The sequence below is a fragment of the Schistocerca serialis genome, chromosome 9, assembly GCF_023864345.2.
Source record: "Schistocerca serialis cubense isolate TAMUIC-IGC-003099 chromosome 9, iqSchSeri2.2, whole genome shotgun sequence".
Classification (NCBI taxonomy): Eukaryota; Metazoa; Arthropoda; class Insecta; order Orthoptera; family Acrididae; genus Schistocerca; species Schistocerca serialis.
Window position 1 is genome coordinate 123000712 of NC_064646.1, and position 72089 is coordinate 123072800.

At 41.5% G+C, this 72089-nt stretch overlaps 1 protein-coding gene across 1 annotated transcript; it reads right to left on the reverse strand.

The window, feature by feature from the left end:
* Positions 1 to 6996: 6996 nt before the first annotated feature.
* On the reverse strand, positions 6997 to 60572 carry LOC126419411 (odorant receptor Or2-like). Its single transcript, XM_050086599.1, has 5 exons — positions 59782 to 60572; positions 45180 to 45279; positions 32881 to 32982; positions 21835 to 21990; positions 6997 to 7053 (listed from the first exon to the last, which is right to left on the reverse strand). The coding sequence occupies exons 1-5, from the start codon at positions 60570 to 60572 to the stop codon at positions 6997 to 6999; spliced, it is 1206 nt and encodes a 401-aa protein (XP_049942556.1).
* Between the last annotated feature and the right edge of the window lie 11517 nt (positions 60573 to 72089).

The following is a 72089-nucleotide window of genomic DNA, read 5'->3' on the forward strand; positions in this document are numbered from 1 at the left end:
GCAAATGTATGCATATTTGTGTGAATTAAGCACATAATATATTGATTTGATATTATTGTGGACTTTTAATTTGTAAGAGGTGATCCCGATTTCATGTCCGCCTTCCCTTGAATTAACCTGCATTCGAGTAATTTACAGTTCAACAATCGCAGCGGCCGATGCAGCCAACGACGCCATTACGTGGCCATATTAACTTATAAAAAATTAGCGGAAGCGGAAACTCGCCCGCTATTAACATAATATTCATTTTTCTCCACAGCCGCACGAGGTTGCAGAAATACGTAGGTTTAAGATTCTTATTTTCAGTACCATAGCCGAGAGCTATCTGGCCTTGTAACAATAACCAAAACGGCCTTGCTGTGCTGGTACTGCGAACGGCTGAAAGCAAGGGGAAACTACAGCCGTAATTTTCCCAAGGGCATGCAGCTTTACTGTATGATTAAATGATGATGGCATCCTCTTGTGTAAAATATTCCGGAGGTAAAATAGTCCCCCATTCGGATCTCCGGGCGGGGACAACTCAAGTGGATGTCGTTATCAGGAGAAAGAAAACTGGCGTTCTACGGATCGGAGCGTGGAATGTCAGATCCCTTAATCGGGCAGGTACGTTAGAAAATTTAAAAAGGGAAATGGATAGGTTAAAGTTAGATATAGTGGGAATTAGTGAAGTTCGGTGGCAGGAGGAACAAGACTTCTGGTCAGGTCACTACAGGATTATAAACACAAAATCAAATAGGGGTAATGCAGGAGTAGGTTTAATAATGAATAGGATAATAGGAATGGGGGTAAGCTACTACAAACAGCATAGTGAACGCATTATTGTAGCCAATATAGATACGAAGGCCACACCTACTACAGTAGTACAAGTTTATACGCCAACTAGCTCTGCAGATGACGAAGAAATTGAAGAAATGTATGATGAAAAAAAAAATTATTCGGTTGTGAAGGGAGACGAAAATTTAATAGTCATGGGTGACTGGAATTCGTGAGTAGGAAAAGCGAGAGAAGGAAACATAGTAGGTGAATATGGATTGCGGCTAAGAAATGAAACAGGAAGCCGCCTGGTAGAATTTTGCACAGAGCACAACATAATCATAACTAACACTTGGATTAAGAATCATGAAAGAAGGTTGTATACATGGAAGAACCCTGGAGATACTAAAAGGTATCAGATAGATTATATAATGGTAAGACAGAGATTTAGGAACCAGGTTTTATATTGTAAGACATTTCCAGGGGCAGATGTGGACGCGGACCACAATTTATTGGTTATGACCTGTAGATTAAAACTGAAGAAACTGCAAAAAGGTGGGGATTGAAGGAGATGGGACCTGGATAAACTGAAAGAACCAGAGGTTGTACAGAGTTTCAGGGAGAGTATAAGGGAACAATTGACAGGAATGGGGGAAAGAAATACAGTAGAAGAAGAATGGGTAGCTTTTAGGGATGAAGTAGTGAAGGCAGCAGAGGATCAAGTAGGTAAAAAGACGAGGGCTAGTAGAAATCCTTGGGTAACAGAAGAGATATTGAATTCAATTGATGAAAGGAGAAAATATAAAAATGCAGTAAATGAAGGAATACAATTATCTCAAAAATGAGATCGACAGGAAGTGCAACATGGCTAAGCAGGGATGGCTAGAGGACAAATGTAAGGATGTAGAGGCCTATCTCACTAGGGGTAAGATAGATACTACCTACAGGAAAATTAAAGAGACCTTTGGAGATAAGAGAACGACTTGTATAAATATCAAGAGCTCAGATGGCAACCCAGTTCTAAGCAAAGAAGAGAAAGCAGAAAGGTGGAAGGAGTATATAGAGGGTCTATAGAAGGGCGATGTACTTGAGGACAATATTATGGAAATGGAAGAGGATGTAGATGAAGATGAAATGGGAGATGTGATACTGCGTGAAAAGTTTGACAGAGCACTGAAAGACCTGAGTCGAAACAAGCCCCCCGGAATAGACAACATTCCATTGGAACTACTGACGGCCTTGGGAGAGCCAGCCCTGACAAAACTCTACCATCTGGTGAGCAAGATGTATGAAACAGGCGAAATACCCTCAGACTTCAAGAAGAATATAATAATTCCAATCCCAAAGAAAGCAGGTGTTGACAGATGTGAAAATTACCGAACTATCAGTTTAATAAGTCACAGCTGCAAAATACTAACACGTATTTTTTACAGACGAATGGAAAAACTGGTAGAAGCGGACCTCGGGGAAGATCAGTTTGGATTCCGTAGAAATGTTGGAACACGTGAGGCAATACTAACCTTACGACTTATCTTAGAAGAAAGATTAAGAAAAGGCAAACCTACGTTTCTAGCATTTGTAGACTTAGAGAAAGTTTTTGACAACGGTAACTGGAATACTCTCTATCAAATTCTGAAGGTGGCAGGGGTGAAATACAGGGAGCGAAAGGCTATTTACAATTTGTACAGAAACCAGATGGCAGTTGTAAGAGTCGAGAGACATGAAAGGGAAACAGTGGTTGGGAAGGGAGTGAGACAGGGTTGTAGCCTGTCCCCGATGCTATTCAATCTGTATATTGAGCAAGCAGTAAAGGAAACAAAAGAAAAATTCGGAGTAGGTATTAAAATCCATGGAGAAGAAAAAAAAACTTTGAGCTTCGCCGATGACATTGTACTTCTGTCAGAGACAGCAAAGGACTTGGAAGAGCAGTTGAATGGAATGGACAGTGTCTTGAAAGGAGGAATAAGATGAACATCAACAAAAGCAAAACAAGGATAATGGAATGTAGTCTAATTAAGTCGGGTGATGCTGAGGGAATTAGATTAGGAAATGAGGCACTTAAAGTAGTAAAGGAGTTTTGCTATTTGGGGAGCAAAATAACTGATGATGGTCGAAGTAGAGAGGATATAAAATGTAGGCTGGCAATAGCAAGGAAATCGTTTCTGAAAAAGAGAAATTTGTTAACATCCAGTATTGATTTAAGTGTCAGGAAGTCATTTCTGAAAGTATTCGTATGGAGTGTAGCCATGTATGGAAGTGAGACATGGACGATAATTAGTTTGGACAAGAAGAGAATAGAAGCTTTCGAAATGTGGTGCTACAGAAGAAAGCTGAAGATTAGATGGGTAGATCACATAACTAATGAGGAAGTATTGAATAGGATTGGGAAGAAGAGAAGTTTGTGGCACAACTTGACCAGAAGAAGGGATCGGTTGGTAGGACATGTTCTGAGGCATCAAGGGATAACCAATTTAGTATTGGAGGGCAGCGTGGAGGGTAAAAACCGTAGAGGGAGACCAAGAGATGAATACACTAAGCAGATTCAGAAGGATGTAGGTTGCAGTAGGTACTGGGAGATGAAAAAGCTTGCACAGGATAGAGCAGCATGGAGAGCTGCATCAAACCAGTCTCAGGACTGAAGACCACAAGAACAACAACAACAACAACAACAGCCGAGAGCCAGAGCCACGACTCCGACTATAATGCAATGGTTAACGGAGGTAAGAAAAAATACTCTCGCGCGTGTGTGGGCCGCAATTGTAATTAATAACGAAATATCTTTTGCTTTAAAGTGAACTGACTAGCCGAGGAAATTAATATGAAAAGTTTACTCCAATGTTCAACTTATATGCTGATGTTTTAAGATTCAGCGAGTCTAACATTCATTAACGTAACTAATTATTTAAGATCAATATTGTTAAAAAGGAGAACTTCAGGAAAGCATTTATCGTAAATCAAAATTGAATAAAATATCATTTTATTAAGGTACAGCACGTAAGTCGGTAACAATCAAATAATAATTATAATATACTAAATTACGGCGGTCGACGGACGCGAGAACGTACACAAACAGTCAAATGATTAGATATCTAATGAGCACACAAAACATACCATAGTAGTAACTTTTCAGCAAATGAACAGAATAGTTATGATTTTTATGCCAATCGTAGATATACTTATGAGCTCGTTCAGCAACAACATGTGTATGAAAATGTACTGTTGTCATTTTGCTGCCTTACAAGTAACATACCGTCTCCAATGTATCTACATCTACATTTATACTCCGCAAGCCACCCAACGGTATGTGGCGGAGGGCACTTAAGGTGCCACTGTCATTACCTCCCTTTTCTGTTTCAGTCGCGTATGGTTCGTGGGAAGAACGACTGCCGGAAAGCCTCCGTTCGCGCTCGAATCTCTCTAATTTTACATTCGTGATCTCCTCGGGAGGTATAAGTAGGGAAAAGCAATATATTTGATACCTCATCCAGAAACGCACCCTCTAGAAACCTGGACAGCAAGCTACACCGCGATGCAGAGCGTCTCTCTTGCAGAGTCTGCCACTTTGGTTTGCTAAACATCTCCGTAACGCTATCATGGTTACCAAATAACCCTGCGACGAAACGCGCCGCTCTTCTATAGACCTTCTCTATCTCCTCTGTCAACCCGATCTGGTACGGATTCCACACTGATGAGCAATACTCAAGTATAGGTCGTACGAGTGTTTTGTAAGCCACCTCCTTTGTTGGAATACATTTTCTAAGGACCCTCCCAATGAATCTCAACCTGGCACCTGCCTTACCAACAATTGATTTTATATGATCATTCCACTTCAAATCTTTCCGCACGCATACTCCCAGATATTTTACAGAAATAACTGCTACCAGTGTTTGTTCCGCTATCATATAATCATACAATAAAGGATCCTTCTTTCTACGTATTCGCAATATATTACATTTGTCTATGTTAAGGGTCAGTATCCTCTCCCTGAACCAAGTGCCTATCGCTGCAGATCTTCCTGCATTTCGCTGCAATTTTCTAATACTGCAACTTCACTGTATACTACAGCACCATCCGCGCAAAGCCGCATGGAACTTCCGACACTATCTACTTGGTCATTTATATATAATGTGAAAAGCAATGGTCCCATAACACTCCCCTGTGGCACGCCAGAGGTTACCTTAACGTCTGTAGAAGTCTCTCCATTGATAACAACATGCTGTGTTCTGTTTGCTAAAAACTCTTCAATCCAGCCACACAGCTGGTCTGATATTCCGTAGGCTCTTACTTTGTTTATCAGGTGACAGTGCGGAACTGTATCGAATGCCTTCCGGAAGTCAAGGGAAATAGCATCTACCTGGGAGCCTGTATCTAATATGTTCTGGGTCTCATGAACAAATAAAGCGAGTTGGGTCTCACACGATCGCTGTTTCCGGAATCCATGTTGATTCCTACAGAGTAGATTCGGGGTTTCCAGAAATGACATAATACACGAGCAAAAAACATGTTCTAAAATTCTAAAACAGATCGATGTCAGAGATATAGGTCTATAGTTTTGCGCATCTGCTCGACGACCCTGGGGGAACGAGCATATTTTAAATCAAGGTGCAGGAAATGCGTTATCAGAAATGTTACAGGATTAAAGTTCATTAAAATACAGGCAATGACAAGTCTTCATCCATGAAAAGAGAACAGTGAATCCAGCTGTTTTTCTCAAAGCTTTTAGACAAGGTTTTCCTGGTACATGGACAGATAGGCAAAAGATATGTTATGTCATCGGATCGATACAAGCTGAAGCAGCCATATGGGCATGTAACATTGCCTGTCATTGCACATATTATGAACAATTCAAGCGAACTTTTCTGACCAAATTCTGATCAGTTTCGTTCAGGAGAGGCTTCGAAATATGGTGCTCGAACCAGAACCGTTCAGTTCATGACACTGTAATCTTCGTCGTTACTGTGAAAAGAATCTGGACATGACATATTACTGGGATGATCCCGTGTCTTCACGAGACGCAATTCATGTACTAAAAACACAGTTTTCATTCAGCATAAGGGAAAAGTACCAGATCACGATGAAGGTCAGTTTATTTCGGTCTTACTTTCACTTTATATCATTAATGACGACATACGGAGTGCGCGGAGTAACGTTTACGGCACGGGACGCCTCAGTCAGAAATCCAAACAGCGCAGGTTAGTCAGACTAATCCACAAGCGCAGAATAATGTCAACTGCATGGCACAGCAAAACATGCAACCATATCTTAATGCTTACAATAACAAATGCAGACATTCAAATGGAGCCTGCCCAAACAAATAATTAAAATCTGGGAACAATAACAACAACTATATTCATGGAAATAACCACAATTAGTCAACACATTATAGATACCTTACGGAAGCCTAAAGTTTCCACGATAAAGAAAACTAGCTCAGAGGCACACACGGAGAGAGGTACGAAGCTGGACAAAGAATTTTGGTTTCTACGCACCAGATAAACCGTCTAATAATATTACATTAATGAATAACTGTACTATATGTCAGACGTCAGTTATTGCGGACTTTAAATAATGTTCAGTTTTTTTTTGTCGTTTCATGTCAGCATGGTGTGGTGCTAGCATACAATGAAAAATTTGATTTCTACTTCCTCCATCGACATAATATGAAAATCAATTACAACTTATGTTCGTGTGACTCTGGTATTTAACAAAATTTCGTTTATTAGTCGGTCATCGATTATCAGGGCCATGTTTATTTTAAGATTATATAAATGTTTGTTCAGCTCTCAGAGATTCTTAAAATGTCTTACCAGATATATAACCTGGTATGTCAATGGCAAAAGTTTCATTTTACATTCGAGACTCTTATAAACATAATGCTCTGTGGTGAAATCTTTAATTTTCAGCCATATGTGTGCGTTATCATTGTGAATCCTCTATTACGTTTATTATACGTTATTGGACTACTTTATGAATCACGTAAGAAAAATTGTTCAAAGCCTTAACTGAAAACATACGCTTTCTTTTTAATGACATCTTTATTACGTGCTTACAGGGAAATAGTGCGGTAAACAACTTTAACAATTGATTAATATGAGTATTGAGTGTGACAGAGCTGTTAATAGAGGTCAGAGATATTTCAGTTCTACCTATTTTTTATTTATCCGCTATTGTCAATATAGACTGGATTCATCAATTCTGTGTGTTTTCGCTATTGCCTGTGGGTTTATAACTAATGTGTTCCCTTCAACGGCTCGGCAGGCGGCCCAATAGTGCGTAGTAAGAGTATGAAGCATTCACCAGCTGCAACAGAAATACGATAATTAACATTTCTTGATAACACACATTTTAGAGGTTCTGCATAGTTAGTTTTAGTAAACTTAAATTGTTTCATTATAAATTTGTGAATCGAAGCCTGAAGTAAGCGAATGTCAATTAAAAACTGCCGGCAAATGCGATTTGATAAGCATCTCCAAATAATACTAAAATTGTGATGTGTACAGTAGAATCAAGCTTCAAGGGATATTACAACCGGCGAAGTGTTTTGGGGTACAGTTACCGCAGAAGAATTACAAGAGAAACGTCTGTCTATAAATGTGTCTGGTTCTTGGGGACAACACAGTTCTGCATGACCTCAATGAACGGCAGCAAGGAAATCGAAAGACCACTAGTGAAATTCTGCTCGCCAGATACAAAAGAAAGTCATTTCTCCATCGAATAGTGACAGATGGTGAAAAAACGATGTATGTTAAGAATCCTAAGCGTCGTAAATCATGGGTGTGTCAACAAGGATCCATCTTGGTGTCCCACAAGGATCCATCTTAGGGCCATTGCTTTTTCTTGTGTACATTAATGATCTCTCATCAGTTACACTGCCAGAAGCAGAGTTCGTTTTGTTTGCAACTTACGCAAGTATTGCAATAAATAGTATGTCGAGTGTAGTTCTAGAAAGATCTGCTAATGATATTTTCATGGATATTAATAAATGATTTAAAGCCAACTCACTGACATTAAACTTCGAAAAGACTCACTATATGCAATCCAGAACCTGTAAGAGTTTTCCACCCAGCATATGAATAAAGTATGAAGAAGAGCAGATAGAAGGGTTGACAGTCTCAAATTCCTGGGATTACAACTTGATAACAAATTCAGTTGGGAGGGCAGAAACGCCTTAACGAATCTGTATTTGCAATTCGAGTGTTAGCAGACATAGGCGACATAAAAATGAAAAACCTTGCATATTTTCATGCATATGTCATTTGGTATAAATTTTGGGGTAACTCTTCAAGTCAAAAGATTTCAGAGTCCAAAAGCGTTTAACACGTATTATTTGTGGACTAAATTCACGGACGTCCTGTAGAAACCTCTTCAAAGAACTGGGTATACTAACTACAGCCTCTCAGTATATTTACTCCTTAATGAAATTTGTCCTAAATAATGTATCTCTTTTTCCAACAAACAGCTCAGTTCATACATACAATACCAGGAACAAAAATGATCTGCACAAGGACTTAAAAGCACTTACTTTAGTTCAAAAAGGGGTCCACTACTCAGGAACACTCATCTTCAATAATTTGCCAGCAAACATAAAAAATTTTGCTACAAATAAAGATCACTTTAAAAGGAGCCTGAAAGACTTAGTAGTGGCCAACTCCTTCTACTCCATTGACGAATTTTTTAATAGAAACAAATGATGTATATATTCATACTATTAGTATTGTTATTTCAGCTTTTTATTTTAAAAAAAACTGACATGTTCCACATCCACGAGCATCTCCTCAGCAAGGATCTATGGAACGAAAAACTAAGTAATCTAATCTAATCTAGGCAAACCATGGACGTCCGCAGCAAGACCAAGCCGCTTTGTAAGAAGACAATGCTCTGTGTCTGGTGGGATCAGAAGGATGTCATTTATTGTGAGCTGCTAAAAGCTGGTGATACCGTTGACAGAGATCGTTACCAATAGAAAATGATCGATTTAAATCGAGCATTATGTGAAGAAACGACCGGAATATGGAAAAGGGCAACACAATGTCATATTGCTCCATGATAACGCCCCATCACACACTGAAAAACAGGTCAGGGAAACGCTCGGGGTGTTCAGTTTTGAAATACTATTGCATGCATATTATTCTCCAGACATGGCTCTGTCCAATTATCATCTATTTGCATCACTGGGACATGCTCTCGCTGGACAACTCTTTAATTCGTATGAAAATGTACGAAAATGTCTCGCTGATTGGTTAGCTTCAAAAGAAGAACTGTTTTTTTGGCGTAACATTCATAGCTTGCCGGAGAGGTGGGAGAAATGTATAAATAGCAATTGAGATTATTTTGAATAAAGTATTGTTCATCAGTTCCAAAATACAGAAGTGTAATTATTGCAACCAAATTCCGGTTTCATACACACCTGGTAATTTACAGTGGATATAACATTACAGGCGATCTTCGTTAATAGAAATCTAGGATTCCCAGAGATGAACCTCTTAATGACCATATCCGCCTTTGGTAACCATTTGATTAATTCTGTATTACAAGTTATTTTAAATGAAAGCAGGGCGTAATAATGTAAAATTTTATTACAGCCGCGGACACCTCTAAAACGGTCTTCTTGCCTCTTCTTCTTTAGCGTATCTGTCTTATGACGGGTCTCAATTAGAGGCTCTCCATCGTGTCCTGTTTTGAGCGTCTTCCTTCACTGCTTGATTGTTCATCCATTTCTAATATCGTCCATCACTCCAATTCTCTTCTCACCTCTTCCTCTCATTCTTTCCACATTTTCTTTATAATTGTTTGTTGTAGACAATCCCTGTGCAATATATGTCCCAGCCCACAGCTTTTTCCTGTTTTTGATAACTTCCAAAAAACTTATTTCGTCCCTAGTTTTTTTCATTCTTAATTGTTTTCCTTTTAGAACTGATTCGTGGATGTAGCGCCCGGCATTTTTTCTGTTTCTCTGCTCATCGAAGGCTCATCTTTGTTCTCTATCCCAGGAGCTTAAATGCATACAAAACAGATAGTGCATAGTTCCACCTATTGGAGGCAGGAATCGTCATCCTAAGCTGACTGTTTGAAAGGCGTGATGCATGACTCCCACAAGCAATAACAGGGAAATAGTGCGTGACTCAAAATCTCTCGTAAGTCGCTCAGGCTTTTATGATCGTCATTTCTAAACAGACTACTGTTATATCTTTCCCCGCGACTACGCTTCGGTAGTCTGCACCTATTACTTAGCTGCAGTAAGTTTCCAAGCTCTGAAGCATTCGGTTTAAGGGAATTCAATATGTCTAGTTTCCTCTAGAGAGGTAGAGTTGAACAGACTACCATTGTCCTGGGACGATCTGCTCTTGCAACCCCACTCTCGAATGTCAGCAGGAAAAAGAAAGCAGACGATTAGTCTGATGAATGATTCAGAGATGTGGACGACATAAAATATATGTAATTAATTGTCTTAATTTATGTCCCTAATTTTCCGCTAGAAGTTATCACAACTACTGGCTTTTAAAACGATTAAATTTTTTTCATAAAGACTGATTAGCGAAAAGTTGTTTTGCGAAGTGCACCAATAGCACTGAATAGATGAATTGCGTAACACGATGTAATGACATGATGTGACTAGTGACGGCTGTAACCGTCGTTCACTATTTAACTGACTGTGGAAACATCTAGGAAATATTAATCTTGCAGTTTTACTGTGTACGTTCAGTGCCATGATCTAACAAAAAACCATCCTGAGATAATCCAACATTGCATGACTATAACTTATAGTCGCTGTTATAAAGCTAATCTCAATTTACTCTCTTTGTGTTTACAGATTACAGAGTTTCATTACTATAATATTTTCAAGGTAAGGATACTAAAAATGATATTCATTTTGAAAGATTCATAAGTTTATAGTCTGATTATTTACATCAAAAAGTAAAGAAATAAATTTATTATTTACTTCCAGTTGCGCAATTTCATCATGGGTCTCTAATAATACCGTTCTTATCATCATCATCATACAACACAAACACCAAGGTATATAAGCATACGTTACATTCACCTACATTCCGCAAATACACATACATGCATACCACACAGCTCTTGTATATCCGCAAAGATAGGGGTTCAATGTGTGGGGAAGAAAAACACGCTTTCCGACTAGGTAGCTGAACCCACCCAATGGGATTTCACAGCCAACAACAACTCCAATAAGGCATTTAATTATATTGATGAACGTACGTAATTTTTTAACGTTTGTTAGTATCGTTAAATCTGACCTTACTGCTTAGGAAGCTGTACTGCAAAAGCTTCCACAACGTAAGTAATACTTTATTATATTGGAGATATTAGTTCGGAACAAATTAAGAGTTTGCTTATTTTATCACTTTGGTTAGTTTCTTCTTCTTAATTTATCACTCTTTTTAGTTTCTTCTTCTTCTTCCACTTGTATCAATGTCTCTAGTAATCCGTTGATAGTTTTAATTACAATGGAAGAAATGCTTTTGTTTAAGGAGTACGCTGTGTTTCAAGTTTCTCTTTTGTTATATATAATATACGAGGAATGTATTATAGGTATAAAAGAGCGCTCCAAATCATACTCTGTGATTAGTGGAATTAAGAGTATTGTATTTGGTTTCATGATTTATTTTTCTCTGGGGCTGTAACATTTCACTTTCGTTGCAACATCTCGGATTTCAATGTTAAACAAATCGTTAACTTCAATTACTGAAAAATACTGGTTTCACTGACATTTTCGCCCTATTTGAAGCTCTTTGTGTACCAGGAATCACACAGTCTATATCGATGATCTCGCATTCCTTGCGCATGTCATGCTATTTGAAGTGTACTTCACAGAAGTCATGAATGATACCATAATCGTTTTCAGGCTTATGTCAGGCTCAGTTATTAGATCACAAAAAATTTAACGCACATCGGAACCTTTATTATGGGCTAGATTTTAACAAGCTTTAATCAGTTACGAATCTGCTGAAAGGAATTTCGAAAAAAACGTGTTTATATAAAGACGCATTGGGTACTGTATGTAGAAAATGGGGAGTAGGTTACGAGAACATGAGATTTGTTGTTCAGTAATCACCTTTCTGTATTTGAGCTCTAGATATAACTTCAAAACTAACACTAAGGTAAAAGTTATTTCTAGGCGTTTGTGTGCTCCATTTTGTCAGATGTGATTCTTGGGCATTCGCCTGCACTTTAATTAATAATATATTTGTTAATTTGTGTGAATACGCTGTCTCTGTTTTTGCTGTTATAGGTGCATTATATTACTGATTGCAAAGCTATATAGCTTCATCTGCATCTATACAGTAAGAAGAAAATAAAGGGACTACAGATTAATTTCATTCCATAAATACACATACGGTCACCAAATAAAACTTTTATAGACAATTATTTAAGTTATTAGTAATTTAAAGTAAAGGAAGGACGTTGTGGGGGAAAACTCACCTGTTTAGTGGAAGAAGAGTGTTTAGTGAGGTATAACCATCTTAAATAAAATTTTCTTGTATGTTAATTATTAATAATATGAACGTCTGGATAGACCTATTTGCCCCATAATTCAATGTTGCTACATACTGTGTAAAAGGACGATGATATATATAATGTATTATTTGAAAGGACGGGCTTCCACAGTTAAAATTCACCATGGTGAATAAAATCTGCCGCTCTTGCTGTTTAAGTACTTTTACCAAAGAGTCACTACGGTTTTCGCATCAACAGAGAACCATCTTCAGGCTACATATTTTGTAAACAGTCATGGCTCGGCAAAGTGATTCGTTAGAGCAAAGTGCCGTCGTTCATCGACACGACATAAACAGATAGCACATAAAAAGCGGTAGTCCACGATTAAACTGATTGGGATTGTGGAACACGATGCCGAGGACTGCACAAAACTGTGTACTGCGCCAGTGTTAACTGTCAGTTTCACAGTGGACTGCCGCTTTCAGCGTGCTGTCTGTTTCTGTCCTGACTATGAAACATGAGATTTGGGTCCAAGCAATCGCTCTGCCACGACATGACCGTTTAGAAAAGCCTATTACCTGAAGATGCATCGATGTGAAACCGATAGTAGCTTGTTAATAAAAGTAGTTTGACAGCCATTGCGTAAGATTTTAGTCACCAAAAAAGGAATAATTTGAAATGGATAGTAAAGGGGACTATCGTCAAATACACTGATTAATTATACGACAAATGCTAGTATGATTGAAGTCATACAGTGCCTGACAAAAACAGTGAATCTCCAGAATACGTGGATGGACGTCAATGCAACGACGTATACGTCCACACCATCTGAGGGCGTGTAAATGATTTAGAGCTACAATTCTCTCTGACAAGTAGACCGGCCTCCATGGAGCATCAGTGTTGTTTGTGTTTACTGGTGTGGCCAAGTCTCGTAGGATATAGAAGTAGCGTGAACGGCTTCAGATGTTGTGTGATCACTATGAAGGACACGGAGATGCCACGTGATCATGTGAGGCGGCGTTATCAACACCTGACAGCGGTTGATGGGGGCCTCGGGTTTGGTTTTGTAGTTGGCCGGTTGGCGGAATCGTGCAACACCCAGATTTGCGGGCACTTGGTTGGGACATTGGCCCGGTGTTGGATTGCGTGGGGATGTGAAGGCGAGCATACTCGTCGCCAAGATTCCGGTCGACCCCATCTGACCACCACAAGAAACGACTGTCGTGCTGTGCACCAAAGACAACGTAATACGTTCACATTTGCGCTTGCCGTCCGAGGAAAGTGATGGACTCGCTGCAGCATTCTGTCATCCCACACTATTTGTCTGAGACTAGCAGCGGCCGGACTAGGAAATTACCGTCTCATGCGTAGCCTGCTTAGATGATTATGATGATGGTGGTGGTGATGATGATGCTGCTTGCTTTGTGGGGCGCTCAACTGCGCGGTCATCAGCGCCTGTACAAAGTCCCAATTTTTACACAATCCAATCGAGCCAGTGTCACGAACGATGATGACGAAATGATGAGAGCAACACAAAACCCCAGCCATCGGGTAGAGAAAGGCCCTAACCAGGCCAGGATTCGAACCCGGGATCCCCGTAATCGTGAGGCAGCAACGCTAGCCACTAGACTACAGGCTGCGGACGGTTGCTTAGACACCACAACACAAACGGCTGTTCTGGGAATGGTGCCGTGACCTGGGAGCATAGTCTCTGATGAACGGTATCGCACTGTGTTCAGCGATGAATCTCGAGTCTGCGCTACCCCAGATGACCCTCGTCGGCGAGGTCCGATGGCGACCTGGAGAGAGGTCCGATTGTTCTACTGTTTTGCAAAGGAAAGCGGTGTTACCTCTGGCGGACACCTTGCGTCCTCCTGTGTATCGTAGATCGAGTTATCAGTAGGGCAATGTTCATCACATGCCACGTATCTGTATGAAGTGTCTGGGTGATAATGAGATACTGCTGCGACCAGGAAGATCCACACATCTGTGCCGAACATAACACGTGCGAGACCATGTGGGACGTCAGCTACGTCCCTGTGCCATTATCCATGCTACCAAGGACCAGTTACAACAGTCCCGAGACAGCTGTCCTCAGGCACCGTTCCCAAGCGAAACTGTGCAGGGCTCCAGGCCACAATGGTGCAACGTCGTATTGACAAGCGGGCTCATATTGCCAAGTTCTTTGAAAATCTGACTCGATTCTGTAATCATTGAAATAACTTTCCATACTGTCTCAATAGGTGAAATTTCATTTCCTACTCCTCTTCAGTGTGAATCTCTGTTTCTGTTAGGCAGTGTGTATATTAGAGGCCAACGAAAGAAAACCCAAATATGATGGAGATCGATATTCTATTCCACTTCGAGTGTATTTAAAATTATCTACACCTACGCAGCATAGGGCTACGTGGGGAAAAAGGATCCTTGATATCGGGAACGAGTATTCACTCGCTCCGTTTTTCAAAAATAACTGGAAATGTCTCCAAAAGTATATTGTTCATTGCTGGCAGTAAGCGTTATGATAAAACAAGCTCTAATGCTCGTATTCGATTCGCAATTTGTTACGCAGTTCATTACTTGTGTATGTTTATTTAACGATTATAATGTTTACACGAATGACTTGTAGGAAGTTCTCTATTATTTTGTTACTTTAAATTTTTACTTGAATGTTTTTCTAATGTGTATAAAGTGTCTCAATTGTTTAAGATCGTTTACAACTTGTATTACTTTCGATATTGCATTCCTAAACCAAGCTTACTCTCTGATATTTACCGGAGCAGAGACTCTGGTAATGAAAATCCGTGGCAGATCAAAACTGTATGCAGGTCCGAGACTCGAACTCGAGGCCTTTGCCTTTCGCAGGAGAGCTTCTATGAAGTTTGGAGAGTAGGGGTTGGGTTCTTTGGGGAGCGGGGGTGGGGGGGGGGGAGACCAAACAGCGAGGTCGTCGGTCTCTTCGGATTAGGGAAAGAGGGGGAAAGAAGTCGGTCGTGCCCTTTGAAAGGAACCATCCCTGCATTAGCCTGGAGCGATTTACGGCAATCACGGAAAGCCTAAATCAGGATGGCCGGACGTGGGATTGAACCGTAGTCCTCTCGAATGCGAGTCCAGTGTGCTAACCACTGGGTCACCTCGCTCGGTGGAAAGCACGGTGGAAAGCATGAGACGAGGTTCGTGCTTGGGTAACTCAATCGGTAGAGCATTTGCTCGCACAAGGCAAATGTCCCGATGCGAATCTCAGGCCATAGTTTTGATCTGCCGGCCGGCCTCTGTGGCCGCGCGGTTCTAGGCGCTTCAGTCTGGAACCGCGTGACCGCTACGGTCGCAGGTTCGAATCCTGCCTCGGGCATGGATGTGTGTGGTGTCCTTAGATTAGTTTGGTTTAAGTAGTTCGAAGTTCTAGAGGACTGTTGACCTCAGAAGTTAAGTCCCATAGTGCTCAGAGCCATTTCAACTATTTTTTTTTTAATCTGCCAGGAAATTTCATATCTGCGCACACTCCACAGCAGAGCGAAAATTTCTTGCTGAACATTAATGGTGTACCTATCATATTCCATTCCAAAGGATCGCTTCTGACCGATTTATTTAGAAATATATGGTCTGGACCCGCGAGTATCTGTCAATATGAAAGACCCACTAGTTTTACTACAACCTCGGAGTCCTCTGAGTCCTTCACGGAAATAAATTTTTGAGAAATGAGGGTTGGCGGCTCGTAATTGGAAGAGAATCTGTGGACGTTCGACTCCACTTCTTGCTTTTACACGTATACAACTAACCCTTCTGTGTTAGTGAATGATCACATCAAACTGTGACGTTAGCCTTCGTATTTGATGTCGCACTACATGTAGCTACTTCAACAATGGTTTCAAAATTTCTAGACAATGAGGGCCACATAAAAAGTTTTGAGCCTAAGTGGGGGACGGATAACTGATTTTCTAAGAAATTAAATAAGAAAATTATACTTAATTTTATAACAGGTTATAACAAATATATTATTCAGTGTAATCCCCGGATACACTTCATTGTTCTTGAGTACACTAAATGAGTGGTATGAAATTGCTCTTTTAAGTCTAAAATTTTCTCAAAAGTGGCTTTGGTCTTTTGCACAAGTAAAAAATGGTTCAAATGGCTCTGAGCACTATGGGACTTAACTTCTGAGGTCATCAGTCCCCTAGAATTTAGAACTATTTAAACCTAACTAACCTAAGGACATCACACACATCCATGCCTGAGGCAGGATTCGAACCTGCGACCGTAGCGGTCGCACGGTTCCAGAATGTAGCACCCAGTGCACGGGTAAAATATTGTGTAAATATTACTCACTCATGTTACTCCTGTATTTGGATGTTCCAAATATCAACAAAGAAAAATTTATTCACATCTGGAACTGGTACCAAATGCAGTAAGCAAACCTCATACACTTTTGTTTACCTTTCTTGTGAAGAAACTTTAACATGGAAGATAGCTTCATTCTTTAAACCTGTCAACAATTTCGTAGTGAAATGTTGTCTGGAAAACTTCCGCTTCAAAAGAAAGAAGCTGACAGAAAAATAGGATCTCTGTGGAATGAGCTTCTAAATACTGTGCTCGTCATCAGGCCACGTTGTACAGTTCCGTTGTATTCCATTTCCATGATCATCAAACTACGCTAACATGACACCACACTACACTCACACCCATTACAGTCATCTACACGTATGAGATACCCCTGACACTCAAATCTCACACTTGGTCAAGGGAACGTACCAGTGTGCGCGTAGGTTAGGAAAAATCTTTCCAGTCCCTCTGGGGTTGGGTTGGGTTGTTTAGTGGAGGAGACCAGCCAGCGTGGTCATCGGTCTCGTCGGATTAGGGAAGGAAGTCGGCCGTGCACATTCAAAGTGACCATCCCGGTATTTCCCTGGAGCGATTTAGGGAAATCATGGAAAACATAAATCAGGATGGCCGGACGCGGGGCTGAACCGTCGTCCTCCCGAATGCGACTCCACTGTAGTCCCTCTGGGTTTCACAGACAATTGTGCTATATAAATTTACATTTTACTTCGGTCGGCATGCAGGGATTCGACAAAAATATGGAAACACGGCGAGAAATGCACGCTTGAACATAAATGCAAATGCTAGCCAAACTTGCACGTTGCACTTTTGTATTTGACAACGAACGGCACCTTGCAATGCTCTCAACACGTTGCAAGTGCCATTCGTGGTCACAACACTGTTCTGTGTAGGTGTGGGTGCACTATATCGGAGCTCAGTCAAATCGAACGTGAGCAAATCGTTGCTGCTGATATGGTGGGTGCTTCCGTCGAAATGCTTGATGTTTCAAGAGGCACAATTTGGAAGACTTTTACCTCTCACAGAGAAAGTTGGAAAACATCATCCACTATGTCACAAAGCGGAGGAAAGTGTGTGTTGAGTGTTCGTGACAGACAGTGACCAAAAATATGATTACAACAGCTGCAAAAGTCAGTGCAGAACTGAATGTCGTCCTCGCGAACCCTGTCAACAACAAAGCAACACGAAGGGAGTTCCATAAGCAGGTATTTGCAGAGCTAGCTGGAATTCCCAAAATCACATATCAGTGATGTAAATGCCGGTAGTAAGAAAACGCGGTGGCATAGCCATAAAACCAGGGCTATGGAACCATGGCAGATTATTATTTGGTTGTTTAACATTGTTTCCAAACTCTGGCCGAGTTTACGTCCCAACAGTCAAACATGGCGGTGTTGGGTGAAGATAAGGGTTGCCATATCGTGGTATTCCATTGGCCCCTCTCTTACTTTACAGTGACGCACAACTACCAAGGATTTTGTGACCATTTTGGCTGAACTGGTCCATCCCACGGCACAAGTCGTCCAATGATGACCTGTTCCTAGACGATAGGATGTCCGGTCACGTAGCTAGCATTGACCAAGACCTTTATGAGTACGAGGATGTATTGTCGCATCTGACCTCGTCACCACTATCACTAGAGCCTCTATGGTATATAAGGGGCAGTCAAATGGAATATAGACAGAAAGTAAGTAAACTTTTTAATATTTTAAAAGTAAACGCTATAGCTATTTATACAGTTATCACACTGTAGGTAAAGACAGTGAATGCCGGTATGGAAGATGTCACCAGTTACCTACAGAAATATGACTGTACCCAGGCGTGCACTACTTCGTCCGAAGCAAATCGACGGCCACGAATGTCGATCTTCAGGGCTTCAAAGATATAGAAATCGCATGGATAGATATCGGGACTGTGTTGCATATACAAGAACTTCCCAACGAAACTTATGTAGCGTAGTTGAAACAACCTTGGTAACATCTGGACCCTCTGGGAAGACCTTACACATCATCTATACAGTCTCAATCTCTTGCAATGCGATCTCTATATTTTTGCAGAATTGAAGATTCGCGGCGGTCTGTCTGCTTGTGTGCGATTAAGATTCCGTAGGCAACGCAAACGTTTGTCCATGAAGGCACTGACCGTCTTGTCTCGCAGTGGGATAAATGGATTCCCAGTTATGGCGATTACATTTGAAATAATAAAGAGTTTACTTACTTTTTCCAGTTGTCTCGTTTTCATTTGACTGGCTATTATGATTCCGGGAGAAGGGTTACTGGTCGCTATCCACCTTAGCCATCTTTACCTAAATTTGTCACTATTTTGCAAGAAGAATGGTGTAAGATTCCCTTCAAAACCATAGAGGATCCGTATTTATTCATTTTGAGACTACTGGAAGCTGTTCTGAATGCTAACGGGTTTCCAGTACATTGTGAGTGTCAGAGACGCAGCATACAGGAAATGTAAACGGCATCCAACCCCCATGAATCATCTCGCCTACGTATCCGAGTTAGTCAGTCGGTGACGAACGCGAAACTCAGGTACGCCCAGTCGTTAACTGAGGACTTTCACAGGCCCTCCGTCTTGTGGGAAAATTTACGAGGGCTAGATATAAGCAAACCTTAAACCTGCAGCTGAACCTCTCGTTCCTACTGAGGATCTGAATAAGTACTTCGCCACCCCTCCATCTCTACTTGAACAACGTTCAAGTATGCCTATCCCCTAATGTGTCTGCGGTCGACACAAGTGAAAATTCTTTTCTGCAGCCGGTAAGTCTTAACAAAGTCAGGTAGTCAACTGCGCGATTTCGTTCTGCAACTGTAGAACACGACAATATTACAAGACAAATGGTCAGTTTCCTCGACGATTCATTACCACCCATAATAACGTATATTATTATCCGTTCTCTGACCTCTATAATCTTCCCAATGGCCGGTAAAAATGGACTCACAAAACCTCTGCCCAAAAAGGAAACTATCGAAGAAGTTACTGATTACGGGCCCATTTGCATTGTACCAGCGTTATCTGAGGCTTTAGAACACAAAGTTCACGATGAGCTAATCACTTACTTAAAAACAAATAACGTTGTGGATGAATACCAAACTGTTTTCCGAAAAAATCGCAGTGCGACGACTGCTCTTATAAAACTGACTGACGATTTGAAACAAGCTGTGGACGAAAAAGAAGCTACTGTTATGTGCTTCCTGAATTTCAGCAAAGCCTTCACCAACGTCGACTAATATTCTACACGCTAAACTCAAAAGTCAAAACTTTTCTTAGAGTGTTGTACAATGGTTCTACTCATACCTTATACGCCGCCAACCGTGTGAAATGAGCGGGACAAAGTAGTCAGGGTAGAAGAATAATTAGGGGTTCCACAAGGAACGGTATTGGGCGCATATCTTTTCTCATTATATGTCAATGATGTGTCGAGTATTATCTCACGTTGGAAATATCATTTATATGCTGATTACCTTCAGTTATACCGAAGCGCAAGACCAACAAATTTGCGCACAGCCATCAACAACGTAAATACTGACTTACATGCTTTATGAGAATGGGCACGGACATTGGTTTGAAACTTAGTCCATCTAAAACGCAAGCTATTTTAGTCGCTCACCTAAAGACTTACTATTCCTCAATTTAGAGACTTTCATCCGCCCTTAACCCTAAACAGCACATAAATCACCTTTCATGTTCTGCAAATAATATGGGGATAATTGTGGACCATCACCTAAACTGGACTGAACTCACAACTGTTGCCTATAGGAAGGCGTCAGCGTCACTTCATTCATTACAGAAATATAAAAAAAAGTATCTCCTCTCGAGCTTAGAAAGAAACTTGTGGAGTTATTAAGATTGCCCATCCTTGATTATGGTGATCGCATTCTTCAAGGACTTTCGTATGAGTGTTCACTTCGCCTAGAACTGGTAATGTGTGCGATACATTTGTGATGTACACTATTTCGACCATATCACTCCTGCCTACGGACAATTATCATGGCTACGTGCCGACAAGAGTAGAGATCATCATACCTTGTACTGTCCGCCCTGGTAGCTGAGTGGTCGGCGCTACGGAATGTCATGCCTCGCGGCCCGGGTTCGATTCCCAGCTTGGTCGGAGACTTTCTCCGCTCAGGGACTGGGTGTTGTGTTGTCATTATCATTTCATCCCCATCGACACGCAAGTCGCCGAAGTGGCGTCACCTCGAAAGACTTGTACCAGGCGAACGGTCTACCATACGGGAGGCCGTAGTCACACGGCATTTCCATTTCCATACCCCGTATTTCCTGCATCGTCTTCTCAATCATTCCACTCCTTCCTATTCATCTACAACCCCCTTACGCTACCATCTGAACAGCACAGCAACAATACTCGTTCCCAACAACGTAAAATCCTGTCGTACCACTAAAAAATAGTGCCACGTTCTTTAAATTATATTATGTATCAGGAACCCGAGTTTAGAACAATCTTCCTCAGAATATTACAGAAACTGAAATGCTTTCAAACTTTAAAAGACAGGTAATGACCCACCTTCTATCATAACCGTATCTCTTCTTGCAGCTTAGTCTCATCATCCATCCATCACCAAATACTTGTCTCTTTCATTACCTCTTCCACTACTAATACCAAACAAGGCTTCAAAAGCACCAAACTAATCATTATCATCCTTAATTTCTCCATTATTGTGTTATTATTATTAGTGTCATTATTATTATTATCGTAAATTATTACTTTTTGTTAATAAAGCAGTTTCTTGTTATTGAGTCTGTTATCTAATAACTGATATCATTCTTAATGCCTCCTTTATTTTATCATCATTATTAGTGTTACTATTATTATTACTGGCCGGCCGCGGTGGTCGAGTGGTTCTAGGCGCTACAGTCTGGAACCGCGCGACCGCTACGGTCGCAGGTTCGAATCCTGTCTCGGGCATGGATGTGTGTGATGTCCTTAGGTCAGTTAGGTTTAAGTAGTTCTAAGTTCCAGTGGACAGATGACCTCAGAAGTTAAGTCCCATAGTGCTCAGAGCCATTTGAACCATTTTATTGCTGCAAATTAGTATTTTTATTAATAATGCAAATTACTGTTATTGTTGTTGCCACGTATTAGTTTTTTGTACGTGCTGCTCCTCGTCGGAAGTAAGAGAGAGCCTTAAGTCCTTAATTTGGTCAGTCTAAATAAGCAAGAAGTAAATAAATATCAGGTGTAGCAACGTGTTTTTGGTGTTCCCACTATGTCTAGCAGAGATGGAGCGGGAAGGTCGCCAGCAGAATACTTGGGCTGCTCACCGAGAGGAAGGCAGGCTTGTTGATGGGGTAGAGGTGTCCCGCAGTGAGCACCAGCGGCTTCTCGGCGCGGCACATGAGGATGCGGAGGGCGCGCCTGAAGCGGCTGCTGCCTGCTAGCCACGAGCTGTCGTACGCGGCCGCCGACACCGCCTGGCCCTGCAGCAGAACGCTTCCTGGCTATTCCTGCGTTGTAAAACGACATGTAATCTAAGGTTATGGGATAACGGCATTTCTCTCAAGGAACTCTAGTATCCTTGTCGCGCGTCTCGTGCAGTCTCTTAGTCATTGTCGCCATTCGAAAATATTGCTTAACCTTTTAGCTTAGAGACTTACATGTTTGTAACTTCGCTAAGAAATCATTCATCTTCCCTCTTGTGGACTCCCGAACGTGTTTTGCGCTGTTTGGTGAAAGGGAACTGTATCTACCTTGCATATGATATGATAGTCTTCCAGTAATCCCCGTAAGTGGATTGTGTATGTGGCCGACTGTGCTGGTTTAAGGGCTAGTGAGAGGTTTTAAGAGGCCATCAAAAATTTTTCGTGTGAGGACGTTGCTGCAGCGTATATGCAGCATGGAGCGACTCCCATACTGGTATACGAGTTTTGTCCAGAAAGAAAGTTCCAATCGGTCGCGAAATGGACACCACAGTGAAAACCCGATGAAGCTTTGCACAGATGTGTTGGGTAGTGTCTCTAGTATGACTGTCGATCGCATCAAGCCGCTCTTTTTAGTTGAGAGCGCATTGTGAGGGAGTAAACGTGCGTAGAACAATGATGTCTCCCGCCAAGTAGGAGGGCCCGCTGAGAGGCTTCGCTTTAATGAATGCAGCCCACTTAACACAGCTGCCACGCACTTTCTTCTTCGTGGCAATTCTCAGCTCCACTCCGCAGGGGCAGTGAAGACACTTCTGCAGCCTTTTCGATGGGAAGTGTTCGATCACCCTCAACACAGCCCTAATTGGCTCGCCCTGAGTATTATCTCTGTCCACATGAAACGTTGGATATGAAGACAACACTTGGACGCAGGCTACGCGCTGTAGACCAGCGTAGAGAATTGTCGTAAAGCACAGGCGGCGGCCTTCTATGACGATGGTGTTGAAAATTTGGTATAACAAATGTCTAAGTCGGAGCGGCGACTATGTAGAGAAGTATCTCGAAAGTGTAGCTAACTCTTGCAAATAAAATGATTTTCACTGTGATTTCCGTTTAGCGACCGACCAGAACTTACTTTCTGGACAACTCTCGTATAAGCATCGACGTCTCGACGTGTTGGCAAGAGATTAGTGCGGCATTCATGACTTTCCGACCTCGTGCGGTAAATACGGAAACGTGAAGAGCGGCTAAGCTATTGTCAAATGCGTCTAAATAGGACCAACGTATACTTATTGTTTTCTTGCTCGCTGGTGGAAAAACGCTTGTGGATACCCATCAGAGAATGAAGAATGTGTATGGAGTGACCTGTTTGTCAAAAACCACCGTTGTGGAATGGTGCGCCAAGTTCCACGCTGCTCCATGATAACGCGCTTCCCCAAATCGCAAATATCGCAACATGGAAGTTATGCCGACTCTGGTGGGACACACTCGAGCATCCGCTATTTACTCCTGATGTCTGCCCATGTGATTATCACGCATTCGGCCCTTTAGAAACAGTCCTGAAGCGTCGAAGATTCCTGTCAGAGGAGGATGTACAACGGGCAGTTAAGGACTTCTTCCCCTTGCAGGACACGGTATTTTACAACACGGGTATATTGAAACCGGTGCGTCGGTGGGATGGGTGCCTCAATGCTCGCTGCGATTTTGCTTGCCCTGCACATCAATGCTGGACTGTACGGCTATCGAACGGAAACTTTTTGTCGCCCCTTATATTCTGTCAGTATATGCTATTATAATGGTTCCATTGTTGTGTTATATTTAATGAAAAAACAGTTACCAACTGTTACTTGATGACATCCTTCTTTGACTACTTTGATTCTTTTTATCATTAGCGATTTCGAAAGTTTTATTCATCAGATCGCGGCGTTGTGTCTTTAGGACCAACTGTTATCAAGTAAAATGTTGCCCGTTGTTCTTTTAGTCAGATCAGGCTTACACACTGAAGCTGTTTCATTCTGAACTACAGATAATAGGAGACAAATCTTTCGCTATATCTAATAAATTTATGAAGCTACTGTGCTTGTTATCAAGAGAAGACAGTGTCTCTCTATTGGAAAGTTACGACGAGTGCAATGCAGCCTGAAGTCAGTAAGACAACATAATGAGATTTCTTCCAGTGTTTTGTCTACAACACGCAACAGAATGTGGCTACACGACTTCTACACCACTGATCAGGGAATTAATTTCGTTAATGATTTAAGGGGGGGGGGGGGGCTAGGTCGTCAAACGGGCCGACTTGGAGCAGCAGAGGCACCACAGGACATTTTAATTTCCACTGTCTATACTTTTACAAAAAAAACTTATAAAACTTTAACAGCATGACCAGAAAGGATTCAGGATTCATACTCATAGCAGTGGAACCTCAAAAACGTAACAAAACACATTTTTTTACATGTGAAATTTCACCATTTTTTCGCTTACTACTGGCAGAACCGTGTTAAGCTAGGAGGCCCTACAATAAGGGACGGACACCCACGTCGCCAGCTAACCGCTAGGACCACCCTCCAGCCCATGTTAAAAGCTAGAGCCCTCCAGAAGAACAGTATAGATCTTACGATATCACTAAAAGGGCCACCCCAGCCGCAAGTTTTAGCGTAAGACTTTTTCGCGTCTCTGTTATGTCAGGACCACCACCCAGCCCATGTTAAAGGATAGAGCCCTTCAGAAGAACAGTATAGATCTTACAATAACACTAAAAGGACCACACCAGCTGCAAGTTTTAGCGTGAAACTTTTTCGCGTCTATGTTACGTTCCAAACTTTAAAAACATTGCCCCACCACGAAAAGTATAAGGTTTCTCATTGGATAGACAGAATTTTTGTATGTGGAGCTTAAGGTTAACATTGAGACCCTGATTGGTCAGATAAAAATACATCCAGGTAGTTTTTTTTAAACCAACTTCGGTAAATTGTAGTAAGGAGAAGTTAGGGGAGAGTTGCTTCCGAGATGGCAAGGTGAGCGGAGCTGTGCTGTCCGCCGCCCCCTGACGAACACCGACAAGGTAATGCATGCACGCGATGCCGCATAACAGCGCATAAAGCTTTACTCAAAACTGCAGAAGTCACATCTGTTACACCCCGTTTTTGACGTAATACTAGTGCCGATCGTCAATTAAAAATGTTCAAATGTATGTGAAATCTTATGGGACTTAACTGCTAAGGTCATCAGTCCCTAAGCTTACACACTACTTAAACTAAATTATCCTAATGACGAACACACACACCCATGCCCGAGGGAGAACTCGAACTTCCGCCAGGACCAGCCGCACAGTCCATGACTGCAGCGCCTTAGACCACTCGGCTAATCCCGCACGGCGATCGTCAATTAAAGCTCATGGTGTTCACATTTGCCACTTTAAGTAAAAATCTGAAACGCGATGATTTTTCTGTTATATAGTTATTGAGAAGTCACATCAGCCACTGTAATTTACGACAAGTTAGATAAGTAATTAAAGATATTTGAGAGTCACTGTAGACCTTTTTGATAGTTTGCTCTTTTGTGAAACTTAATTCAAACCTAGATTATAGATGTGATATGGCATAGGCCATCCTTCGATCCATTGTAGAACTTGGAAACCCATTCAGGGAATATTCGTTCACATTTTTGTTGAACGCAGTTGGTTTTTACCATCCTGTATTAAAACATTTCCTTTTATCAACAGTGCAATTTATAAACAATGTTTTGTGAGTAGAATAAAATTTCCAATGGTAAACTTAACTGCTTTTACGACGTTATTTTACCACTTAACTAAAAATAGGACAGCCTTGAACCCCTTCCACTAAATTTAGTTAGTATTAAGATTCCTTTACAGGGAGTGCAGTAGAGCTGACGCTGAAATCATTAAGTATTTGGTTATATCATCGCTAGTCTCACTGAACTCCTCTGAACTCTATATGTCATGTGTGGTCTGACGTCTCCTTACCAGCAACAGGTCCCAGGTTCAAACTAGTCAATTCCCTAAAAAACACGCTCAGAGCGTCGTTGCGCGAAAGTTTGTAAAAGTATAGACAGTACAAATTAAAATGTCCTGTGGTGACTCTCCTGCTCTAAGTCGGCCTGTTTGACGTCCTACCCCCCCTTAAAAAGACATTTCGCAAGCAGGACAGATGATCTCGCTAGTCCCAGGATATGGAAAAGAGTTGTGGAATGCAAATAGATGAAAAGACCAGTGAACTACACTCCGTGAAAAAGGACATTTATTCACACGAAGCATTCTCTACTCGAGTATTAGTAATCATTTAACAAATCAAAAATCATTTTAATTTTATTGTTCCTTACGAGGGCTGATTTCTTAACAAACTATCTGGACACAGTTCAGTCAGCAAAGGGTCGCGTCACCGAAGGCTCGGACAAAATTTTTCTTGTGATTGTATTAAAAATCAAACACTCGCTACAGCTGGAAGGGAAGTCACAGCAAGATAAGTTCACTAATAAAAAAAAAAATCCTGATAATTACTACAAATTGCTAGCTGTTACCGCCAGACATGGCTTGTGGCAGTTCACTCTGCCCAAGGAAACCTCTAGAGCACAATGGAGAAATCCCTGCGTGGGTGAATAAAGAAAACATGTCGCCCTTCCAAAAGCTAAGCTGAAAACCTATAAACTTCACGCAAGACAAATTTAGCCACGTAATTCCCTTGATAACTGAATTTAATTGCTTCCTTGATTACCTATATTATAAAACGAAATATGTGATTAGAATCTCAAACAAAATGTTTTACCCCAAGTGCGGTCAGAAGCAGTACATGTTGCTCACCTCACCATCCCACTACAAGTAAGGTATCGTGAAACTTTGCAAAACTTCCGAGACACTGTGGGTTGGTGCGACATCCCTGAGTGGGTGTTGCGGGTAGCCAGTTCTCGCGGAAAATGATCCCATGGTTGCCAAATGCTTCACTGCACTCAGAAGTGTAAAATGTGCCTCGTCACTCCATAGAATTCAGCGCGGCCATCCACAGAACGTTTCCCGACAGCATGTCATCAACTTCGATCCGTGCCAGAAGCTGAAGAGCGAATTCAAAACATTGCTGTAGACCACGAGGTTCGATTTGCCGCACGGCCCGGGTCTTCTATGTATACCAATATAAAATAAACCGCAAAGTTTCCTTACTATTGACCATAGGTGGGCAACTCTCGTGACACTGCATGACTACCACTATCCGAGGCATGTGCTGCATTGTCAGGTACAGAAAGCAACCCTGTCAATAACTTCCAGCGGGATAGGAAGGCTTCCTCTTCCATGTGCCACACCAAACTCACCCGTCTTTTCGAATTTCACAATCGTCGCGTTTAAACCAATTAATGATACTAGAGCTCTCCTCAGACTTTTTAGTCGGCGATACTCTCTCAATGCAGCATTTTAATTGTTACCGTTCACATAAAAAGTTTAACTAACAATGCAAAATCTCCCATCTCGATTGGTATACTGTTCACTGGTGTTACTTTTTGTCAAATGACAGTGTGGTTTTAATACCTTCATATAAACATTGTATAGCGCCACATTTCAACTGGTGGGAAAAATTGGAACTATTTTTCCAGTGTAAATCGGTTCGCCTTCAATGCATATACCAAGTTCCAGTACCAAACGATACCTAACAGCCCACACAGAGCCTCCGTGAATGGCTAAACTTCAATTGTAGCCATCTGGTATATGAATAGCATTTGCTTTGTCTCAACCCTGCACATCGCTAAAGAGTGTAGTGATTGTCGCCACGGCCGCAAGTGGGACTAAGCTCAACGCTACGAAAACTCCAACAGGAGACGGAAGAAATCATTCAGTTAGAGGTTAACGACTTGGCGTCGTCGATAAAATTAAATGCTTAACCCTAGTTATACTGGAAAAAACTTGCCGAGGCAACACCCTAAAACTCCTCTCATTTCGAGAAACCACGGGAAACATCATACCTTGTGACTGGAAGACAATTTGCTATTCTCTTCCCACGAACGACAGATGAACACGTCACTGAGCGTGACATGCGGATGCCTCTGAAGGAACAGGAAACTATCCAAAATAACAGTCGTGACCAATAACGTCTGCCATTACGATTATTTTTAGGTTAATGTTGCCCAACATCGTGATTTCATTTTCTCTTTAGTCAATATTGTAAACAGTGTCAGTTTTTAAGATTATTTACAGGACTGTAATTGGTATAATAGTAGCTATAATTATTATCAGGTTATCTTCAATTCGAAAAGTGGGTGCACTCCGCGACTATCATGTGACTTACAAATTATAGAGTGCAGCAATCAGTCGTCCTTTTTTCAGATTTTATTGCGCAAATCTAGATTTCGGCTAGTAGCTAGCCATTCTCAATGCACTATTTTCTATTCTCAATGCATGTAAGTCCCTGTTGTTCGAGCGTCAGTCACAGTTCTTTGAATACTACAGAATTACTTAGTAAGTACTATAGTAGTACTTAGTTTTAGTTTTAGGCAGTTCACCACCAGCCACAAGCAAGAGGGTTGCCATGCGCCACCGCCTCCGGCAGATATCTATGGTCTGAAGATGATCTTATAATAAGATAGAAATCGGTCACCACATTAAAAAATTTATACGATCAAGACTGCTTCCACTTTATTTATAATAATTATAGATCACTTTTTCCTATAATAAGAACTATGTTCTTTAAAATGCTACCAATAGAAATATCTACACTTACACTCATTACACACTGTATATACCAAGAAAACTGTTCATGGTATCAGACATGTCACTGACACAAGCGAACATATCTGCCAGACGAGAAGAAAGTTTGTGGTTGAACATCCTGTCTACAACGAGGTCATACGAAATGGTGTACAGTTTCTGATAATGCCACGAAACGAAATCGGGTGTTTGTCTTTCATGATATTCACTTAATTGTATTTGGGATAACTAAGGAACATGTATAATTGAATGATCACACAGAGATTTCAGTAACCTGAAATTCTGGTGCCCTAACGAACACTTTCAACTTAGATTTGAAACATGATGTTTATGTCGTTTTCAGTTGCACTGGAAGTCTATTGACAATAGAACTTGCAAAACAATGTACACTAATTTGTGATCTATGGAAAAGATGTTAACAATGGTAATATTAAAGAGCCAAAACAGAGATGTTATGACGACCTGCAATCATGCCAAACGTTTTCAGGTTTTGACATGTGCAAAAGCGCAGTTGTATCACTTGATAATAGCCACACGATCGAAATTGCAATAGTGGGTTGTAAAAATAAATAACTCTACACTCAACGATGACCATGATGTTGTTCACAAAACTTTACGCATCTGAACATCAGCTACGAAAAATTAATCTATACATTTTGGCAACTGCAATATGATACTACATAAATGGAGAAAAAATAAAGAAACCTCGACAAGTATGGACGGTACTCGTGCTCTGGGGTGTTGCACCACAGAAAGACATCATTGGTAAATGAAAAATTCTTTAAATTTTCTCCAGCCATCACAATATCAACTCAAGCCAGAGAGCTACATAGGGAATAAGACTGAAACAGCCAGAGTACCAGTATTCCAAATGATATGGCACATCCCGGAAGCCATTGCTTCACCTCGCACGAGTGAAAAGTCTGAATTAAGAAGTCTTCATTAAATCTCCGACCGAACGCTGACGATTCGCCTTCGTACTCCATGCCTCGCAGAATTGTAACATCTAACTAAATGTAATGCTCCCTCATTACAGCAGAGAGCGCCTATTGGCTTTCACCGCAGTACTGCATGCTTCACGGAACTGTAACACTTAACTCGAAATAATGTAATGGTACTTCATTGCAGCACAGAGCACCAACTAGCCTTCGCCACTGTACTCCATACGTTGCGGAATGGTAACACTTAATTCGGTTAAATCTAGCGCTACTTCCTTAGACCACAGATCGTCAATTGGCCTTCACCACTGTATTCCATGCTTAGCGGAATTATAACACGTAACCCGAACAAATCTAACGCTACTTCACTATGGCACAGAGCACCAATTGGCCTTCATAACTAGTTTCGTGGAACAGTAGCTCTTAACACTGTTTAATGTAACTCTACTTCATTACAGAACAGAGCGCCAACTGGCAATCACCTCTGTACTCCATGCTTCGTGACATTCTAACGTTTAACTCGAAGGAATGTAGCGCTACTTCATTACAGCACAGACAACTAACATGTCTTCGCCACTGTACTCCATGATTCGCAGAACTGTAACACTTTATTCGAAGGAATGTAGCGCTACTTCGTTACAGCACAGACCGCCAACAGGCCTTCTCCACCGTACTCCATGATTCGCAGAATTTTAAAACTGAACTCAAGAAAATATAATGCTACTTCATTACGGCATAGAGGGCCTGCCGACCTTTTCCACTGTACCCCATACTTCGCAGAACTGTAACATTTAACTCAAATAACTATGGCGCTACTTCATTACAGCACAGAACACCAGCTGTGCTTTGCCACTGTATACCATGCTTTGCAGACTCGTAGCTCGTAACTCTAATAAAGTTAATGATATTTCATTGCAGCAGAGAGTGCCAAGTAACCTCACCACCCAACTCCATTTTTCATGGAAGTGTAACATTTAACTCGTATAATACTTCACTGTAGCACAGAGTATCTACTAGCCTTCGCTACCATACTCCACTCTTCAAGGAATTTTAACACTTAACTCGAATACATATAACACTACTTCATTATAGCACAGATTGCCAAATGGCCTTCACTATTTGTGGAACTGTAACATTTAGCTCGTATAAATCTAACGCTACTTCATTACAGGACAGAGTGCCAGCCGGCCTACACCACCATACTCCATCCTTGGGTATCCCGTAGTTGTAAGAGTCTCCACTCCAGTCGCAGCTCTAGACAATATGTGTTCTGCACAAATTTAATTATGTGTATGGATATTTCATCTTTAGGTTTTGAAGAGTGAGTCGGCGGTTATCGGAATACGTATATGACATGAATGGCAATATCTCTTGATTACACTGACGCGAAAAGTTTTAAGTTTTTACACTGTCAAGCGACCGTAGATTGTAGCGTTCACATAAATTTCAACGTGATATCTCTGAGAATGTATGTTTTTAGCATACTGTTGTATGTTAGTGAATTATAGAAAGTGGGAAAATCAGAAGAGAAGTGAACAAAAGTGTCTGAGATGTGATATTACAGTAGAATGTTGAAAATCGTATGGATTGATCAGATAAAGGAACAGGAGGTTCTCCATGGGATCGGTGAAGGAAGAAACATGTGGAAAACACAGCAGAAAAAGAAACAGGTTGATGGGACTTGTCTTAAAGCATCAGGGAATAACCTCAATGGTTCAATAGCTAACTATAGAGGCTAAAAACTATTGTGGAAGACAAATGTTTGAATATATCCAAGAAATAACAGGAAGTAGAGTTGAATTTCTACTCTTAGATGAAGAGGTTAGCGCAGGAGATGAATTTGTGGCACGGTTAGTGAGAAAAAAGTGTTTTAAGAGAGGGATGGTCAGCCTGAGGAACGACAAAGCTGCCCTACATGGGTTTCGCATTTACCGATTGAGATACCAATCCAATGAGAGATAAAGAAACATGTATAACGGAATCATTCTAAGGAGAAACTTATAACGCTTTGTTTTCCTGTTTTTGGATGTGTTTAATATCTATTCTGTTACTGTCCAGTATTCTTAGTTTAAAGACATTACTGAAATCAGTAAACATCACTGCGACGATTTGATATATGTGGTGACCAAAAACAGTCACCGAAAAGTGTTGATAATTAATGGTCTGTGCCCTGTGAGTTCACTTGCCCAGACAGGCCGATCCAGGTCTCATTCTAAAATAAAGAGTGACCATGAAAAAATTATGATACTACTTGACTTCTTTCTGTATAGACCTATTCACGCGTTCTGTTGTCTTAGGAGATTGGTGTTCAGCTTCAGAAATGTCCACAACCATAGCAACTAGGCTCCTTGTACGGGCTGTACCGCAGTGTGCTCCGTTCTAGAGATAACTCTTCAAAAAGACAGTTGTTACAACTGGTAACTGAACTGTCCATGAAACTTGACCGTGCTGACGAATGTAATGTTGCCTACACTGGACGTCAAGAAGCTTTCCATCACCGTTTCCTAAATATCCTACTAGCCCACTGTATTTAAAATTAGGGTTTGCGAATTGTATATAATACTTTATCTCTCTAGCTGCTATGTGGAGGACCCGGGTTCGACGCTTACTGTCAGGGATTTGTCTCTGGTGGGAGGACTGGTATGACGTGTGTCCTTACATTCGTCATGCCAACTGAGGGGCTATTTGAATGAGAAGGAGCGGCATCAAGGCGAAGAAAGCCGTCGAAGTCTGGGAGAGAGGTGTGCTGGCCCCATCCCCTCATATCGCATCGGATGTCGCCCCTGCCAGTGGACGATATGGAGGTCGGTCGGTCCCGACTGGGCACTCAGGGCGAGAACGCGGAAGCTTTTACGTAAGCCAAGTCGTGAGGAAGAGTAGTTTGGGATACTGTTAAGTAGATGTCTCCAGTAAGTCTCGCTTCATGCAATTATGTTCACTTTAGACTACGTGTTTCCGGAAATTGTGTTAAATAACGATTGAAGGATGGTTGGCAGAGTACCCACGTAGTTGAAAAGCAAGGCGCCAGCCGGACGCAGTGTGCACAATTACTGTATGAATCTAAATAAAATTTCACGAAGAATTACAATTACTTTGATACACCAGCAAAGTACAACTTACACAACAAATCTACTTTGTAGCAAAGTATAACGTGCACATTAAGCCTACTTTGTAGCATTGTACATGGTTACGCCCGTAATGAGTCAGAACGCTAACTCTCTCATCTAGTTACACACAGCTTGTACTGACAAACAGAGATGCAAAACTTGAGGTATTCTGTGCCTGTCCTTCTGATCGTAGTTGGCTCACCTGCTCCATAACGTTGTGCGCCGCCCAGCAGTAGAGGAACACCTGCGCTCCCGGTGTTGGCAGGAAGACCGCGCATCTCCAGGCGGCGCTGATGTCCTCGCTCTGTGGCGAAAGACAGAAGCAGGCATCAAATACAGCACTTACACAGCAGCCAGATCTTACGAAAAAGATGTTTTATTCTGTGATGGTATCAAATTGTTAGTAATCGTTAAGGAATGTGTAATATACTGAAACTTGAATACGATAAAGGCTTCATGCAACAAATGTCAAATTACCATGAAATGAAGTAATGCTTGTATATTTAGGGGGAGCGATCAATAAGTAATGCAACACATATATCTTCTGAAAGCGGGTTGGTTCTATTGAATATTCCAATACACTATTTTGGAAACTTGTAGTAAGTTCCTATGCCGCCAAACTGCTGAGATCATCGGTCCCTAGCCGGCCGGAGTGGCCGAGCGGTTCTAGGCGCTACAGTCTGGAACCGCGCGACCGCTACGGTCGCAGGTTCTAATACGGCCTCGGGCATGGATGTGTGTGATGTCCTTAGGTTTGTTCTAAGTTCTAGGGGACTGATGACCTCAGATGTTAAGTCCCATAGTGCTCAGATCCATTTGAACCATTTGATTTTTCATCGGTCACTAGGCTTACACACTACTTAATGTAACTTAAACTAACTTACCGTAAGGAGAATACACACACCCATGCCCGAGGGAGGACTCTAAGCCCTGACGGGGTAAGCCGTGCGAACGGTGGCAAGGCGCCTTTAGACCGTGAGGCTACCCCGCTTGGGCTGATACTCTATATTATTCCCGACTCTTCTGGCTACAAAGCCCAGTATTTGAATATATTTCCTTTCAATACGATGGCCTTACGCCATCTTACTGAGAGGGCCTGTATGTCCACCTGGTACCACTTTGCTTGTTGAGGGTGGACCCAACGTCTTGCAGCATGAATAACCTTTCCATTATCCACGTACTGCTTCCCAGGGAGTGCGTGCTTCATTGGCCAAACGAGTGGAAGTTGGAAGATGCGACATCAGAGCTGTAGGGTGTATGAGCAAGAACCGTCCAACTAAATTTTGTGAGCTCCGCTTGGGACTTTGAGTTGCCATGAAGAAGAAGGAGTTCGTTTGCTTTCTTGTGGCGACTAACGCGCTGAAGCCGTTTCTTCAATTTCCTGAGGATAGCACAATAAACTTCAGAGGTCACCATCGCACCACAAGCGATGACATCACTTCAACCCGTTCAGAGTCCCAGAAGACGGTCGCCATGGCTCAGGGCACCGCTTTGAACTTTTTCTTGAGAGGAGAGGTAGTGTGGCGCCACTCCATGGATTCTCGTTTTGTTTACGGTTAGAAGAAATGAAGCCATGATTCATCGCCTGTGATGGTGTTCGACAAAAAATCTTCACGATCAGTCGCGTAAACCGCAAGCAATTCCGCCGTTGTTCTTCATGGGCTTCTACTAGGCGTCGAGGAACCTCAAGTGCTGGGTGAGTCTGTCAGTACTACCAACAGAGACGTCCAGCTGAGCAGCGAGTTGTTTGATTGTGTTCCGTCTATCAGCTGGAATGAGAGTGTCGCACGTTCCAACAGTGCAGGAGTCATATCTGTGTGCGGCCGGCCGAACACGCGGGAGATGTGACAGGTTTGCGTGACTTTGTTGCGATTACGACAGACGCCCCGCCCAACGACTCACCGCGCTTTTGTTCACTGCCAGGTCTCAGTAGACTTTCTGCAAGCGCCTGTGAACATATGCTGTACCCTTTGTTTCCGTGAAACTCAATGACAGTTCTTTGCTTGGAACAGACCTCTGTTACAGACACCATTTTGAAGGCTACGTACGCCGCCGCCACCTATCGGAACTTCATGAAAGTATAAAGGTTGAAGCGGGAACATTCCATGATGTTCTACAACTACTTGCGAGATTTTTTAACAGAAACTGACCGAAAACAATGTGTTCCAGTGGTTACTGAAGGCCCCTGGTAAAGGACTATAATTTCAGTGTAACTACACAAAGTAGGAAGGAGCACGTCATTTACATTCGTTCCATTATAAATGTAGCGATTAGGGCAGGTAGTGACAAATACGATATTGTTCTAAACCCATTATCCGAAATTACCTTGAGCATTTAATCAGAAATATCTTAGATTTCCTCGTTAGAGGCCCTAACTTTTCGACTCAATATTGGGAATCAGTGATCATAAAAGCATCACTAAATATGGCTCGAAATAGTAGGGTAGCAGAAAATTTCTGATTAGCATATGGTATAAGAAACGGAGGAATGAAAATGTCTACCAAGGCTGGGATTCGAAGCCGGGTCTCCTGTTCACTAAGGTAGATGCGTTAACCACTGCGCCATCCTGGCACAGCAGTTTTGTACAGCTCCACGGACTACCCTACGACTCCTGCTTCCTCAATCCAAATCCCAGTCATGTCTCATTTCATTCGACGCTGCAGTCTGCATACATACAGCATAGATGTTTTAGAATTTAAAAGGTCACTAGGACCATACAGTTTCATTTGATGACACAACTATGCCTGGCTTTCAGCTGCGTAGAATGTCGTGTTTCGTTCGACGCTGTTGTGCTATTCCAACACAGTTGGAGAGCGTTTGGAATGGCTGTTTGAGTTTAGGGTGAATGGCAAGTGGGCTGAGGTGTGAGAGAGAATTTGGATTCAGGAGATGGGTGTGCTAGGGTAGTCTGTGCGTTTGTGCAAAGCTATTGTGCCAGGGCGGCGTTGTGGTTAGCGCATCTGCTTAGTGAGCAGGATATTCGTCTTCTAATCCCAGCTTGGTACAAATTTTCAATCCTCGCTTCAATCAGCATATACACGTCATAGGTTGAGAGTTCGGATTCCTTGAGTGGTCAATATGAAACATTCACCACCAGGACTGAAGCACAAATTGACAAAGTTCACGACTACTATACAAGACATCTTAAGACAGAAATGTGTCGAGCGATGTTATGAGGGATGGGAAAGACCCACCAAGGCTCGACGACGACGTTAGAAAGCTGCCCCGAAAGCAAATAAAAGAAGGTTCACTGCTGTTTTAACGTAGTCAATGCGTCATAGACGAACAAAAAGTGAACGAAACCACAATTAATGTCAGGAAATCCTTTCATTAAGCGTTCAACGGATTCGAAAGTAAAATTTTATATACCAATATTATAGAAAATCCTACGAAGTTCTTGTCTCACGTCAAATCTTACTAAACAGTCAAAACCATCTTTTCATACACTCTGTGACAGTGATAGCATCGAAACGGAGGACAATAGAAAGATGGCCGAAGTACTAAACTCATTTTTCCGAAACTATTTTGCCGAGGAATATCATACTATGGTTCCATGTAAAAATGTCACACGAACATCAAGATGATACATATCGAAAGAAATGACCACTTCATACAAACTCAATTGAAATCGTTCAACAGAGGAAAGTATACCGAACCTGACAGGATAGATATGCGATTCTAGGCCTGTATAGCATCAAACTGTATGTCGACGGAGGAGCGAACGTTCCTAGTGATTGGGAGAAAGCACACGCCATTCACGTTCTTAACAAGGGTCGTCGAAAGGACGCATAAAACTATAGTTACATACGGCTTACGTCAGTGCGTGGTAGAATTTTAGAACATATTTTGTACTCGCATGTTACGACAATTCTGGAGAGTGAAAATTTCCACTGTTGGAATAAACATGGACTCGGCAGACAACGATGGTGTGAAACCCAACTCGCTGTGTTCGACGAGGATACCCAGAAATCAGAATACAGATGCCACGCTCCTTGAGTTTCGAAAGGCGTTCAGTACATCCACTTAATGATACAAATTCTAGCGGAAATTTGGAAATTTGTGGTAAGGTCTAATGGGACCAAATTGCTGAGATCATCGGTCCCTAATCCTACACATCACTTAATCCAACTTAAAATAACCTACGCTATAGACAATTCACACACACCCACGCCCGAGGGAGGACTCGAACCTCCGAGGGGGGGAGCCGCACGGACCGTGACAAGGCGACGGAGACTGTGCGGCTACCCCGCGCGGCGATGCTAGCGCACGGAATATCAGACGAGATGTGTGATTCGACTGAAGAGTTTCTAGCAAACAGAACACAATATGCAGTTTTTAAAGGAGAAATAGCTTCAGACGTAAAAATATCCCCAAGGCAGCCTTATAGGATCATTACTTTACACAATATTTATGTAGGTTACATAGTAGATAACGCTCATAGTTCCATGACGCTGCTTCTGATGTGTACACAGAAATTACAACAGTAGATAATTGTGGCGAAATGGAGGAAAACCAGCAGAGGATCGACACTTGGTACAAAGAGTGGCAATTGACGATGAGCGCAAACAGGTGTATCATGTAAATAGGCAGGACATATTCTTGTACGTCGCACGATTGCAGAACAATCACTACGAACGGCCACATCCATAAAATATCTAAGATATGCGTACGGAGTGATTTCAAGTGGCACGATTATATAGAATAAACTGCAAGTAACGCAAGCACCAAACGTAATTAATGACGTGTGACGAGGGCCTCCCGTCGGGTAGACCGCCCGCCTGATGCTTTCTTTCGATTTGACGCCACTTCGGCGACTTCCGCGTCGATGGGGATGAAATGATGATGATTAGCATAACAGAACACCAAGTCCCTGAGCGGAGAAAATCTCCGACCAATCCGGGAATCGAACTCGGGCCCTTACGATTGTCAGTCTGTCGCGCTTACCACGCAGCTACCGGGGGCGGACAGAACCATTCATTGGAATAATCGTCAGGATATATAGTCCATCAAAGAGAGAAGGGCCCGAGTTCGAGTCTCGGTCGGTACGCAGTTTTAATCTGTCAGGAAGTTTCATATCAGCGTAAACTCCGCAGCAGAGTGAAAGTTTCATTCTGGAAACATTCCCTCCCCCCCCCCCCCCAGGGCTGTGGCTAAGCCATGTCTCCACAGTATTCTTTCTTCCAGGAGTGCTAGTTCTGCAAGGTATGCAGGAATGCTGCTGCGAAGTTTGGAAGGTAGGAGACGGGGTACTGGCGGAATTAAAGCTATGAGCACGGGTCGTGAGTCGTGCTTGGCTAGCTTGGTAGAGCACTGGCCCACGAAAGGGAAAAGGTCCCGAGTTCGAGTCCGTCACACAGTTTTAATCTGCCAGTAAGTTTCATATCAGAGCACACTCCGCTGCGGAGTGAAAGTTCCATTCTGGAAACAAAGGAGATATTACGGTATATTGATAATTGTTACTTATGGATCGTCTGACAGCAACTGAATAAAGCACAATTTTAGTGCCATACGCGTTTCGCCTTTATTTTCTGCAAGGCATCATCAGTGGCCTGGAATATGTATCTATTTTAGGTATGTAATTTACATTTTTGTCATAGTGCCTATAGGTTATAAACAGTTCTGGTGGTTGGTATTTCCTATTAAGTAGTAATGTATTGAACTGTACTTACAGCAACTGTACTTAATTGCGTGGACAATTTCTTTCATATTACGCTCCTGTTGCATTTTTGGTGTTGTTCTTCTTCTTATGAATGCCAATTTGCGGTTTTATTCCCACATTCCACAGCACTATGAACTGAACGTTTGTTTCAATGCAATGTTTTGGTTTCTGTTGCCGACTGTCAAATGTTTTTGCCAAAGATCGAATGCTATTGCCAAACTTTCGAGTGTAATTATTGAAGTATCTGTGATCTGTTCTTGTATGCATTTGTGTGGGTATGTGTGTATTGGTGTGATATAATTTTTTTGTGCTGTGTGCGTGTGTGTTTGTGTTATGGTGTGCCTTTTTTGTGACAAAAATGTAAATTAAATAGCTAAAATATGTACATATTCCAGGCCACTGATGCCTTGCAGAAAATAAAGGCGAAACGCGTACGGCACCAAAATTGTGTTTTATTCAGTTGCTGTCAGACGGTCCATAAGTAAAAATTATCAATACACCGTAATATTACACGCAACTGAGGAAGACAGGACTACAAAAGTTGAAGATAGTACAGCTATGTCAAGCATTATCTGTCAACGCGTACAACAGGTTCAGGAAAATACATCTCAGACTATATAAGACGATACAGCACAAAAAATTAACAAAACATGCAAAAAGAACGATTTAATTCCAAGTTACATTAATGTAAAGCTTAAAAACTGTTCCACAGTGGCTCAAAAGTCGAAATCATTTGCAGAACGATATCGGTTACTACACATTCCATCCACGTTTAGTTAACCTAACAGAGACAGAACTACACGAAAATGAAAAAAATGCTCTTGGAAAAAGCCTTGAAACACTGCACCAATAGCAAAGTGAACAATCAATACATAGAAAATCTCATAGTAGAAACTGAACACATCCTTACACGTGAAGAACAACAAAATAATTGTGAAATAAACATAGGACTGACAAGAGAACTAGTAAAATAAGAAATAAAAGGCATAATAAAACAAACACAGCAGACACACAATAAGAACAACCAAACAGAAGCAGCCACTATGAAAATGTTAAAACAAAAGTTAACGGACAATAACATATTAATAACAAGAGCAGACAAGGAAATGTAACAGTACTCATGGATAAAGAGCAATACATCACTAAAACCAAGGAATACATAAACACCAATGCCATACAAAAACTGAAGTCATATCCAGCTACACGATTCCAGGCAAATGCGAAACGAACACTGAAAAACATTGAAGACACACTCACAGAAGAAATACTACATAACACAGAAAAACCCACAAGCACCAACACTCCGCAATCAACCGAAAGTACATAAAGACGGAATGCCAATGAGAGCTGTAATCAACTTCAAGAAAGTCCCAACGTACCACATAGCCAAACACCTCCAAAAGTTAGTTACAAAACACTATAAAGTGGAAAACAACAGAACGGTGATAAACACAAGAAACCTAATAGAAAACATACAGAACATACAGGTACCACACACAGCATTACTGATTTCATTCGATATAGAAAATATGTATATCTCCATCCCTATTACAGAAACAATAGAAATCATAGAACAAAATCTCTCATCCCACAGCAACCTCACAGCCGACGCAGTAAAAGAAATAACAGATATGCTCAGACTGACAACTGAACAAAACTACTTTCAGTTAGAGAAAGAATATTATCTACAAAGTGATGGACTGCCCATGGGATCCCCAATATCAGGAACACTAGCAAATATTTTCATCAGTCACCTAGAAAATCAGATATTTGAAAAGATAACCACAAATGAAAGTTTCAAAATCATAGATTGGTACAGATACGTGGATGACATTATTTGCCTGCTAGATAAACCAAGTGAAAAAATAGATGAACCCCATTCAGAAATAAACAAAGCACATCAGAACATGAAATTCACACTTGAAAAAGAAAAAGAAAATCAAATAAATTTTCTTGACATTACAAAGAAAAAAGAAAATGGCAAACATACATTTAACATCTTTAGAATACCCACAGCCACAGACAATAATACATTCCACATCCAACCACCCACACAGCAAGAAACTTGCAGCACTAAGACACATGTTACATAGATTAAACACAATCCCACTCAGCAAGAGAAATTATGAACAAGAAATGAGTACAATCATAGAAATAGCTAGGAACAACAGGTATGACACACATGTGGTACACAGGCTCAATCAAAAAATAAAAAGACAAATACAAAACAAACAACATTTCCGGAATACAAAAGAACTCACAAGCTGAAAACTTACAAACACACTCAACGCTCACAATAACAACACCACACAGAAAAGAACCAGATGGTACACCATGACCTACACAAACAAACACACAGAGTTGCAAACATCCTAAAGAGACAGGGTTTCAAAATAGCATATAACCCTGGGCAAACCCCCCAATCACACCTAAGCCAGCCAGCTACCAAGAGGGTCAAATTCCAACAATCAGGAATATATAAACTTGATTGTCAAAGTTGTGATGCAGTATACATAGGCATGACATGTAGGAATTTTGAAACAAGATACAAAGAACATCTCAGATGTTGGAAATATGAAACAAACCATTCCACATTTGCACAGCATTTAAAACACCATAACCATCATCCTACAAACATGGAACAAGAAATGAAAATAATGATAATAAGCAATCATGACAAACATCTTATACAAACGCAAGAGAACTTCCACATCCAGACAGCCATAGCAGAAAACAAACATGTGATAATTGAACAAACACACATCAGCACAGGCTCCCTACTACACTTAATAAAGGAAATGATAACATAAAGACAAATACACACACACACACACACACACACACACACACACACACACACACACACACACACAAGCAGAGCCAAAAAAAGAAAAAAGACACACCATAACACAAACACACACACACACACACACACACACACACACACACACAGCACAAAAAAATTATATCACACCAATTCACACACACAAAAATGCATACAAGAACAGATCACAGATACTTCAATAATTACACTCGAAAGTTTGGCAATAACATTCGATCTTTGGCAAAAACATTTGACAGTCAGCAACAAAAACCAAAACATTGCATTGAAATAAGCGTTCAGTTCATAGTGCTGTGGAATGTGGGAATAAAACCGCAAATTGGCATTCATAAGAAGAAGAACAACACCAAAAATGCAACAGGAGCGTAATATGTAAGAAATTGTCCACGCAACCTGTAAGTACAGTTCAATACATTACTACTTAATAGGAAATACCAACCACCACAACTGTTTATAACCTACAGGCTCTGTGACAAAAATGTAAACTAAATAGCTAAAATATATACATATTCCAGGCCACTGATGATGCCTTGCAGAAAATAAAGGCGAAACGTGTATGCCACTAAAATTGTGTTTTATTCAGTTGCTGTCAGACGGTTCGTAAGTAAAAATTATCAATATGCCGTAATATTACACGCAACTGAGGAAGACAGGACTATAAAAAAAAGACAAAGGAGATAGCTTACAAAGTCCTTCTCGATCAACAGCTAAATATTCATCATCAATCTGTAAGAGTAATGTAAGGGGTCATGTTGTAAGAATTGCTGGGACACTCCGAAAGGAAGGTTCAGCCGCTCAATTTGCAGGGCTTTTCCTATCTTTTGCGTCCTCAGGCAACGAAGTAGGAGAGCTATGTTTGGTAGTGTACCTGTGTAACGACTGTAATGAATGTGTTTGTACGTAATGCCATGTACGCATTGGAGATGAGAGAAAGGACAATGTGGGACCCGGTGCCGGCATATAGCCCACTTCTCTAGGAGCACCAAGAGGCCCGTCGAAAATGTTTTCATCCGACGGACGGATCACCATCAACAGCATCTGCTCAATCCGTGAGACACAGTGGAGAAATTTGGAATTCAATCCATGCCACCACCCCTCTAGTCCCTTCTGCCTTAAAGGGGAAGCTGTCAACAGCAGCCGGCGCACCCGGGCGGTCATTCATCCAAGTATTGGAGACGCCCGATGGTGTCGCGGAGCGACGTACCCACCTCGGCACAGCCGTCAACATCAATCTGTAATTCGTACCAGATAGGATTGATGGGTGAAAGAGAGAAGGTCCTTGGAGGAGCGCGTTCATTACAGGTTCATTTAATAAATGCGAATGTGTCACGGAAATTGTCGGCCAACTGTAATGTCGGAAGTTACAACAGAGACATAGTGCATCACGGTGTGGTATCCTAGTAAAATTCTGACGGAGTAAGTTTTTAGAAGAGACAACCACATTTTTGATCTCCGAGGTACATCTCGTGAAAACACCGCGGAGGTAAAATTAGATTCGAGCTCACGCGGAGCGTTACTAGCAACCGATCTTCCCGCAGATCATTCGCGACTGTAAGAGAAGAGTGGGCCAAGAAACCGGGTTGTACATGGTAATTTCCGCCACACACAATACAGTGGCTTGCGGAAAGTAGATGTAGATGAAATGAAACACTACGCGGCGTGCTTCCCATCCAGAAATCGCTTTATGTTTATGAAAACTGCTATAACACATACATATGTAGGAGGTAATGAAGAGATGACACATTAGTTACGACTCTCAGCCATGAAAATGTATGGCGACTACATGATAGAAATGAACTTTCCCTTCTTACGAAAGTAAGGTGAGGTTCGTCATATTTAAGAAACGAAACATAAGTACTAATTTGCAAGTAATTTGAGGTGGGTAAAAGCATAATGTCGGCTTTGCCACAATGGTAACACAGGTTCCCGTCAGATTACCGAAGGGCTAGGACTTGGATCGGTAACCGTTCAGGTCTGCGGAGTACTCTTGGCAAGCGGGGTGAACTCAGTCAGGAGGAGCTACTTGCTTGAGAAGCAACGGTTTCGGTCACGAAAACCGTCAACAGATGAGTGAGCGGTCTGCTGACCATTTGCCCCTCCATATCCGCATCCAGTGATGGCTACCGTCTGAGGATGACACGGTGGTCGGTCGGTACCGTTGGACCTTCAGGCGCCTGTTCGGACGGAGTATAGTTTAGTTTAGTTTAGTAATAAGCAAAACGCAGGGAGATATCGCAGTTAAAATAAATCTGAAGTTACGCTTCTATTAGGTTAGGTGGCACACTGGTTAAGGTCTGGACCCGCATTATGGAAATACGGTTTATTTTCCCGTTTAACCATTCACATTGATGGTTTTCCTGTTTTCTTTAGTCCATTAATGTGGATACTAGGATGATTTCTGTGAAAAGAATACGGTTCATTCTCTTCTCATTCTTGCCCTGTGCTAGCTTGTGATCTGTCCGTAATGATATGGTCGTCGATTAGATGTTAATCTTGCTTTCTTTCCGGTTAAGCTCCCATCCTGTGAAAGACACGGAAGAAAACGTATCCCTCTCGTATTCAACCATATCCAAAAACATACTAATTGTAGAAAAAAAGGAAAAAATCAGCACAAACGAAGGAAACGTTTTTCAGAAAAAACAGCATTAAACAGTGGAATAAGGAAGAGGACGAAGATTTTCTAACTGTGCGGACGCTACACACTAAATGTATTGTACAAAAGTAACATGTAAATATAATGATAATAGAAGAGCAAAAACTGAAACATTTCAAAATCAGTGATTCCAGCTATTTTCCCCTTGAGCCATGAATCTTCTGAAGTGGCCCGCCAAAAAACTCCTCTCTTGTGCCAACCTCTTTATCTCAGAGTTGCGCTGCACCCTATGTTCTCAATTAATTGTTCCATTTATTCCAAACCCTGTTTCCTCCCAAGGTTTTCACCCTCTATAGCCTCCTGTAATACTGCAGAAGTTATTCCCTGATGTTCTAAAATATGTTGTACCGTTGTGCCCCTTCTTTGGCTCAGTGCTTTGCGTATGCACCTTCCTTCGATAATTCTGCGAAGGATCATCTCATTTCCTATCTTATCAGTCCACCTTATTTTCAACATCCTTCTATTGCACGTCATCTGCAACATTTCGACTCTATTCTTTTCACGTTTTCCCATAGTCCACTGCCCTTCAACGTTGTGCTCCAAACATACATTCTCCGGGTTTTCTGCCTCAAATTAAGGTCTCTGTTTGATACTAATGGACCTCTTCTGGACAGGAGTGTCCTCGTTACCCGTGTCAGGCTGCTTTATATGTCCTCGTTGCTTCGTCCCTTATGTAATACTTTGCTTCCAAAGTAGCAGAATTTTTTAAATTTTATGAAGTCCTTTCTTTATTCAACGTCATCACCAATTCTGATGTTAAATTTACTGCTAATCTCATAACTCTTACCCCTTATTACCTGCATTTTTCTTAAATTTACTCCTGTACCATATTCTGTACCTATTAGATTCTTCAGTCCATTCAACATGTCCTGTAATTATTCTTCACTTTCACTAAGGATATCAATGTCTCCGTCAAATCTCATCATTGAAATCACCCTAAATTTCAATCCAGAACCTGTCTTTTTCTCGTCAACGTTGATGTAGATAGGGTCAAAAGACTGCGTTCCTGTCTTATACGCCTGTTAATTAGAGTTAAAGAATAATATTACAAATCAGACGTACGATCAACGGATGAAGCGACAATATTTATAATACAATATGTGGGGACAAACGTCCATGTTAGTAGACGAGACAGAGTGGCGAAATGTCCTAATACACATCGATGTAATTTATTTCGTAACTGAACGACTTATAGGTTGGAAAAAGTACGGGAGAAGAAATAAACTAGCATATCTATGCAAGATAATTGATGACGTTTTATGAAGTTATTACGTAACGATAAAAAATCAGCACATGACAAATCCATGTAAATAGTTGATCACGCAAATCAAAGAAATTATGTCTTACGTATGTGGCTTGGTACAGCGCGACGCAGGCTACCAAAACGCTGAAAGCGAACTGCGTCATCGCTATTGGATTCATGACAGTTTCCAAGTAGGAGATAAATCTGAAACAGAAACAATTACGATAAGCAAACAGCTGAAAGACTAAGAAATAATTATAATATTGATTTTATGTCCATCATCATCATCATCATCATCATCATCATCATTTAAGACTGATTATGCCTTTCAGCGTTCAGTCTGGAGCATAGTCCCCCTTATAAAATTCCTCCATGATCCCCTATTCAGTGCTAACATTGGTGCCTCTTCTGATCTTAAGCCTATTACTTCAAAATCATTCTTAACCTAATCCAGGTACCTTCTCCTTGGTCTGCCCCGACTCCTCCTACCCTCTACTGCTGAACCCATGAATCTCTTGGGTAACCTTGCTTCTCCCATGCGTGTAACATGACCCCACCATCTAAGCCTGTTCACCCTGACTGCTACATCTATAGAGTTCATTCCCAGTTTTTCTTTGATTTCCTCATTGTGGACACCCTCCTGCCATTGTTCCCATCTACTAGTACCTGCAATCATCCTAGCTACTTTCATATCCGTAATCTCAACCTTGTTGATAAGGTATCCTAAATCCACCCAGCTTTCGCTCCCATACAACAAAGTTGGTCGAAAGATTGAACGGTGCACAGATAACTTAGTCTTGGTACTGACTTCCTTCTTGCAGAAGAGAGTAGATCGTAGTAGAGCGCTCACTGCATTAGCTTTGCTACACCTCGCTTCAAGTTCTTTCACTATGCTGCCATCCTGTGAGAATATGCATCCTAAGTACTTGAAACCGTCCACCTGTTCTAACTTTGTTCCTCCTATTTGGCACTCAATCCGGTTATATCTCTTTCCCACTGACATTACTTTCGTTTTGGAGATGCTAATCTTCATATGTTATAGTGATATACATATTTCCTTAATTGCTGGAAACATTTATACCTAATCATTGCATACGCAACCGAAACTGAAATATATACGGCCTTAATTGGAATATTCGCGCCAGGACAATAAATTTCCTTGAGAAGTTAATTGTACCCCATTTACAGAAATACTTTCTCTTCTTTACTATGAATACTGTTATAGTAATGCATTTGTCCTCCATAACCATTAACACAATTCTATTTGGGTTTAATGAATTTCGTTGCGTTCTTGACTGTGCTCAGATCGGACTATTTTATTCCTATAAATAGATACATGCTCCTAAAGTCTGAGCATAGCCTAGTAACATCTAATAAGAATTACAAACGAAGTTTTGAGTTAGAGATTGTTATAGTTTCTCTCTTTAACATGAAAGATTTTTGTCATGCTGAGAACTTTTCGGAGAACTTTCGTAACTCTACCACTTGAGCGTTCTTCAGGCAGCGGGAACAGCCCTATTGTGAATGAGTAAAAACTTCTGCAACAGTTCATTCATTTTGCAAACGTATTTAAGTTAACTGATGTGTTATACTTCAATCACGATGCAGGTTTAGTCTTTTCTACAGAAGATTCAAAATTTATTCGGCCGAGGTAAGAAACGTGAACACAAAAAACAGAAAAACTGCTTTCGTAGTTACTAATAACTGGTACAGACAAAAGACGTTATTTTATAGAAAAGAAACACTGATCATCTAGTTTTGTATTGTGAGAAATAAATTACTATGGATTACCAACAAGAAATGCTACATAGGATGAGGATGTCATGTGCTCAGGTGTGCATATTGGTGAAAACATTAACTGGAAAAACGATATAATATACCCCAGATTGAATACTTAAGTTCAACAGGTTTTGCCATGATAGTTACGGCCAAATTTCGGGATAAAGAAATCGATGAGCTAAAATATACTTTTTATGGTTGAGTCCCTTGATGTCCAACAGGATTACTTTTAGCAGAAGCTCTTCACTTGTGCATAAGTATGTATTCCACAAGAAAATAAATAGGATTTATGCGAGGGATACACAGCGGGCATATATGAAAACAGTAACAAATGTGAACCACAGTGTCAGTGATGCAATTTATGAACAAGACACAGTGTGACTTTTAAAACATCATAGATGTTCGTAAATACTGCACTAGGAAGAAATAATCTCCTTTAACTTTCAAATAGTCGTATATTAGGATAGAAGTGAGTGAGTACAGTGTTACAGACCCCTTCGATGATCCAACCTTGGAAATACAATACCTGTCAAACCGATGAAGTATTTTGCAATGCCTATTAAATTTGTTTCCCCGTGATATATCTTTGCATACCGAAAAGGAATTCTTTATAAGGTATCAGCATGCATATACTGTTTTAAAAAAGAATATTCAACTTTATCCAGTTGAGACGTCCTTCATCAAGACGTTTACCGTGAATTTAATTTATGCAGCACGTAATTAGCTAAATGAAAATACTCTTAACTCATTAGGGAAAACGATTTCATTCTAGTGACTGCCACGCTTGGGACGTTGCCGCTTCGCTCTCCTGGAGCCACTGCGGCGACACAGGAACATTCACAATAAACATTTAGGCTGTAATTTATCTGACCAAATACTTTGCCTTTTTTGTCTAGCTCACACTATTGTACACGTTCTTCAGTCAGAATACAAGGGCAGAAGGCTTTAATGTGTGGTACCAGGACCAGTGTGTTCCACATCACTACCCTCATCTATTCCGTATGTCTCCCATAAATATTCCCAGGCAATTAGCATTGAATCGAAGATACTAATATCAATGACGGTACTACCTAAATTCCCGCTATGCCTTATGAGTAAGCTCTACTATGGGATAAAATGAAAGAAACAACAGATGTTTTCCAACGTCATAGGAAAAAGCGGTCGCCCGAGAGCGATGTTGTGTATCATAACCTTAAGAAGACAACAGTGTACCAGTTGGTGCAATGTCTTGGCTTCAACGAAGCCTGCGATGCGGATATGTTTCGGCAGCCTACTTACGGAGTGAAATGGGCTTTCACGGTTTGTTAATACCACCCAAGGGTGACTGACGGAATGTGTGGACCAAAGGGATTTGGGGCACTTCATTCACAGTTTATTTTTTTTATAACACTTCTTTATTAATAACACTGATAATACTTTTAAAAGGAAACAACACCACAGGCCTTGTAAATCGCCTAACTGCATAAGTGAACTACTAAAAATAATCGTTAATATGTTTAGGAACACAAACTTCAACTCACAAATAGCATTCAGTTGTTTACTAATTAATTAAATGTTTGTTCAAGGCAATTTCCCCACATAATCAACACAACTCGAAACCAGAATTCAATACACTTCCTTGCTATTAAATGTCTGCATAAGTTAATGGCCAAACATAGTAACCTCTGAACAACAATTCAATTGACTTAAAAAAAGAACACAGCATCTAAACATGTTTACAGAATTATGGAAAAGAAATGCGTATACACCTACTGTTTAGCAAATGAACCACTTTCGGCCTGAGCCACCAACAACATAAGTCGTTCTCATTACCCACATAGAGCCACTCCGAGGTACTGGAAGCAAAACATAAGTCTTCCACTTGTACACCAAAGGCAGGGTCTCCCAGACTGCAAGCCGTAAGAAACCAGTCAACACGCTCCCGCCACCAAGTAGGAAAGCGTCGGGCTAGTAAACAACGCCCGCTACGGTGGGCGGGCGCGACTACGTAACTGCTTGCCACAGTGGGTCGGCTCCTCCCGCAGCCTGTGCGAAGACCGGTGGCTAAATTAATGAAATTATCACCACCTGTGACACAAAGGGCAAGCAACTCACCTACGTAATAAGGACATAAATTATTTGCATATACAACGTGCTCAAAACAGCTGTCTATCCACTACTTCCAGCACCTCAGAGGACACCACTTAACACAGTGAATTCAGAGTCATCTATACATACCACGCAATCTGCGCAAAACCACATAAACTTCCTGTGCATGAGCACACTACGCTTAAAATAAAGAGTATTAACTTAACACAACATACAACATCTAAATCTCCGGATGACTGGCCAATAAACCGCCTCCGCTCTCCACTTGCGAGGCACAAATAGGATATGTCCTGCAACACACTGATTAAAATATCTAAAACAGTGTTCGTTACAAGATTAACACTCAATGTCACAGGGAAACATTAATCAGAAACAGACATTGGTTCGTTACAATAAACGCACAAATTACGTGGCTGAAACACAACCAAGTCAGTGGCACACAAGAAGGTCAGTAATAGCAAGGCCCTTTATCATTATCCCATTCAGAGAGGCGTAAAACAATGACACTTAAGCAGAGAAGTGTGAATGCATTTGAGCAATTCAGTGACTGACAACAACGAAGTTGTTAAATATAGAACACAAGTCCTCACAGGATAAACGCGACCTTACGCATTGGACTCCTAATAGTAAGGTCGAGCGTCCAAAGCACACTACTCGATAAATACACCACAACGGCAAGCACACTCAGTAATCGCCAGAACGATGGACACTGAGAACAAAATGCTGCTTGTATCCAAACCAACTGTGCTCACAATGGCATCACATCAGTTACAGAGCCATAGAGACGAGAATGTAGTCACTAGAAGCAAACGGTAAATCCATCAGAAACAAGGAAGCAGCATTTTCCCGACAGCATCGGGCCTCTACCCACCAAGTCCGCCACAAACACCCAAACACAATTAGGTAACGTGGCAAACTTTCCTCTTGCCACCACACACGGCGTCGGCAGACACGGCTTCACGCTCCGCGCACTCCTGCCTGTCTCACTATTTCTGCTCGCCCTCCAAAATCCAACCACTCCGCTGTCACGGGTGCCTTGCCGACTTCCCCCACGAGGGGGCGCCACTTCTCTCTTTCCTCCGCGATACAGTGATAATATTATACGCGGTACGTTCGATAGATCAAACCCGAGCCTCCACGGATCACGGAGTATCAGAATGAAATTGCGATTCGATTGCACACTTACTAATAAACAGAACCCATTGTGTCGTTTTTTATAGGGGAAATATCATTAAAAGTGAATGTAGTATCCAGTAAGCCTCACATAAGTGTGATAATACCGTTAGTTTCCACGGTATATACGAGGGCTGTTTCTCTTTTTTCAACATCCATTCCATCGGGAAATAGAAACCATAGTAAAAAATTTATTTTCAACAATTAGCTATAATTTCCAGTTACTTCTCTACATAATTGCCACTTTGACTTTGACATTTGTCATAGCGTGGTACCAAATTTCTAATACTCTCATCATAGAGGGCGTGACTGCGTCCTATTCCCAAAGCTGGTCTCCAACTATTTTTATGAGCCAAAATGATGTCCTAACAGCCAACGGTTCATGTGAGCAAAGAGATGAAAATCAGATGGAGCCAAGTCCGGTCTGTGCGTTGTGCAATTAAACACATTCCATTGAAAATGCTGCAGGAGCGTCATTGTTGCACCTGCGGTGTGCGGTGGGGTATTGTCGTGAAGAAAGAAACGCAAAGCAGTTACATTATGTGGGCTGCATGAAATCAGGAGAAACCCGCGAGCAAGGCTTCGCGTTTGGAGGGGGACACTATTTTCTAGCCATCTCTACGTCCTCACTGCACGCTCAGAAGCGGAAAGTGCTACATCTCGCGATTGATGGGGACACCAGAGGCACTGTGTACCACATGTGCATAAAGCTTCACTGGATTTTCACTGTGGTTTTAATTTCTCGACCGATCGTAGGTTGAAGAAAAAAACTCCCTCGTATAAATGATCTGACAGATAATACCTGAAGTCATCTGATGCCTATTGCAGAAGAGACACTCTTGTGTAGTCAAAAAGTTTTTACCCAATGCTCAACACTTGTTCAAAACACTGTCAGCAGGTCGTGACAGTACAGAAATGAAGATCTCGCCCTATCTTTATGACCCCTCTGCACGAACAATCATAACTAAAATCCACTAGTATAGTATCCCATATTTAGACAGTTTATCGAACAAAGTAGCCAAAACCCTCAAATTTTGCAGGTTTAAAATTTCATTCATGTAAGGGGCATCACAGTTTATATCTTACACAACAGTAAGGGTATAAAATTTTAAATGAATAGTGGTGTTGACGAAATCACTGATATTGAGTTTAACAAATTACATAGCGATCAAACAGGACGGGCTAGAGCAGTGAGAGTGACAGCTATGAACATAGCTGAAGATTACATGAATCAGATTTCATTTTTACTGAACATGAGCCGAAGGAAGTTCGTAGATTCAAAGGCATCACAGGGAGAAACCTTAATCTATTACAATGTCTAGAGGTAAATCAGCATTTAGCCCAAAACGGCCAACCTCGTTCCCAATGACCAAATCTCAGTCCTAATTATGACATTCATCTTCATATAGTTGTAGATAAATTCAATTGCCATACATTTTATTTCCCCCCCCATGAACCATGGACCTTGCCGTTGGTGGGGAGGCTTGCGTGCCTCAGCGATACAGATAGCCGTACCGTAGGTGCAACCACAACGGAGGGGTATCTGTTGAGAGGCCAGACAAACGTGTGGTTCCTGAAGAGGGGCAGCAGCCTTTTCAGTAGTTGCAAGGGCAACAGTCTGGATGATTGACTGATCTGGCCTTGTAACAATAACCAAAACGGCCTTGCTGTGCTGGTACTGCGAACGGCTGAAAGCAAGGGGAAACTACAGCCGTAATTTTTCCCGAGGGCATGCAGCTTTACTGTATGATTACATGATGATGGCGTCCTCTTGGGTAAAATATTCCGGAGGTAAAATAGTCCCCCATTCGGATCTCCGGGCGGGGACTACTCAAGAGGATGTCGTTATCAGGAGAAAGAAAACTGGCGTTCTACGGATCGGAGCGTGGAATGTCAGATCCCTTAATCGGGCAGGTAGGTTAGAAAATTTAAAAAGGGAAATGGATAGGTTGAAGTTAGATATAGTGGGAATTAGTGAAGTTCGGTGGCAGGAGGAACAAGACTTCTGGTCAGGTGACTACAGGGTTATAAACACAAAATCAAATAGGGGTAATGCAGGAGTAGGTTTAATAATGAATAGGAAAATAGGAATGCGGGTAAGCTACTACAAACAGCATAGTGAACGCATTATTGTGGCCAAGATAGATACGAAGCCCACACCTACTACAGTAGTACAAGTTTATATGCCAACTAGCTCTGCAGATGACGAAGAAATTGAAGAAATGTATGATGAAATAAAAGAAATTATTCAGATTGTGAAGGGAGACGAAAATTTAATAGTCATGGGTGACTGGAATTCGAGTGTAGGAAAAGGGAGAGAAGGAAACATAGTAGGTGAATATGGATTGGGGGACAGAAATGAAAGAGGAAGCCGCCTTGTAGAATTTTGCACAGAGCACAACATAATCATAACTAACACTTGGTTTAAGAATCATGAAAGAAGGTTGTATACATGGAAGAACCCTGGAGATACTAAAAGGTATCAGATAGATTATATAATGGTAAGAAAGAGATTTAGGAACCAGGTTTTAAATTGTAAGACATTTCCAGGGGCAGATGTGGACTCTGACCACAATCTATTGGTTATGACCTGTAGATTAAAACTGAAGAAACTGCAAAAAGGTGGGAATTTAAGGAGATGGGACCTGGATAAACTAAAAGAACCAGAGGTTGTACAGAGATTCAGGGAGAGCATAAGGGAGCAATTGACAGGAATGGGGGAAATAAATACAGTAGAAGAAGAATGGGTAGCTTTGAGGGATGAAGTAGTGAAGGCAGCAGAGGATCAAGTAGGTAAAAAGACGAGGGCTAGTAGAAATCCTTGGGTAACAGAAGAAATACTGAATTTAATTGATGAAAGGAGAAAATATAAAAATGCAGTAAGTGAAACAGGCAAAAAGGAATACAAACGTCTCAAAAATGAGATCGACAGGAAGTGCAAAATGGCTAAGCAGGGATGGCTAGAGGACAAATGTAAGGATGTAGAGGCCTATCTCACTAGGGGTAAGATAGATACCGCCTACAAGAAAATTAAAGAGGCCTTTGGAGATAAGAGAACGACTTGTATGAATATGAAGAGCTCAGATGGAAACCCAGTTCTAAGCAAAGAAGGGAAAGCAGAAAGGTGGAAGGAGTATATAGAGGGTCTATACAAGGGCGATGTACTTGAGGACAATATTATGGAAATGGAAGAGGATGTAGATGAAGATGAAATGGGAGATATGATACTGCGTGAAGAGTTTGACAGAGCACTGAAAGACCTGAGTCGAAACAAGGCCCCCGGAGTAGACAATATTCCATTGGAACTACTGACGGCCTTGGGAGAGCCAGTCCTGACAAAACTCTACCATCTGGTGAGCAAGATGTATGAAACAGGTGAAATACCCTCAGACTTCAAGAAGAATATAATAATTCCAATCCCAAAGAAAGCAGGTGTTGACAGATGTGAAAATTACCGAACTATCAGCTTAATAAGTCACAGCTGCAAAATACTAACACGAATTCTTTACAGACGAATGGAAAAACTAGTAGAAGCCAACCTCGGGGAAGATCAGTTTGGATTCCGTAGAAACACTGGAACACGTGAGGCAATACTGACCTTACGACTTATCTTAGAAGAAAGATTAAGGAAAGGCAAACCTACGTTTCTAGCATTTGTAGACTTAGAGAAAGCTTTTGACAATGTTGACTGGAATACTCTCTTTCAAATTCTAAAGGTGGCAGGGGTAAAATACAGGGAACGAAAGACTATTTACAATTTGTACAGAAACCAGATGGCAGTTATAAGAGTCGAGGGACATGAAAGGGAAGCAGTGGTTGGGAAGGGAGTAAGACAGGGTTGTAGCCTCTCCCCGATGTTGTTCAATCTGTATATTGAGCAAGCAGTAAAGGAAACAAAAGAAAAATTCGGAGTAGGTATTAGAATTCATGGAGAAGAAATAAAAACTTTGAGGTTCGCCGATGACATTGTAATTCTGTCAGAGACAGCAAAGGACTTGGAAGAGCAGTTGAATGGAATGGACAGTGTCTTGAAAGGAGGATATAAGATGATCATCAACAAAAGCAAAACAAGGATAATGGAATGTAGTCTAATTAAGTCGGGTGATGCTGAGGGAATTAGATTAGGAAATGAGGCACTTAAAGTAGTAAAGGAGTTTTGCTATTTGGGGAGCAAAATAACTGATGATGGTCGAAGTAGAGAGGATATAAAATGTAGGCTGGCAATGGCAAGGAAAGCGTTTCTGAAGAAGAGAAATTTGTTAACATCGAGTATAGATTTAAGTGTCAGGAAGTCATTTCTGAAAGTATTCGTATGGAGTGTAGCCATGTATGGAAGTGAAACATGGACGATAAATAGTTTGGACAAGAAGAGAATAGAAGCTTTTGAAATGTGGTGCTACAGAAGAATGCTGAAGATTAGATGGGTAGATCACATAACTAATGAGGAAGTATTGAATAGAATTGGGGAGAAGAGAAGTTTGTGGCACAACTTGACCAGAAGAAGGGATCGGTTGGTAGGACATGTTCTGAGGCATCAAGGGATCACCAATTTAGTATTGGAGGGCAGCGTGGAGGGTAAAAATCGTAGAGGGAGACCAAGAGATGAATACACTAAGCAGATTCAGAAGGATGTAGGTTGCAGTAGGTACTGGGAGATGAAAAAGCTTGCACAGGATAGAGTAGCATGGAGAGCTGCATCAAACCAGTCTCAGGACTGAAGACCACAACAACAACAACATTTTATTTTGTTCCTCCTCACAATCTTTAGTATTATAATGACACAACTTGTATACTTCAATATTGTGTGATATATTTAGTTACTGTGTTCGATACCATCGATGATGTAAATTGTAATTTAACGCTGGTGTTTAACATGCTTGTTGCATGAGGCAATTGAAGAGCAGTCGATTTGACATTTCTGACCTAGTGTCACAAGGTAGACTCTGTATGTTTTAATGATAACTTCGTTTTAAATGTTCGATTTCCTACACACTAGTGTCTCTTATTGATTCTAGGCAATTTTTTCCCTGCCAGTGACACAATAAGCCCAAAACCGGTTTGAAATAAACAAGTATTAGTGGAATAAACAGGGCAGACCATAGGGAGATGAGCCGCGCCATATCATAGGGCGGCAGGGTTTTTGGGGTGGCAAAATGTCAAATTTTAAGATATTTGTAAAGGGACGAATTAAACAAGGCAATGAAAGTTTTGTATAAACGAAGAAGTGTAAGAAATAAATGCAAAGCAGTCATAAGATCTGGTATCTTACTGGAAATTATCTACGGTATATTGAAGCAGATGAGAAATGAAGCGCTGGACTTGGTGACCTGGCTTGCGTCTTTAAAAGTAGCAAAACCTGATAGTGGCTCGATTTAATTACAGCGCCTACACAAACTTGAAAGATACCTATGTCTGCTTGAAAGCCCCGACAGAAACGAAAAACTTTATAAAAGAGAAAAAAAAATTCAATATATGAAGGCCTAACGGTTCCTATACAGGAACCTTCACCTTATGTAGCACTGTCACTGAGAAAAACATTTCGTAATAATAAATAAACAGTAAGTGAAATGTGAGCTGCCCGTCAAATGCAATAGTCTTCTGAATCCAAACACTGTGATTAGGCATCGCTTACAAGTGGTAAGATGCGTGCATCCTTCATCCACTACTCCGTCCCCTCTGAATCTGCCTTTCATATCACTCTTCTAGTCACGCTCCACTAAATTACTTTTCTCGGCTATGTGTCAAGTTTTTTTTCTTTTTAGTTTTCCCTTATTGAGTATTTAACTGTTACTTTTCTGTACCATAAATGAAAGTGCTTTCAAAAGTGCTTGTTTTAGAACTTAAAATGTTGGTCGTGGTATGTCGGAAAGCACGTATTCTCGATATCCAAAGATAGTCATTTTTCCTTTATGTGCTACAAATGCACTAAATAGGTAATGGTGATTTACACACTTCTTTTTTACTGATTTTGTAGCTGTAGGAGATAATCTGCTTTGAGACTTAGAGAGATAGTCTAAAAAATAGTTAGAGGAAATGAAAATAATTTTAGACGACATGAGGGAGCAAGGCTATGATAACGGTTCTAATCTGGAAAACAAGAGCATAGGAGTGGAGAAGCGCATTTTTAAATGTAAAAAACACTCTAAGACAGAAAAAAGACGCATCATGAAGGAGTTATTCAAATTAATCGCAAAATAAAGGTATCGCCGGAAGATGCATAACTGTAAACTTTGGCGGCCGATGGAGGAATGTGTGACGATGCAGCGCAATTTCACCATGCAGCTGTCAAGGATAGTAAACAGAGGAAATGTCGATACCAGGAAAAATAATCTTCGTGAACTGGATAGTAACTAAGCCTCGCAGACAGCAGGCGTGCCAATAACATACTTGGGTGTCAGCAATTGAGAGAGATAGTGTAGTTGCGCTCAGAGAAATAGATTGGAGTAATCGGCGAATAGCTCGACATCTGAATAGGAGCAATGCCACTATTCGACGATGTTGGGAGGAGTGGGTAAATCATCACCGGAAACAGCTTCAATAGGGAATCGGTTGACATAAAGAGACGACAGGACACGAGGACCGAGAAATCGTCTGAAAGGCACTCAGAATCATCGACCCAGCCGGTGCAACTGGGCTTCGTTAGTCACGAGGGCCATTAACAGGCGGCTCATAGAAACGGCCGTGACCTCACAACGCCCCTTCCGCCTACTGGCATTGGCCTCCGATATCAACAAACTCATTTGCATTGGTGTCGGGCACATTTGGCCACAAATCTCTTCGAACGTAGTACAATTGTCTACAGTGGTGAGTTCCGCCTCGAACTATACCCCGATGACCTGCGAAGAAGCCCGCTGGAGAAGCCCCAGACGGCAACTGACTGTCGCCCGCCGTATGGCCCAATGATCAGGATTGATGGTCTGGGGTGCCATATTTTCATTTGATAGCAGGACCTCTTTGGATATCATCTACAGCACCCTTACAGCATACCGCTACCTCGACGATATTCTGCTCCTCGTTTTGTTGGGCGAGAGTTTCTACTGCTTGTCTTCGTCACTGCCAAATCCTACCTTGACCAGCAAGATCGCCGGAGCTCTCCCAGACGATAGCTTTTGTGGCATTACGGGCAGGAACCTCCAACCAGCTTGTGAGTTTGACGATCTAAAGTGCCATTTGGACAGAATTTAGCACGATATCCCTCAGAAGGACATACAAAAGCTCCATCAATCACTGCCAAGCCGAATAACTGCTTGAATAAGGGCCTGAGGTGGACCAACGTGTTATCATCAAGTTTTTCTGAAACTCTATTTGTAGACACATGTACATCATATCCACCGATTTCCGATTCGGATAATTCATTCATGGTGCTTACCCTCTTTTTCTGTACTAAGGCATTTTATATCCCTGTCGTAGTCACTCGCTAAATCTGCTTGTGAACGATGCTCCAAAGGCATCAGAATAAGCAGTTGCTAATATTTGTCTGTTGCGAAAAAAATTATGACTTATGTTCTGCGTCTTCGCAGCGCTAGGCTGTCTTTAATGGTCCTATATTTGTCCTAACCCACAGAAGCCAGTGAGTACAACAAGATGGAAGAGTACAACTGACTGAATTGCTCTTGTTAAGTATATCGTAGAGAGGTCTATGATGCATTAGTTGAAATAACCAAAGACGGTCGTTGTGGCAGAGCGGTTCTAGGCGCTTCAGTCCGAAACCGCGCTGCTGCTACGGTCGCAGGTTCGAATCCTGCCTCAGGCTTGGATGCGTGTGACGTACTTAGGTTAGTTAGGTGGCAGTAGTTCTAAGTCTAGGGGACTGATGATCTTCGATGTTAAGTCCCATAGTGCTCAGAGCCATTTGAACCACTTTTGAAATAAGCAATGGCGAAAATACGGACAAAATTGTTGAATATGGGGCTGGCGGTTTGGCAGTTCATATGTCTGATTTCACTTCCGTTTACACAGTTGTGGTATGGTGTGATATATTACTCTATATTAAGGTTGTCGGCAAAAAACCTCGAATTATTGCCAAAGATATATCGAACGCTATCGACTTACTCGAAAAGACAACAGAGTATTTCACAAACTTCAGGGAGGACTCAAATTCGAATATAACTTAAGAAACGGCCAACCCAAAACGATATAGAGAACCTGATCATAAGTGGTATAATACAGGTACAAAGAGACGGAAGAAGAAATTATTCCAGTACGAGGGCGCAAAATTGAAGATACGGAAACGCAGTAAAAATAGATTTTTTCTTTAAAGTAACGGAAGTCATACTATGTGCTCTCAGGGATACATTTCAACATCTGAAAAGTCATAGTGAGCGTTTTCATTTTTTGAATGACATTAGTCAAATTAAAGACATGTCCCCTGGCGTTGTAAGTGACAAGATTCCCAAACTGCGTGACAGCGTTAGTGATGAACAGGCAAAGGTCATCAATGTTTTCGATTTTAATGATTAAATTAGATTGGTCTCAACGCTGGTAAATCCTGGTAGCACCCCAATTGAATCTTTGAAACTCATACAAGAGTATGGTTTTGTGCCAAAGGTAATTGTAGCCTTAACAATTCTGCTAGTACAACCGGTGACAGTGGCAAGTGGAGAAAGTATTTTTTCGAAGTTGAAACTGTTTAAAACGTACCTGAGGCCAACAATGCGCCAGGTGCGACTGTACGGGCTGGCAACGGTGTCGACTAAACATGAGCTGGTTGAATGCTGAGATTTCAAAGAAGTCATAGAGAAATTCGCAAGAAAAATCTGTAACATTAGGTGAGCATGCATTTAGAGCACAGCAAGCAATCTGTACAAAGCGCAGAATGTGGGCTTTGGAAGTAATGCGTGAACCCGATTCGCCTCTCCTGCGAGATTGTTACTCTCCTCGCGGCGGCCATGATACCTGGCTCCCTTAAAGACATATTCACGGCAAAAACACTTATGACTAAGTAAGATACGTCAAAATAAAATGTATGGATGAATGACATGGCGAAAACGTTGATTGAGCCTGAAAACGCGATGAAAATACAAGGAGGGCAAAGTGTGGCGGGGAGCTTGAAAATATCTCTAGGGGGCTGCAAATATATAATTGAACTGTTTTTCAACCTAAAAAGATGAGACAGAAGAAACCACATATGTGACATAAAATATAACAGTCGTAAACAGACTAAAGCACACAACATCTTTTGAGTAGCAAACGGATTTCAGAAACAATATGGTCTTTTCTGTACGAAATTAATCCTTGTAAGAGTTTCCAGAAAAAAAGTCTTGTTTGTGTATTTGCTGAACAGTTTTCCTCGATCTGCTCTCACCAAGCCGCATATTCGTTACGTATTTACTGAATCAGCGCGAATTATCTTAGAAATCTATAAGGAACTCGAGTGGAAGTGACATATGTAAACTGTTATGCATTGTGGGTAACTCCGCTCGTTAAATTCCGGCACTCTATGTTCCAATACAACTCAGTACTTCTTTTCGCATTCATCTGGTGCAATGACGTTGGTGGCTTACAGAGATGACACACTAAAAGCTGTCCTTGTGGCAGCCACTCCTAAGTGAAACTGCAAGAGATTAAACGGTTGTTATCTCCCACTGACTGTCTTCTCGCTTGCGCAGCACAAACATTGTTTCTGAAGATCCCGAGTTTGCTAACACCACAGGAGACGCCACTCACCCAATAATCTTCTGGTGGCTGCATACACAGGCTCGCAATTTCTTGTACATCTCATCACATGCCACTGGTTCTCGACTCCCATAACACATGCCCGTGGCCGAGCCATCGCTACTTGGGACGATGTCCGACCGCAGGGCAGTAAGTCGCAAAGACAGTATTCTCAAGCAGGCTGTCGTATGGATCATCACCACGGCGAAGAAGCAGTCCATTCCAAGACTAATGAAGATGTGGAACCCAGAAGACAGGCACTGCAGTGCGTACATTGTGTCGTAGGCCGGAAAAGTCGTCGAGTTGATCCACGGGTGCTGTATGAATGGCAGTTTCCCTTCCCCAGCATACGCGATCAGCGGCATGGGAAACCAAATGATTATCTGCGTGATGACAAAAGCATAAATGAAGGCTGACAGGCGTTGTGCGGTCCGGCGCGCCTCCTTCGCGACTGACATCATCTGCTGGTTGTCCCTGCTAAACTGGCTGGAGTCTGACAGGACTTCGTCCATGAGGCGGACCAGGACGTTGTAACTGTAGGGGTCCCTGAGGAAGAACGCCATTTTGAAGACGCCGCCGGCCGTGGTGAACGTGTTGGGCAGCACCAGTGTTATCTCTTCCAAGTTCCCATGGCTCAGGTATATCCCCACCATAGCTTCCACGAAATTCTCCAGGCCCAGAATCCAGATTAAGACACTGTAAGCGCGAAAGAGCTTCCAGTCTGTCAGCGGCCATACACCGCTGAGGCAAAGTTCTCTGATGTTGATCTTGAGAACTGAGTTTCCGGATTCATTCCATGTCATGGTTTTAGTGGTGGTTAATTTTGGCATGTTGTCTCACAGGCGCCCGGCGATACTGAAACGTTGACGAAATGGCCTACCGTCCATCTACAAGAGTCACAGTAATTCTGCTTAGGAATAACTAGGATCTGAATACTACCCATCCATCTCATAAATATTTCTTTCGAAGCCACTGCCCCAATTATTAACGTCCATCTCCGTTATTCCTCAGGGAACGTACTTTTATTAAATTTACCATGATACGTACTCGTTCCAATAACGTAAACCCTTTTACTAGCGACAATGTAAACAATGAAGCTCCCTGTGTTACAATTTATAAGGAGCTCTAACTTCCGGAGAATATCTTGCATCTCTCAGAATAATAAGCAGCACCTCTTAATCCCAACTTCAGTAGGGCGACGGAATGTAAGTGTAACAAGAAAATAAATAAAGAATTGTGCTTGGCGCTGTCCATTAAGGTAATTACAAACGTTAACATGAAAGGCGCTGCCTGGCCTCGTCCGTGTCGTGCGCCACAGAAGTCGAAACGAATTACCTAAAACATTAATGAGTTGGCTCCTGTGACAAACGTATCAGAAGATCCTAAGCTGGGTCATTATGAATAAATTGAGATGCTAGTCTCAAATTAAATTAAGACTTTTGAAACAGTTGCTGAACTGGTGACACATTTCGGGCTTGTTTATTTGAAAAGTTGTGAAAAGAGGTGGCCGCAAAGGACGCCTTGAAAATAAATAAACGGATTTGCAGACTGAGGCACTTTCTAATGAAATTTTTGTTTGGTCAGACTTCGCAGTTTGTGACTGCAGTGTTTCATCTTTCTTCCCCGTTTGTGTTCTATATATGGTACCAAATTGGGTTAATCCACTTTAAATGATATATTTTTCATGCAGTCGGTAGAAGGATTTAGTCACAAGTTTGCACAAACATGCTCTCATTGCAAATGCCTCCTTAGGACTGTTACTTAAAAATAAAAAAAAAAGAACGGAAGCGAATTTCATTTATGTAATACTAGGGCTGGAACTTAAACAGTGGCAACAATTTATTTACAGATCGTACAAAATAGATACGTGTTTCAAAGTTTTTCTGACCTTAAAAGTAGTCATCAGTATTGTGTGTATCCCGTTGCCAGCGATGTGGAAGTCGTAGGATACTCTTAGCAGTGCCAGTTGTGTTGACAGTTCGAGCGACGAGGTCTATTGCCCGACGAATTTGTAGCAGTTCTGAAGCGAATGCCGTGAAGTGTTTCCTGGAATTCCAAAACCATTCATCAGTGATGCAAATGTTTATAACAGAAAAAGCCATAAAAATCGGACTGTGGAGCAATAGCAGAAAGTCATTTGTGTCAGTTACGTCTTGTTTGACACTGCTCCAACTTCTAGTCGATTTTGCGTGCCAAGAATGAAATATGGCAGTGGTTCGTTGATGATGTGGACAGCCACAATGTGGTATCCGTGGGTCCCATGGCTACTTCGCGAGGTCGCATTACTGCCAAGGAATAAGTGACCATTTTGGCTGACCAGGTCATTCCAATGATACGATGTTTGTTCCCCAATGGTGATGGCGTGTTCCAAGACGACACGGCCCCTATTCACACAGCTCGCAGCGTCCGGAAGAGGTTGTGGGAGCAGTAGAATGAATTGCCTCATTTCCCCTGCCCACCACAATCACCAGTTCTGAATATTATTGAGTCTTTCTGGTCTACTGTGGAGAGAAAACTGCGTGATCGCTTCCACCTCCATCATCGTTACCTGATCTTGCCTCTATTTTCAGGAAGAATGATGTAATATTCCCTCGAAAGCCATACAGTAACTGCGATCATCACTTCCGAGACTACTGGAAGTTGTTTTGAATGGCAACGGCTTTCTTAAACCCTGTCACACACGGCAATGTGTTACGTTCTTGGTGTTTCCGTACCTTTTTCGAGCCCCTGTAAACTGAAGCAGTAAACTTTACGACGGATCTCATGTAGCTGCACTATATCTGTGTTACTTGAAGCATCCCCAACTCTCTTGTGGTTCCCTTTTTAGGTACTCGAGGTCGACGTCTGCTCGTAGATACGTATCGTCAGTAGGTTTTCCCGCTTTACTTCCCGACGTGACAGCGACGACTCTCCTATGAGGTACAGGCCTTGTGTTTTGCTATTACTGCGAATCTTGTAAAATATCGCTTTTATTTAGTAATTCGCCCGCCAAAAACTCTCCCCTTTAAGACAGCCTGCGCCACTTTTCAGAGGGAGTGGGGACGTCAAAGAGTCACAGAAGTTCATATTAAGCAGTCCGTAAAACACGTAAACGTTCACTTCAGTTAGCGTGTTAGTTAATGCGTACGCTTTCCGCTAGATGGTGCTGACTTACTGTCGAATAGCTTTGGTTCCGTAAAACCTTCACTGATTAGTACTAGGTAAATGAAGTAAATACAACACTCTTGTATTTCACTTTCACTCTATATTCAAGGTGATGGCCTATTTAAAAGGTTCCTAGCTTGGAGGAATCTAAATAGTCCGCAAATGCCGATATGCACGCGCTCTACGTCCAGATTCGCAACTAACGGCACACGACACTTTCAAAAGTCCACAGTTAATGTCTGAATACCGGTACCTCTGAATTCACTCGTATCAGCAGCTAATTTGAGTTTCTGTCGTCTATATGTCCGTAAAGTTCCAATCTAGCACTAAAGTCCTAAAATCCCCTTAATACTCCGTTGCTACCAACAGTCAGAGATCGTACACTACATCACTTTTAATCTCCGTAATATTCTAATAGTTTATCGTGAATCTTAACGCGATAAAGTCCAATCAAATTATTGTCTCGCTGACTGACACGGGTTCCCCGTCCTTTAACGGAATAATCAAGGAAAAAAGGCGGCAATAATGACGATCAGACCTTTTTATAGGTTTTTCATCACAAGAGTTTAACGTCACTGCCTTCTCCATGACGGAGCTTCCGTGGCTTTGCTGTACTTAGACGTTAAACTACTTGCTGATATACTATAATTTTTATCTGCAATTACCGAACTCTGATTCTACGCTATTTTCCCCCTTAAAAATTCTATTCTTAATTTTAAATTATTCTTTCTATAACTTTTATCACTGTAAACTGAACCGAGGTGTTACACACTGGATCATTCCCTGCTTGTGTGATTGATGAAATTGAAATGGACTTGCACTTGCTATCCTACAAATCATAACAAATTGAGATGAGCTCGCATAGTAGCTAAAGACCGACGTCTTTGTCACTGCAGACATGTGCCTTCAAGCTCCACTGCAACACCCACTTACCTCATTACTTGAAATGTTCGTTTCAAAAGATAAAACTATGATCTTTTCTGGAGGCAGTTTACTCTCTCTCGTAGTTAAATCTAATGAAGCTGAACGTAATCCCCTCTCGAACGAAGTTTTTATGTGAGCACATGCGATCATTTGACAAAGATCATAGGAATGATGAATAATAACATCAGAGTCTCAAAGTATATTGAAACTGAATAGACATGTATACATCTTAGATAGAAGTGCCTTTCGACGAACCACGTGACTTTACATGATCATGTATTTACAAAAGTCAGAAAAATAGTCCAATGTTCATATTAGTATCACACAACGAGTAGAAAATCAGTGCGATTAACTTGCAGACGTGGATGACTGAATAGGACATGACTGTTGATTGCCACGTGTTCCATCCAAGTTGTGAATACAAGTGTGGAGTATCTTGTGTAAATAAATCTGTAATACTACGTAACGTATAATTTAGCAAAGACAAAGCAACACAAAAATCATCTCACCACAATTCTGCACGAAGTCGCTTCACTGCGCTCGTTTCAACACCACAAGGCAAAGCGTCCGTACTAAACAGCTGGACACGTCCTTGTCGTAGCAAGCAGAAAAGCAGAGCACCCTCACTGCAGAGGGCGCAAGCGAAGAGTATTCCTTTGTCCACAAGCCTCGAGGAGCTGACTGATTCTCCGCTCCAAAGCGCTACGATTGGCTGGCTAATATCAGAGATAAAGTGACTTCCAAATCAAAGATAATATTACTCTAACGGATCACTGACTACTGGTTATGAATACATAGCAGTGAACGTGTCTATACAAACGATTTTCAATGTGGATTTTTTGTTCATGGTGAAGTAGAGAGCCTGTGATATTTTCGGGCGCACACCCAAGTTGTGCAGCTGTTATTAACTTATTAAAGCAAATAACAGGGCTTGATACATTAGCCTAAAAAGGAAACTATTTTAAACATAAATAGCACTAAACATCACCCCAGACGTCAGACAGTATCTCAACGTGGCGTCCTGGTAAAATACCCGTGAAAGATCGAGTGAAATTGCAATTATATACGATGATAAGTCAAAAGTCCGTCTCCGTAGCTGGGCGATTAGTGCACAGGATTCGCCGAGGGCGTGATTACAAGACTGGATGTGAGCTTCCGGAAAAGGAAGGGAACTGATGAATTAGAACCAGGCATATTCCGAACAAACTGACTGGAGTTTATTTCCAGTAATCTATGACTAAAGGGTACAGGCGTAAGGCTGTGGGAGGTTATCGACGGCCAGACTGAAGGGTATGGTGCTCGAATAATGAGGAGCAGGACGGTACGTGTGGTTGGGTCGAGAGCTTGTAAGACCTGTATATTTCTATTGTCTATTGTCAAATCACAATTTATGAAAGATGTTTATATTTTATTAATAGGATTAAGAAGGAATAATTAATATTTGTCATGTTGGAAATAATTGTGGTAGGAGGGAATGTCTGCACCAAAGTATTGTTGACAAGAGAGACCGCAAATTGATATAATTTAAGAAAAGAGCGGGAAAGACCGCGCATTGATACATTTTGTAATGGTAGCATTGTTGGCAGGAGAGACAGCACTTCAGCGTTCGTAGGAAGTCAGTAGTAAGCGAGATGTGAGGCGAGTCGGTAGCAGGTCTGAAGTGAGAGGTTGAGAAGAGCGGTGTGCCTGCCAGCCACCAGCTATGATTTACAAGAGATTATAAACGGATGTACAGAGACATCAGCTATTATCATAAGAGGAACTAACATTACTGAATTAATTTTTTGAGAAACTGAAGACTGCTGAAGGTATGTTTGCGCATTGCTAGTTGTAAGATTATTGTAAAAAGTAAGTCCCATTTGAACGTTTGTAAAATCATTTCATTCAGAATATAATTAATTTTTGCCAGCAATATTGCATTACTGATAATAATCCATCTCAAAAACCATCAACGTAAAACATCGCAAAATTTTATTGTTGTCAAGAAAAAATTTAACTATGAACTACGAAACTTCAGTCAAATTAATTAAAGAATAACGTCAGCTTTGCTATTAAAGAATAACGTCAGCTTTGGTAATAAGTACAGCTACTTATTATGACAGCCCACCAGCAGCTAATAGAGTATAGTAAAACAGAGTAAGTACATTCATGTCGCAGGTTGATGTAGCAGTCAGACGGCGATCCAGTAACAGTAAAAAAGGTAAGGAACAGTTTTGGGTTATTGCAGATAACGTCTGAGGGCCACACGACGACGACACATTCTATGTTTCATCGAAATAATCAGAAAATCACTTTTAATAAGCAGCAATTAAATTTGTATGCGAAGATAGAGAACGAGAATAAATTTCAAAGGGAAGATTTCATTTGTTATTATTAAGCAATAGATAGAAATCCTAAAGGAAGGTTACATAGTTTATTGTAAAAGGGAAGGTTATCATTAACAAAAGAGGTATAGAGGAGACGGGAAGGTTTCAAGCTGACTAGCAAGACAGAGAATCGGTGGTGCCGGCACGCCCTCGCTAGTCCGTTCGCATCCCCCCACGTGACCAGTCACAGTCCTCTGATGGGCTGCTGTAGGACACTTCACTAGTGTTCCCTAGTCAGCGACGCTTCAGTAAAGCGCTACTTTGTTGGCAGCACTCACTACGAGAGCACCACTCACATGGATTGAGGGTGGATAGATCACATAGTGTGTTCCCAGCACAGCCACACCCTTTACAGTGACGCACAGTTTTACTGCATCAGAAGCGAAGTATTAAAAAAATTAAATTTTGTAACTCGGAATAATACTTTTACCGACAGTCTGACAGTCCTTCACGCACTTAGCGTAGTAAGTTGCTATGCGGAGGACCCGGGTTCCGTTCCTAATACCGCCAAGGATTTTTCCTTGGTGAGGGGACTGGTGTGGGGCGCACTGAGGTGATGCCAATTGAGGAGCTACCTGATCGAGAATTAGCGACTGCAAGGTATAGAAAATCGGTAAAGCGACCGGGAGAGCAGTGGGCTGACCACAGGCATCTGCGTACCGCATCTACAGGACGTTGCCTGCCAAAGGATGATACAGCGGCCGGTCGACATCCCTTGGACTTTCATGTCAGGGGCGAGGAGCTCCATGAGCCAAAACATTGAGACCCCATGCTCAACAGTGTATCGTTCCTTCCTTGGAACGCCTTGCGGTAGCGATTATGCGTGGTATAGTTTCGGGAAGTTCTTGGTGTTTTGCGGAGGTCTGTTGCAGTAATTGTCTGCGCGTAGGTCAAGGAATTCCTATAATTAACGGATGGAAGATTTGTGGGCGTGGAGCTGGCACATCATATCGTCCGAGGCGAGTTTCATTGGGTTCAAAACGGGTGCATTTGTGACGAAGATATTAAAATGAGCTCGCTACCAAATCATCTGATCTACTGTAGCACGATTATCGCCTTGTGACGCATACATTTATCCTACTGAGGGGTGTCACTATTACCGGAGAAAGCATCACGCGTGAAAGACAAACCTTCAGCCTCAGAACATGATCGGAAATGGATGGAGAGTGCGGGCTTTCAAAAAAAAAAATATGGTGGCCCTCAACTACGTACCCTCAGACTCGGAGTTCAAATATTAAAAGTTTTGGCTGGTTTCGTTGTCTAGGGGCTGGGATACGTAGTTGCCGCATTACAAGCCAAATACTGCTGAGTCTACAGTATACAATATGAATATGCACATGAATAGAATGGTCGAACGTTCCTATCACTCGACAATTGCGAATTTTGAATGTAACATAGAAATTTATAAATGAAAGATTTCAATTAAATAAAATCTGCAGGTACTATTTTAACTAGGTGAATACGGATTAGGGTTAAGAAATGAAAGAGTAAGCCGTCTGGTAGAATTTTGCACATAGCATAACTCAATCATAGCTAACACTCGGTTCAAGAATCATAAAAGAAGGTTGTATACATGGAAGAATCCTGGAGATACTAAAAGATATCAGAAAGATTATATAATGGTAAGACAGAGAATTAGGAACCAAGTTTTAAATTGTATAGCATTTCCAGGGGCAGATGCGGACTCTGACCACAATCTATTGGTTATGAACTGTATACTAAAACTGAAGAAATTGCAAAAAGGTGGGAATTTAAGGAGATGGGACCTGGATAAACTGAAAGAGCCAGAGGTTGTACAGAGTTTCAGGGAGAGCATAAGGGAACACTTGACAGGAATGGGGGAAAGAAATACAGTAGAAGAAGAATGGGTAGCTCTGAAGGATGAAGTAGTAAAGGAAGCAGAGAATCAAGTAGGAAAACAGACGAGGGCTAGTAGAAATCCTTGAGTAACAGAAGAAATATTGAATTTAATTGATGAAAGGAGAAAATATAAAAATGCAGTAAATGAAGCAGGCAAAAAGGAATACAAACGTCTCAAAAATGAGATCGACAGGAAGTGCAAAATGGCTAAGCAGGCATGGCTAGAGGACAAATGTAAGGATGTAGAGGCTAATCTCACTGGGGGTAAGATAGATACTGCCTACAGGAAAATTAAAGAGACCTTTGGAGAAAAGAGAGCCACTTGTATGAATATCAATAGCTGAGATGGAAACCTATCCTAAGCAAAGAAGGGAAAGCAGGAAGGTGGAAGGAGTATATAGAAGGTCTATACAAGGGCGATGTACTTGAGGACAATGTTATGGAAATGGGAGCGGATGTAGATGAAGATGAAATGGGAGATACGATACTGCGTGAAGACTTTGACAGAGCACTGAAAAACCTGAGTCGAAACAAGGCCCCGGGAGTAGACAACATTTCGTTAGAACTACTGACGGCCTTGGGAGAGCCAGTCCTGACAAAACCCTACCATCTGGTGAGCAAGATGTATGAGACAGGCGAAATACCCTCAGACTTCAAGAAGAATATAATAATTCCAAGCAGGTGTTGACAGATGTGAGAATTACCGAACTATCAGTTTAATAAGTCACAGCTGCAAAATACTAACACGAATTCTTTACAGACGAATGGAAAAACTGGTAGAAGCCGACCTCGGGGAAGATCAGTTTCGATTCCGTAGAAATGTTGGAACACGTGAGGCAATACTGACCTTACGACTTATCTTAGAAGAAAGATTAAGGAAAGGCAAACCTATGTTACTAGCATTTGTAAACTTAGAGAAAGCTTTTGACAATGTTGACTGGAATACTCTCCATCAAATTCTAAAGGTGGCAGGGGTAAAATTCAGGGAGCGAAAGGCTATTTACAATTTGTACAGAAACCAGATAGTTATAAAAGTCGAGGGGTATGAAAGGGAAGCAGTGGTTGGGAAGGAAGTGAGACAGGTTTGTAGCCTCTCCCCGATGTTATTCAATCTGTATATTGAGCAAGCAGTAAAGGAACCAAAAGAAAAATTTGGAGTAGGTATTAAAATCCATGGAGAAGAAATAAAAACTTTGAGGTTCGCCAATGACATTGTAATTCTGTCAGAGACAGCAAAGGACTTGGAAGAGCAGTTGAACGGAACGGACAATGTCGTGAAAGGAGGATATAAGATGAACATCAACAAAAGCAAAACGAGTATAATGGAATGTAGTCGAATTAAGTCTTGTGATGCTGAGGGAATTAGATTAGGAAATGAGACACTTAAAGTAGTAAAGGAGTTTTGCTATTTGGGGGGCACAATAACTCATGATGGTCGAAGTAGAGAAGATATAAAAAGTAGACTGGCAATGGCAAGGAAAGCGTTTCTGAAGAAGAGAAATTTGTTGACATCGAGTACAGATTTAAGTGTCAGGAAGTCGTTTCTGAAAGTATGTGTATGGAGTGTAACCATGTATGGAAGTGAAACGTGGACCATAAGTAGTTTGGACAAGAAGAGAATAGAAGCATTCGAAATGTGGTGCTACAGAAGAATGTCGAAGATTAGGTGGGTAGATCACATAACTAATGAGGAGGTATTGAATAGGATTGGGGAGAAGAGAAGTTTGTGGCACAACTTGACTAGAAGAAGAGATCGGTTGGTAGGACATGTTCTGAGGCATCAAGGGATTGCAAATTTAGCATTGGAGGGCAGCGTGGAGGGTAAAAATCGTAGAGGGAAACCAAGATGTGAATACACTGAGCAGATTCAGAAGGATGTAGGTTGCAGTAGGTACTGGGAGATGGAGAAGCTTGGACAGGATAGTGTAGCATGGAGAGCTGCATCAAACCAGTGTCAGGACTGAAGACCACAATATCAACAACTATTTTAACGACTTTAAATGACCAGTACGATAGCAGAAGTACCTTTAAGAATGCCATTTATTACTGCAAAATACTTATTGTAGTCGATGGTCCAACAATTAAATAAAATAAAAGTTGAAAAACAGGGAAACAATAGATTCCTACTTCACGTAATCAAATGGTTCAAATGGCTCTGAGCACTATTGGACATAACATCTGAGGTCATTAGTCCCCTAGAACTTAGAACTACTTAAACCCAACCAACCTAAGGATATCACACACATCCATGCCCGAGGCAGGATTCGAACCTGCGACCGTAGCGGTCACGCGGTTCCAGACTGTAGCGCCTAGAAACGCTCGGCCACACCGATCGTCTCACGTAATTAGTTATGAGCAACAACATATATTCACTTCTAAACGCATACTACGTATTCACTGCAGAAGCCACGGAAATCTCACAGGTGCACCAGTTGGCACTGCAAACTATTTCTATCTCCAGCGAACACGCGCAAACTGCCCAAGCACCTCCAGCACCTCGTGTCCCATGAGACGCGATGCTCCTGTCCCACTTCCGTCCAGTCTCTCCATTGACTTCGGTAGTCGCCTATCGTAGTAACGATCGCTGTGATTGGCTAGAGTGCTCCTGTCCTGTCTCCAAGCCAACGCACACTCACAAGCACAATGAAACACATTCGTAATACTGGATTTACATTTCAATAACTTGAAATTAAACAAATATTCCTACAGTTGGACCATAAACACGCTCTAACACAAAATAAACATATATCAAAGGAATAGAACAGAAGCAAGCCAGTAGCCTTATGTCTCTGTGCTTTCTTCATGAGTAGTATACTGGGTGATCAAAAACTCAGTATAAATTTGAAAATTGAATAAATCACGGAATAATGTAGATAGAAAGGTACAAATTGACACACATGCTTGGAATGACATGGGGTTTTATTAGAACCAAAAAAAAAATATACAAAAGTTCAAAAATTGTTCGACAGATGGCGCTTCATCTGACCAGAATAGCAATAATTAGCATAACAAAGTAAGACAAAGCAAAGATGATGTTCTTTACAGGAAATGCTTAATATGTCCACCATCATTCCTCAACAATAGCTGTAGTCGAGGAATAATGTTGTGAACAGCACTGTAAAGCATGTCCGGAGTTATGGTGAGGCACTGGCGTCGGATGTTGTCTTTCAGCATCCCTAGATATGTCGGTCGATCACGATACACGTGCGACTTCAGGTAACCCCGAAGCCAATAATCGCATAGACTGAGGTCTAGGGACATGGGAGGCCAAGCATGACGAAAGTGGCGGCTGAGTACACGATCATCACCAAACGACGCGCGCAAGAGATGTTTCACGCGTCTAGCAATAGGGGTGGGGAGGGGGAGGGGGGGGGGAGAGCGCCATCATGCATAAACATCGTACGCTCCAGCAGGTGCTTATCAGCCAGGCTGGGGATGATGCGATTCTGTAACATATCGGCGTACCTCACACCCGTCACGGTAGCGGTTTTGCTGTCCAGTGCAATCTGTCGGACATTTTGTGAACTTTTTTTTCTTTTTTTTTGTTCTAATAAAACCTCATGTCATTCCAAGCATGTGTGTCAATTTTTACCTCTCTATCTACATTATTCCGTGGTTTATTAAGTTTTCAAATTTATACTGACTTTTTGATCACCCGGTATATCATTTATAAACAAAGAAATAGACGAATAAATATATTTGTAAGCATGTTGCTACCGTTTGTTCGTGTAACTGTAGAGTACTTACAGTGTGACATGATTAATATTAATCGGCCACTTTGAGCTCCAATAACTCATGTACTATTCGTGTGACATGCCTGTAATTTATACCGATTTAGGTTTACACTAGTAGCTTTCTAAAGACACGTCGATCGGCAAAATCGGATGAACCGTTTAGGTTTTGGAAATTCGTTGTCGGGTGTTACTTGTATAATTTATCGTCAGATACTAAACTTTAAACTAATAAAGATATTGAAAATCTGATTACACCATCAGAATCGCTGTATAAATAATGGTAATGTACATG

Coding starts and splice junctions, on each gene's coding strand:
- LOC126419411 (XM_050086599.1), bottom strand. CDS start 60,572: ATGACATGGAATGAATCCGGAAACTCAGTTCTCAAGATCAACATCAGA. Junction 32,983..45,179: donor CGCTGTACCAAGCCACATAC/GTAAGACATAAT, acceptor CTTTCGCCACAG/AGCGAGGACATCAGCGCCGC. Junction 21,991..32,880: donor CGCACAACGTTATGGAGCAG/GTGAGCCAACTA, acceptor GTTCTGCTGCAG/GGCCAGGCGGTGTCGGCGGC.